The sequence below is a fragment of the Hibiscus syriacus genome, unplaced genomic scaffold, assembly GCF_006381635.1.
Source record: "Hibiscus syriacus cultivar Baekdansim isolate YM2019G1 unplaced genomic scaffold, ASM638163v2 tig00109948_pilon, whole genome shotgun sequence".
Taxonomy (NCBI): domain Eukaryota; kingdom Viridiplantae; phylum Streptophyta; class Magnoliopsida; order Malvales; family Malvaceae; genus Hibiscus; species Hibiscus syriacus.
Window position 1 is genome coordinate 797,691 of NW_024062536.1, and position 72,089 is coordinate 869,779.

At 36.4% G+C, this 72,089-nt stretch overlaps 1 protein-coding gene, 1 long non-coding RNA gene and 1 pseudogene across 2 annotated transcripts; 1 reads left to right on the plus strand and 2 right to left on the minus strand.

Moving 5' to 3' along the window:
- The first annotated feature begins 15,908 nt into the window (after positions 1–15,908).
- On the plus strand, positions 15,909–37,147 carry LOC120210976 (annotated as a pseudogene).
- A 634-nt stretch (positions 37,148–37,781) lies between these two features.
- On the minus strand, positions 37,782–39,561 carry LOC120210977. Its single transcript, XM_039209613.1, has 2 exons — positions 37,953–39,561; positions 37,782–37,858 (listed from the first exon to the last, which is right to left on the minus strand). The coding sequence occupies exons 1-2, from the start codon at positions 39,559–39,561 to the stop codon at positions 37,782–37,784; spliced, it is 1,686 nt and encodes a 561-aa protein (XP_039065544.1).
- A 338-nt stretch (positions 39,562–39,899) lies between these two features.
- On the minus strand, positions 39,900–45,282 carry LOC120210970. The gene is made up of 4 exons (XR_005524551.1): positions 45,115–45,282; positions 44,412–45,024; positions 42,561–42,564; positions 39,900–40,370 (listed from the first exon to the last, which is right to left on the minus strand). It is a non-coding gene; the product is annotated as an uncharacterized LOC120210970 (long non-coding RNA).
- Positions 45,283–72,089: the final 26,807 nt, after the last annotated feature.

Below are 72,089 nucleotides of genomic sequence, written 5' to 3' on the forward strand. Positions count from 1 at the left end.
AAAGACAAAAAGATATTTCTGCATAAGGACAGCTGGCACTGGACAGCTGTCTCTGCACGTGAAGGACTGCTGTAACCGCCTGCCAAGCTGCCAAAGGACCACTTCCACTTGGAGGATAAGGTTCATGCACAACATGTGATTCTAGGGGTATGAGGGGTATTTTGCACCCAACAACCTCATCATTACCCCTAGATATTTTTATTATATATGACACCTCATGGGAGAGAAGAAAGGGAGGACAGAGAGCACACATAGAGCAGAAAAAAATCACATTTTTATTTCTTCTTCTGGGGATATTCCTCCATTGATAAAGCTCCAAGGAGTGGCAAGCTAGGCGCCGGAAGGAGCTAGCGAGCTAGGTGGTTCGTGGTGGCCGAGAGGAGACCTCTGGTGGTGCGTCGAAGGTTTCTTCTCACTTCTCTTTTGCTGCTATTTTTCTATTAATTTGTGGGTTGTTGAACGAATATTTTCATGACTTTGTGTTTGGATATTTCGAACCCCACCATGAACTAACTTATTTGGTGGTGGTTGGTTGAACGATTGTTTAAACTTTATTTTTAGGGTATATTTAAGTTTATTTTGGGTTCTTTATTTTCTTTGCTTATGAATGTTTCACCATATAGGCTTGTAAGAGGCATGGAAATGTCCATCTCTTAGATGAAGGTTAGGTATTCGGAAGAATCCTAAGCTAAAAATACTTGTAAGTATTCAGAAGAAACGCAATATAAGATCCTCATAAGCAATGGGTTATGGTATTTTCAAGGGGCTTTGAACCGGCCTAGGAATATTATAACTTAATCCCTTAGATCTCGGAAGAGACTAGGATAGGATTTCAACGACTAAAAAGGGTGTCTTTATCAATAGGGTAGGCTATCCAACATCGTTGAGTGAGAGCAGATGCCTTGGCATCCTATTCTGTTAGGTTCTTTTGAATATCTTAGGAAAGCCCTGTCGAGTAAGTAAAGACAAGATAGCTTAAATGTACTTGAGAAATAAGTTTAGCAACCTTAGACCAATCCTTACCATTCATTTCATTGGAAGCTTGTCACGTGAGGATTATTTTCTTCTTATTTTATTTATCTTTTTATTTACTGTCTTTACCATTTCTCATTGCCTCAACATTTCACCATACTCAATATTAAACATCCATCATTGCCACTGTATTTCCATTTGCTACACCATCACACCATCAATCCACATTCACCAGCATACACATTTCCATTACCGTGACATTTGTATATATCAAGACTAACTATACTTAGATAATTTAGTGTGTTGCTTTGGTTAGACTTTCGTAATTTCACCCAATCCCTGTGGAGACGATACTCACTCATCATTATATTACTTGAGCGATTGTGTATACTTGCACATTATTTGCATATATTTTATAGTACTCACAACACGCGAACAAGTTTTTGGCGTCGTTGTCGGGGATTGGCAGCCTGAAGTTATTTAGTTTTGCCAGAGCATTTTATTTTGTTTTGCGTTTTTATTTTTGTATAGTTTACTTGATATTTTTGTTTTATTTTTCAGGTTTATTTAGTGTATGCCTAGAAGAAATTCTGAAGAGCCTTTTGGAACCAATAGAACCTGAGATTGAAAGACTCTTTAGAGGAAGAAGACGTGCTCAAGGAAATATGTATCAGATTGGAAACCAAGGCATTGGTCAAGATGACGGAAATCATAATGCCGCGACATTAAACAATGATGAACCTGCTATCAGGCCTCGTGTAATTCGAGATCATTTAAATCCGATGCTGGATGATCTGAATCCTGGGATTGTGGCACCTGAAATTCAAGCTGCACATTTTGAGCTGAAACCAGTCATGTTCAACATGTTGAATTCCATTGGGCAGTTTGGGGGTATGCCAACTGAAGATGCCAGGCAGCACATTCGCAATTTTCTGGAAGTTGGTGATTCTTTCTGCCAAGAAGGAGTGCATGAGGATTTTATGAAATTAAAGCTTTTTCCGTATTCATTTCGTGACCGAAGCAAGGGCTTGGTTGAGTGGTGTACCAGTCGGTTCGATGGAATCATGAGCCGATCTTTGCAAGAGTTTTTTATTGAGGTACAACCCACCAAATATGAATACGCAGCTAAGGAATGAAATATCATCTTTTCGCCAGGGCGACGACGAATCCATGTATGAGTGTTGGGATCGTTACAAGAGTTTGCTTCGAAAGTGTTCAAATCATGGTTTTCATGATTGGACTCAAGTAGTCATGTTTTATAATGGAGTCAATGCACCCACGAGGATGTTACTGGATGCCTCGGCAAATGGGACATTGCTGGACAAATCACCTACGGAGGCGTTTGCTATCTTGGATAGAATTGCTAACAATGATTAACAATTTCCTTCCTCAAGACTTGGGAGTGTGAGGGAGCACCTGGAGCATTCGAAGTTAGAAGCCAAAGATTCGGTGTCCGCTCAACTCTCTGTTATTACTAATATGTTGAAGAACTTACAATGTTCCACTGATGTGAAGGAAGTGAAAACAACTAGTTTGGCATGTCTGTTATGCCAAGGCAATCATCACGAGAGCGAATGCCCAACCAACCATGAGTCCATCAACTTTGTAGGCAATTACAATCGAGGTAGCAATAATCCTTACTCAAACACTTATAATGCTGGATGGCGTCAGCATCCCAATTTCTCATGGGAAAATCAAGGAGCCCACAATGATAATCAACCTACTAGGCAGCAGAATCACAATGAGCCTCAAGGTTACCAAAATGCTATGCCATGGCATAATGCTAACTAAGGAGCTTCATCTTCAACGAGCATAAGTTCCTTAGAAGCTACAATTCAAGAATTCATATCTACTACGAAGACAATGCTGCAAGACTATTCTACTTCAATTAAGAATCAAGGAGCTTTACTTCATAGTCAAGGCGCCTTACTTCAAAGCCATAGCTCGTCTCTGAGAGCTTTGGAATGTCAAGTTGGTCAGATTGCTACGGCATTGCAAGAGCGTCAGCAAGGACGTTTGCCAAGTGATACTGAAGTCACTAAAGGGCCTGGAAAAGAACATTGCAATGTGTTAACTCTTAGGAGTGGAACACAAATCAATCGACAAGTCAAGGATAGTGGGCCACAACAAGATGATTCTAATCCCACTACTGAAGCTGAATTACAAGATGATAGAGTTTCTGAGAAGGACAAGGAGGAGGATTCTGCCAAGGTACCAGATTCTGATGCCAAGGCAAAAGAAAATTCTATTCCTACAGCTAAGGAAGCTAGACCTCCCCCACCCTTCCCGCAAAGATTGAAGAAGCACAATGATGAAGTTCAGTTCAAGAAGTTTGTAGACATTCTTGATCAGCTCCATATCAATATACCTCTCTTGGAAGTTGTTGAACAGATGCCGATGTATGCCAAATTTCTGAAGGACATCTGTACCAAGAAAAGGAAAGTAGAGACTGTTGCCACGGCAACAAAATTTTGTTCTTCATTGAGTAAGTTGCCGTCAAAGAGAAATGATCCGGGCAGCTTCATTATTCCTTGTTCAATTGGAGCTAATTTCGTTGGAAAGGCTTTATGTGATCTTGGTTCAAGTGTCAACTTAATGCCGAAATCGATATTCTTGAAGCTTGGCATAGGAAATGCAAGACCCACCTCAGTTATATTACAACTTGCCGACAAATCCCATGTTAAACCTGAAGGGAGAGTCGAGGATGTCATAGTAAGGGTGGACAAGTTTGTGTTTCCAGTTGACTTCTTAATTCTGGACTGCGAAGTTGATGCCATGGCACCAATCATTCTGGGAAGACCTTTCCTAGCCACTGGACGTATCTTGATAGACTGTGAAAAAGGTGAACTCACCATGAGAGTGGCTGATCAGTGTGTGACTGTCAATGTTTTTAGAACGCTCAAATATGTTGATGACACTGAAGAATGCCAAGGCATTTCTGAATTGAACTCAGTGATTGAAGAATAGACTGAACATTTGCCAGAACAACTTCATTCAGCTACCAGAAAATGAATATTGGGTGGATGATGAAAGCTTAGTGGAGTTGACGACTTTCCAATTTTGGAGGAGCAATCTAGCTTAGTACAAGTTAGATCAGGTATGAATTTTTAACCTCTGAATTTTGATGAATTCATTTCTCCTAAGCCTTCATTATTGCATGCACCCAATCTAGAGCTTAAGACTTTGTCAGGGCATCTTAAATATGTTTACTTAGGTAGCGATGAGACTTTACCGGTGATTATTTCCGCTAACCTTACTGCTAACCAAGAGCAAAGTTTGTTAAGTGTTTTGATGCAGCATAAGAAAGCAATTGGTTGGACTATGGTCGATTTGAAAGGCATTAGTCCCACGATCTGCATGCACAAGATTATGCTAGAAGATTGCCACAGCAATTCAATTGAACCACAAAGAAGACTCAACCCTGTTATGAAGCAAGTGGTGATGAAAGAAATTCTGAAATGGCTTGATGCTGGAGTGATCTACCCTATCTCCAATAGCTCATGGGTGAGCCCTGTCCAATGTGTTCCGAAGAAAGGAGGCACGACGGTGGTTACGAATGAGGATAATGAGCTATTACCCACTCGCACTGTGACCGGATGGAGGATATGTATGGACTATAGAAAACTCAACAAAGATACGAAGAAGGACCACTTTCTTCTACCTTTCATCGACCAAATATTGGATCGATTGGCCGGCAAAGCATTCTATTACTTTTTGGATGGGTACTCGGGGTATAATCAAATTGCCATCGCACCAGAGGACCAGGAGAAGACTACATTTACTTGTCCCTATGGCACTTTTTCCTTTAGGAGGATGCCTTTTGGACTCTGTAATAGCCCGGCAACGTTTCAACGCTGTATACAAGCTATATTTTCAAATATGGTTGAGGATTTTCTGGAGATCTTCATGGACGATTTTTCTGTTTGTGGGGATGATTTTGAACGATGCCTCGGCAATTTAGCAAAAGTTCTCAAGAGATGCGAGGAGGCTGAGTTGGTCTTAAACTGGGAAAAATGTCACTTCATGGTGGCTGAAGGTATTGTATTAGGCCACAAAATTTCACACAAGGGTATTGAGGTGGACAAGGCAAAGATTAAAGTGATTGAAAAATTGCCACCACCAACTTCGGTCAAGGAAATAAGAAGTTTTCTTGGACATGCTGGATTCTATAGAAGGTTTATCAAATATTTCTCCAAGATTTCTAAACCCTTGTGCACATTGCTTCAACAAAACCAACCCTTTGTGTTTGACGAATTATGCCTCGCGCGTTTACTGAGCTAAAGCGACAACTGATCTCGGCACCCATTGTAGTCCCTCCCGACTAGACATCACCATTTGAGCTGATGTGTGATGCAAGCGATTATGCCGTAGGAGCTGTTTTGGGGAAACACCGAGGTAAAATCTTTCATGTTATTTATTACTCTAGCCGCACTTTAAATGAAGCACAATTGAACTACACCACTGAGAAAGAATTACTTGCCGTAGTATTTGCTTTTGATAAATTTAGACCTTACCTAATAGGCACTAAGTTATTGTTCACACTGATCATTCGGCTATAAAATACTTAGTGAACAAAAAGGATGCCAAGCCTAGACTTATTAGGTGGATCTTACTTTTGCAAGAATTTGACTTAGAGGTGGTAGATAGAAAAAGAACTGAAAATCAAGTTGATGATCACTTATCTAGGCTAGAGAACAATTCTGAATGCCATGACACTGTAGATATCCAAGAGGAATTTCCTGATGAGAAAATTTTATATGCCGCGACAATCCCGTGGTACGCTGACCTTGTTAATTTTCTTGTTAGTGGAATTGTGCCTTTTGATTTGAATAGTCAGGCTAAAAATAAGTTCAAGCACGATGCAAGGCACTATTTTTGGGATGAGTCATATCTGTTCAAACATTGTGCCGATCAGCTCATTAGACGATGTGTACCTAAAGAGGAGCAAAGTGATATTTTGTACCATTGTCATTCGGCCCCAAGTGGAGGCCATTTTGGTGGAGCAAGGACTGCTGCTAAGGTCCTGCAATCAGGCTTTTACTGGCCAACTTTGTTTAGAGATGCCCAAGTATTTTACAAAGGATGTGATCGATGCCAACGGACTGGAAACATCTCCAAACGACATGAGATGCCGTTGTAAAATATTTTGGAGATAGAGCTGTTTGATGTGTGGGGCATTGATTTCATGGGACCATTCCCATATTCTGAAGGAAAATTATATATATTGCTTGCTGTGGATTATGTGTCAAAGTGGGTGGAAGCAATAGCAACTTCAAGAATGACTCCAAGACCGTACTCAAGTTTTGCACAAGTATATTTTCACTCGGTTTGGAGTACCTCGTGCTATCATCAGTGATGAAGGAACCCATTTTGATAACAAGTTGATTGCCAAGGCATTGCTGAGATATGGAGTTCGACACAATATTGCCACGGCATATCATCCGCAGACAAATGGCCAAGCTGAGATATCTAATCGAGAGATCAAGCAGATTTTAGAGAAAGTGGTGAACCCAAAGCGAAAGGATTAGTCGCCAAAGTTGGATGAAGCACTTTGGGCGTACAGAACAGCATTCAAAACTCCTTTGGGGATGTCACCCTTCAAGTTAGTGTATGGTAAAGCTTGTCATCTCCCGGTTGAGATTGAACATAAAGCTTATTGGGCTATCAAGCGATTGAATTTCGATGCTCAACTAGCTGGGGAGCAGAGATTATTAGAACTTAATGAAATGGAAGAGTTTAGAGCAAAAGCATATGAGAATGCTCGGATATACAAAGAGAAAACCAAGAAGTGGCATGACCAAAAACTGATGCCAGGGCATTTTCATGTGGGGCAACAAGTCTTGCTTTACAACTCCAGACTTAAACTCTTTCCTGGGAAGCTAAAATCTCGATGGTCAGGGCCATTTGAGGTGCATTATGTCTATCCCCATGGAGCTGTTGACATCAAGAGAATAGACAATGGGAAGATCTTCAAGGTCAATGGCCAGCGTCTGAAAGCCTACAATGGAATTCCACCACCGCACAACAAGGATGTGTTACGGCTGCACGATACTGAAGCGTGCTCAGAGGAGAACCAAAATTCGATGTCTCGACATTGAATTTGTGTCTGTGCATAAATAAAATTTAACATTCAAGTTTTTTTTCTTTAGTTTTAATTTATTTTGTAATTAATTTTTGATCTGATTTGTAGGGACCACATTGCTGCAAACCGTACAAGGAGCGGTTACCAAAGGGAGGAAAGGACAAAGCATTAATTGGAGAGATATTCTTTTGATTTGTTTCTTTTTATTTAATTTAATTTCTGACATTTCTTATCACCATCATTACCTTTTGGCAGTTTTTTTCCCCTTCCCTATACATGCACAAACCCCCACCCACTAATTCCTCTCTTAACCGTCCTATCACCCCTTTTCCCTCACAAATTTTTAACTTTTTATTTTCTCTTTCTTTATTCATTTTTTCTCTTTCATGTTAACTTTTACTTTTTCTCTCTCTTTTACTCATCTTCTTCCCTTATTCTCTCCATAGCCGAAATACATCCAAGTTTTTAAAGCTTTCAAAAGCTTCTTCCTTTTTCATTTTTCTTACTTCAAAACACTGAAAATGGTGCGCTCAAGACTCCAACCGACACGACCGCTTGGCAACAATTTGAGAACGATGAGGCCAAGGCTCGGTTCCAAAACTTCAAGAACCGAAATTTTGAGTTGGGATTTATTTTTACCAGGAAACCAATGGTGGTTTTGGACCCGATGTTATGGACATCGTGACGCCGCTCAAGTGGCAGAAGTTTGCCCGTCATCCTGGTTCGGTGAACGCCTTATTAGTTAAGGAGTTATATGCGAACATTTCCAAGCCCAATAACATCTTCGTTCGAGGTAAGCAAATCCTTTACATCCACTGCTATTAATCGTATTTCATTTACAGGAGGTAGTAGACGGTCATGCCATGTTCGAAGAGGAAGCCGATAGCAACACATACGATGGGGTATTGGAGGACCTTTGTTTGAAACACTGAGTGGAATGGACGACAAACGAGTAGATACTCGGTCAACCGAGAACGTCTTCAGCGCGCGCAAAGTTATGGAATCACTTTCTCAAGCATAAACTAATGCCCACTTCCCACAACACTACGGTATCACTTTCACGCTTATTGCTTTTACATTCTATGATAGTATCCCGTCCGATCGATGTTGGTCGTATTATTGTTCAGCAAGTTCATGACTGTTTGGGTAAAAAGGCAAGTGCTTTGGTGTTTCCTAATTTAATTACCGCTTTATGTCATAAGAAAAAGGGTGAGGAAAATGCTTTTGATGAATATTTACCAGGATTATCGGGCATCACTAGGGCTAGACTTCCACTATTGTTGGGACTTGAAAATCCCAAGTCTAAAGACCCTGTTCATGAGCAATCTGCAGGTACTACAGAATCGAATGCCGAGGTAAGGTTACTTGCTCTCGAGGAAGCTGTGACGCAGACTCAAGCTCAACTGCATGCTTTACACGGTGCCATCCGTAATTTCTTTGGATACGTGAAGCATAGATGTTATGGTGGAATCGTTGTTTCAAGAAATTATTCCCCACGGTCAACGGAATTTCCCTGGTTTCCCAGACAAAATTCTGCCGGCATTCAATGCCGAGGCATCTCCAGAGCCTGAGCACGATGCACCCGATCCTCCTGCTGCTGACCCTACTCCTGATACATACCGGTCCGAGACTCTTGAATATCCGCCCACTGTCCCTGTCGAAGAAAACACCCCCCGTCCCAGCACCCAATCCTTCTCATGCACAACGTAGTGGTCGCCGCACCAAGACCACGGCTGGACGCATTGCGCACTATTACTCCACTTCTTCCGAGTCTAGCCCAGCACCTATCCGAAAGCGCACCGACGAGGAGATGCTAGCACCTCCAAAGACCACCACCACGTAAACATTGAGGTACCTCTCTTGCATCATTTTCATTTAGTTTCATTTCATTATAACATATAGTTTATAGTTAGTTTGTTCTCTTTAAAGCATTGAGGACAAGCTTCCCTTAAGTTTGGGGGAGGTATTGTTCTTGGTAGGTCATATGCATGATAGCATTAGCATAGTATTATGCCATGGCATCAGTAAATGGCAGGACAGTTAGATGAATGTTTTGAGGATACCCGATGATGATAATTTGTTAGGCTAGAATCTGAATGTAAATGACTGTTGAGAATGATAGAACTCACTTAGGGCTTGATGCTTTGTGAAAAATATTTACACGATTTGTATGTTTTCTATACTTAGAAAAATTTAGGAAATTTTATGAAGGAACTTTAGTTAGTCTTGGCATTGAAAATAGTATGGTGTTTAAAAGAAAAATCAAAAACAAACTCCCTTAGAAATGAAACTGTGAATAAATGCTTAAGCATAGCTGTAGAGGGACACTCCTCTTTGCCGTGGCATTTCCTGGAACTTTCTTAATAAATGGAAGCCTTGTGCATATGAGTGAATGAAAGAAGTCACGGGATGACTCTACTTAACTTGCTCAGGAATGGAAGGTATGCTCCCTTTCATCTAGAGTGTGGGAGAGTAGGTGTGATGAGCTGACTCCCTTCGTAACAGTTAAAAAATTCAAAGAAAGGGAGTAAAAATGTGCTTAATGATAAGTAAATGCCTTGAAAAAACTAGGGGACTTGATTAGAAATTGTCTAAATTCGCTAAGTAGATTGGATACAATCACGCACACACTACCACAAAGGATTTTGACCTAGGGAAAAGTACTTGAATTCTTGATAAGTCTAGCATGTTGAAGCCTATTGTTCTGAGGGTTGAAATTCAATTTTGTCCTACTGTCTTACTATCGAACTTTGCCATGATATTATGCTTATGTAACTGCTATCCATTGCTTGAGGACAAGCAATAGCTTAAGTTTGGGGGTGTGTTAACTTCCTAAAAAGGCTACTTTTAAAGCCTTTTTCACTTAAGTTATTGTTTGTTTAAAAGCTCATTTTAGTCATTTTAGGATCATGTAGTTGCATATAGTGCATTTGTGGTGGTTGTGCTATTTATTTCTTAATGGTGTTTTTGAGGGAAAGGTGCAGTTTGTCTATGGTGTGTAGGGAATAGCAAGAAAAAGGATTCTTTGGGAAGAAATGCCACGGCATCACACGTTGCTAAAGCAGATTGAAATGCCTTGGCATTTCTGGCGCAGAAAAAGACAAAAAGATATTTCTACATAAGGACAGCTGGCACTGGACAGCTGTCTCTGTACGTGAAGGACTGTTGTAACCGCCTGCCAGAGCTGCCAAAGGACCACTGCCACTTGGAGGATAAGGTTCATGCACAACATGTGATTCTAGGGGTATGAGGGGTATTTTGCACCAACAACCTCATTACCCTAGATATTTTTATTATATGACACCTCATGGGAGAGAAGAAAGGAGGACAGAGAGCACACGCATAGAGCAGAAAAAAATCACATTTTTATTTCTTCTTCCTGGGGATATTCCTCCATTGATAAAGCTCCAAGGAGTGGCAAGCTAGGCGCCGGAAGGAGCTAGCGAGCTAGGTGGTTCGTGGTGGCCGAGAGGAGACCTCCGGTGGCGTGTCGAAGGCTTCTTCTCACTTCTCTTTTGCTGCTATTTTTCTATTAATTTGTGGGTTGTTGGAATGAATATTTTATGACTTGTGTTTGGATATTTCGAACCCCACCATGAACTAACTTATTGGTGGTGGTTGGTTGAACGATTGTTTAAACTTTATTTTTAGGGTATATTAAGTTATTTGGTTCTTTATTTGCTTGCTATGAATGCTTCACCATCTAGGCTTGTAAGAGGCATGGAAATGTCCATCTCTTAGATGAAGGTTAGGTATTCGGAGAATCCTAAGCTAAAAAATACTTGTAAGTATTCGGAAGAACGCAAGATAGATCCTCATAAGCAATGGGTTATGGTTTTCAAGGGGCTTTGAACGGCCTAGGAATATTATAACTTAATCCCTTAGATCTCGGAAGAGACTATAGGATTTCAACGACTAAAAAGGGTGTCTTTATCAATAGGGTAGGTGTCCAACATGTGAGTGAGAGCAGATGCCTTGGCATCCTATTCTGTAGGTTCTTTTGAACATCTTAGGAAAGCCTGTCGAGTAAGTAAAGACAAGATAGCTTAAATACTTGAGAAATAAGTTTAGCAAGCTTAGACCAATCCTTACCATTCATTTCATTGGAAGTTGTCACGTGAGGATTATTTTCTTCTTATTTTATTTATCTTTTATTTATGTCTTTTCCATTTGCTACACCATCACACCGTCAATCCACATTCACCAGCATACACATTTCCATTACCGTGACATTTGTATATATCAAGACTAACTATACTTAGATAATTTAGTGCGTTGCTTTGGTTAGACTTTCGTAATTTCACCCAATCCCTGTGGAGACGATACTCACTATCATTATATTACTTGAGCAATTGTGTATACTTGCACATTATTTGCGTATATTTTATAGTACTCACAACACTCGAACAGGTCCTCTTAGTTTAGGTGCCTATTTACACATCAATCACTAAAATCACATTTTTCTTATTATTTTTAATTTAGCTACTATTTATTTATTTATTGCATTTTAGGCACTTTTTCTCTTATTATTTTACTTTAATATTATTTATTGCAATGGATAACTGTTGTTTTGTATTGTTATTGTTTAGCTATTAAAGTTTATAATTTTGCTATTTAATTTCATATTTACTAGGCATGTTTAACTATTCTTTTGTTTATATTTTATTTACTCGTTCCACACTATTTGTAAGTATGGTTTTTATTATTATTATTCCTATAGTTTATATAATGCCAATATATATGATTTATATTCTTTAATATCTTATGTATTCTTGTTACCATGAATAATGAGATAGCATTCTTTTATAGAGAATAAATCGATGAGATAGCATTCCTAGTAATTGGAGTGCAAATCTCGTGGTCTCTTCTCAAAATGTGGAATTTTTTATTAAATAATTTGAAACAAGTTAATCAATATTCAATAAAAGAATCGTATTTTAATTTGCGACTCGAACTTATAAATTCCACCACCACGACATCATACAAGCGATTAGGTACCAATTTTTTGGCGTTGTGGGGGTGCTAACCCTTCCCTACGCGTAATCAACTCCCGAATCCTTCAAAATGAATCTTTCATAACGTAGACCAATTTTTGTCTTAAAAACGATTTTTCTTAAAATGTTTTAAATGACGTTTTTTAGGTATTCGACCTACCTAGCCCAAAGATCGATGGCGACTCTAAAATCAATTTAATCAAAACAAACACAAAATTTTATTTTTCTAAAATAAGTTGTAAATTCGAGGTTTTCATCGAAAACTTATTCGTTTTTCAAAAAAAACGTTTCGACATAGCGGTAACATATTCCAATTTCATTTTTGGAGTCAGGTCTGAATTTCTCGGATAAAACTCTCACATTACTCGTTAGGCACTTTCATAACCCGAGTGAATGTTAACAACATTTTTCCTTTAAAGATCAAACATTAACAATCAGAATACATGAGTACACTTATTAAAGAATGATTACTTAGCATCAAAGTTCCAGCTCATAGGAGTAAGGTCATAAACTAGTGGCACATACTGACCATACATCCTATAATAGTCGATCGACCGATCTACACATAAGACTCGACTCAACCTAAGCTCTGATACTACTAAATGTAACACCATTAGACTGATACGGGTGCCGATCCGATTCGAGTGTCACATCAAGGCCACCAGAGCTACCCACACTAAAAATCCTAGAAAATTAAAATTTTTTAATCCATTTAAAACTATAAAATAATTTATAAAAAATACAAGTTCAAAAAATCATTTATATATTAAAATAAAATCCACCACTATCCAGTATAAACAAGTTTCAAACTGGAATATAAAAACGAAATGCGACCTACATATCCCATAATTACATATACTGTACTCCGCAAGCAACGCGTTGAAACTCCTTTACTGATATCAATAAAAGCACAAGATCAAACTTTTTAACTTTAAATGGTAAGTAACATACAGGGATTTGGAAAGCTCAGTAATACAGAACTACCATATGAATGTAATAGGCCATCGGGTATAAGTAAAGCATACATACATCATCAGGTTATAGTGATGAGCTTAGATTTCATTAATCATTTCTTCATGTAAGAGTCAGAAAATCAAAATTTGAAGGAAATATTCAGAGAGAAGAGATGAAGAGTCTAGTGAGTTCCCTCAAAACCAGAATAAATGTAATCATAGTTTAAAAACAATAATACTTTATTTTAGTAGAACATGTTTTAAAATCATTGTAATACCCCCCACCCAAATATTCCATATGCAGTCCCCAGAACTACATCTATAAGGGCTTACCCTAAGCACAAAGCAAAGGATCACCCTAATAGAGTATGAGCCTATCCAAGGGTCGCCTTAGGTCAGTAAGGATTTACTAGCTTGATAAGAGTTGAACCTTCATACTCCAGACTCTTACCCATATAGTATCTAGTAGAAATTGGATTGAGCAGTACCCTATAAATCAATATCATGATCCAGTATAATAATGTAAATATGACTATCTAGTTATTTAAATCATATAAATGCCCTCCACCCATACATCATATGTAGTTCCCAGAACTGCATCCATAAAGACTTACCCTAGGCCCAAAAGACCTAGGAGCCAACCTAAGAAAATGCCTTGGGGCCTAAGAGTCTACCCAAGGATACCTTAGGTCCGTAAGAAATCACCAGCTTGATCAAAGTTAAACCTTCATATTCCATAATCCTACCCAGGAGTATCCCAATAATCGGTTCATACAGTAAACAGTAGATTTTATGATCCATAAATTAGGAACGATTATATTTTCCAGTGAAAACAGGTAATCGAAAAGCACATATCATGTAGTCATAGTTCATAAATAGTAAATAAGTAACTTCGGTAAATCACATTTCAGGACAAATAAAATAAACATATAGCACATAAGGAACACACTAGAGGATCCAATTATTTTTCGGAGGTACTTAGCAATTATCAAGTGGGGAAAACACGAAACCTCTACAAACTGATTGAATTTCAAAAATGAGATCCCTATAAAAAAGGGTTTGATAGCTAATGGATTCATCAGTCATTCAGTAAGTGATTTATCAAGATCATAGTATTCATATATATCAGCAATGTATTCAGGAATCATTGCATTAAAATTTATTTAGTATTCAAACATTCCCAAAGTAATTCCATCAATCAGGCTTATAAGGGCATTTTAGTCATTTAATTCCAGGGAAATCTGATAAATCAATTTAATAAGGGTATGCATCAATTTACAAAATTCTAGTATTCAAGCATCTAAATAGGTTTTCAATTCCAATCGCATTGTACAATTCCCAACAAAGGTGACACTTATCAATTATGTAGGTAGAAAAACTTCATGAATACTCATTTCTTAAAACTGGCTGAACTGCAGAATCGAACTGATCACCTTCATAACCATATTTGGATGGTTCATGAGGAGACGAACATGTATTTAATTAGTATTTATTTACTTCCCATATTTTAATAGTATTAGGGATGATCGACCTATTTAGGTCGTACTCTAAAAACCATATGGGCGTTACAACATTTAAAGGTTCACTGATCTTCATAAGTTATCCAAAGGCATTTACTTAATCCAAGTCATGAGGGTATTTAGATCATTTTGGTATATGAGGTAGATTTATTCATTCCATAACTTAAAGGTATTTAGTCATTTCAGGGCTTGAGGGTATTTTAGGTTATTTCACACTTAGGGGTATTTTAGTCATTTTACAGTTCAAGGGTATTTCAATCCTTTCTTTCCGTCAGTCTTTCCATTTAATTCAACTTGTCATTTATTTCAGTAATTTCAAATAATTCTTACAATAATAGTACTTCCGATAAGTTATTATTTAGGTGTTTGCTCATAAATCATAAATTCTAGGTCTAGTGCTTTCTCAAAAGTTACGAACTAATTCTTAAAAAAAATTATGAACAAATCAATTATTTAACAAGTGAATTAGTAATTTATCGGATTAAATACTAAAAAAATTATGAACAAATCAATAATTTAACAAGTGAATTAGTAATTTATCGGATTAAATACAAATTCTTAGGGTACTTTCACTATCAGGGTCAATTCAGGTTATTTTTACCTCTCAAGGGAAATTTTGTAATTTCTTAATCATGTAATTTCGGTATTAAAATTTTAACTAGGTTAAATAAAATTTAGATATTTTGAGTTTAATTGCTTTTCCGGATAATCACTGAACTTGAAATTATTTCTTATCAGTCTTTTAGTGTCTTATACATGTAGTCTGAGTATTACTCAGTTTAATATTTTACATCGCATACGGATCGATTTTAGGAATATTAACTACACACATGTGACCAAACATAATCATTCATGCATTAACAAAAACCAACATGTTCTGTAAAGCACGCAAATGGTACAAATATATTATCTCGATTTTTGAGCTACACCAGTCGAACATTTAAACTCTATTCGACCACTCTCAAACTTGAATCTAACATTCAATAATATCTCGGATACATATCAACATAAATTACATCATAAACAGAGCTTAATTGCGAAAAATGGGTTGAATCGGGAGGTTAATCAGTGAAAAACATCTTATTGGGTTTGAATTTGGCAAAACAGAACTCAAAAATGGACTCAGGACATCGAAAATGGACTCAGAAAAAGTCAACAGTCAAAGTCAACGGTCAATGGGTTAGACCGGTTCGGGCTGGTTCTGTTCACTTGGACCGTCATTAAAGATTTTCTGGGGCGAGGATGACCCCCAAGCATACGCGACGGTGCGTAACAGTAGGTACGGGGTTGGGTCTGTCGAGCATCCCACGAGCAACCACACACCAATATCGACCCAATTCAACATCTAATTAAACCATAATATGGGTAAAATAATCGAATAAAGGCGATGAGAAGCTTACCCCGGCGATCGGCGACGAAGCAACGATGGACGACGAAATCGGTTAGGTTTTGGTCGGACGGCGACGGAGAGTTCAATGGTGGTTGGCGTGAGGCTAGCCGACAGTTGGAATGGCCGAATCGAGGGGATAGCGACGGTAACGTAAGGGTTTTCCTTCCTCTATTAGCGACGATCGGTGAATGATTCGGGGTCTTTAACGACTAAGGAGCACGACAACGACTTCCAGAGCGGGCGAATCGTGGAGGTCAACGTTGGGGTTATAGAAAAATGGGGATTTTTGGGGATGAGTTCGAGTTTCACGAGCTTGGGGGAAATGGGTTTTTGGGTATTAAAACTGAGCCTCAAACACTATAAGATATTTTTAGTTAAATTAATCATAAATAGTGATCTAGCCTTGTTGGTGGAGTGTTGATCGGCTATGCCTTAGGTTATGGGTTCAAAATTTCATTTTTTCCAATGACCAGAAAAATAGAAAAATTTAGGGTTAGGCCCCAAAACTTCATGTAGATTCTAAAATAGGTTGTAAGTTCTGAAATCTTGCAATTTGGTCCCTAAGTAAATTAAATTAATACTGAGTAAAACTCAAGAATTTTCGGGTGTGACAGATAAAACACATTACAAGCGTTTTCTTTATATTTAATTTGCTCTGACGTTTCTTGCCTAACACTAGGTCTGCTTCTGCATTTTTTACTCAAAAGAACTATCACCATCCACATTCAAACAATCTCACTCTTGCAGTTAACCGAGATTTAACATTCTTCGATGCCCAAAAGTGTAAGACTTTGTGATTTTATCCTCTTGAATTTGTCGTTGATTAGTTTTCTCTGATGTCAATTGGAAAAATTGTTCACCTTTGCTTCTGTAGCTGGGAGTTATCCGAGTAATAGTCGGATAAATTTCAAGGAAGTTCGGGTTTGCAGGATGGGAATTCAAGGAATATCCATGCTGATCTTGTGGGTGGTGTCGTAACCGGTTTTCGTCCGGGTACGAAATATTTATTTGGCGGGAAAATTGATGTGAATAAATGTTTTTGAAAATAATTTGGGAGTCGCCATCGGCCTTTTGGGTCAGGTAGGTCGAATACCTAAAATTATTTTTTTTAAAAGAGTTTAAGAAAACATCAATTAAAAATGAACTGATCTGCGTTTATACCAAAATTCGTTCTTTTTAATAATAAAAAGGGATTAGTGGTCGGTTACTTTTAGGGAAGGATTAGCACCCCTACAACGCCCAAAATTGGTACTTTTTTTAATTATAAATTGTCTCTATTATTAAAAATTTAAAAATTCAAAATATATTTAATTTATAATCCTATTATTTCAAAATTATATAAAAAATATTTATTTATTTAAAAATATCAGAAAAGGACTTTAGGTGCCTTAAGACAGTTCTTTTCTTTGATATTAATAAATTAATTTAAATAAAATTAAATAATAATTTTTATAATATTTAATTTTAAAATACCAGAATAGGACATCCAGTTGTATTAAGACTGCCCTTTTCTTTGATATTGACAAATAAATGTTAAAATAATTTATAAAAAATAAAATTATTATTTATTATATATATTTATGACTACATAATAATAATAAAAATATTTAATACACAAGTAAAATTAAAACATAAAATAAATTAAAACTATATATTTAAAAGCAATAAAATAAATGAAAAGATTTAAAATTAGTGACTAAATTATAGTAAAATTAAAATTAATACTAATTCATAATTAATCAAAATTATAGGGATTAAACATGTTATTTTTTATTTATTAATTTAGTGACTAAAATAAAATTATATAAATTCGGATATTAGAATAAAATAAATTAAAACTATTCAGATTAAAATATAATTATTAAAATTATAGGACTAAATCTGCTATTTACCCTAATATATTATTTTAATACAAAGGACTAAAATAAATAAAATTAAAATTAAAGATCTGAATTAAAAGGATTATAAACTCGATTTAGTGACTAAAATGTAAGGATTACAAATTCAAGGGATGACGGACAGGATTTAAAAATTATTTAATTACATAAATAGCCCTCCCCGAAATGGCGTCGTTCGGGAAGGGCTATTTAAAGCCAAAATCGGCTGGCTTGAAGGGCCAGCTTCATTTCTCATCTCTTCCCTCTCTCTCTCTTCTCTGAGAGAGAAAATTCTCTCGCTTCTCTCTAAAACAGAGAGAAGCTCTCCGGCCGGCAGCCACTCGCCGGCGTTGACCCTGCCGTCGGCCACCGCCTTCGGTGGCCGGAATAATTTTTTTTACACTAAAACGTAGATCGGACCGTCCTAATGACGGTTCCGATGGTCTTTTCTTTTAAACGGCTCCCAATCGGAGCAAATCTAAGAAATATACCTTCGTTTTCGAAGGTTTTTGTGACGTTTGAAGAGGTTCGGTGGTCGTAGCTTCCTCGGTAAGCCTTTCTCCTCCCTTTTCTTTGTTTTTTTGTTGCTGGTTGTTGTGATTTGGTCTCTATTTTTTTATCTTTGCTCTCGGTTTTTTTGTCTCTCTGAGTCCGTTTTTTTTTCTTCTGCAGATGGGGTGATGGCTTTATAGCCATCACCGGTGGCCATCGGACCGGGTAAAGAGTGAGTCTGTGAGTCACCGGACTCCCAGTGGTGACTCACCCCATGGCCATAACGTGGACGGCTGGTGTTGGAACTTCTGGAGCCTTTGGTTGGGCGTGGCAGCGGCTGGAGCAACGTGGAGCGGCAGCAGCTGGTGTAGTCCCTAGGGTATCATAACCCTAGGGTTTCATCTGGCGCCATCTGGACGTTGGATCAATGCTAGATCCAACGGTGGAGAAGCAAGCGGCGGTAGCTGAGATATAAACCCTAAATGGGTTTTAGGGTTTTTTGTGTTTGGGCCAATCGTTGGGCCTCGATTTGGGTTTTGTATAATAAATAATATATATTAATAATAATAATAATAATAATATAATAATAATAAATTTTAAAATAGAATAAAAAAATTGATGTCTACAGTTGCCCCTCTTTGCTCATCCTTGTGTTAACAAGAATAGAGCAAGACGAAAAGACAATAATTTTTTTCATTTGGCTTCCCTGATTATGATGGAATGTTGAAATAATCTTCCTTGGGATTAGCTCTTCTCATTATGAACTTTTCCGCTGGGATGATGTTGACCTATTTCCTTCTGTGATAGAGTCATTCAAAAGGTTGAATAAGTTCTTCTTATTTTGAACTTCTTCTTTCTTTTTCAGATGAGTTCTTCTTATTATGAACTTTCTCTGGAAAGGTTATGCTAATCTATCTGCTTCTGTGATAGAATTATGCAAAAGGTTGAACAAGCTCTTCTCATTGTGAACTCTTCTTCCTCTTCAAATAAGTTTTTCTTATTACGAACTTTCTCTGGAAATGTTGATCCATCAGTGATGAATTTGAACAAAAGGTTAACCAAGTTCTTCTCATTATGAACTTTTTTCCTTCTGATGATTCTTCTCATTATGAACTCGAACTGGAAAAGCTGATCCATCAAGTGATGGATTTGAGCATAAGGTTGAACAAATTATTCTCATTATGAATTTCTTCTCCTCCTTCAAGTAATGAGTTCTTCTCATTATGAACTCTACCTGGAAATTTAATCCATCAAATGATGAATTCAAACAAAAGGTTAAACAAATTCTTCTCATTATGAACTTCTTCTTCCTTCTTCAGATGAGTTCTTCTCATTATGAACTTTCTCTGGAAAAGCTGATCCATCAAGTGATGGATTTAAGCAAAAGGTTGACCAAATTCTTCTCATTATGATGACGAGTTCTTCTCATTATGAACTCTACCTAGCATGTTAATCCATCAAATAATGAATTCAAACAAAATGTTGAACAAATTCTTCTCATTATGAACTTCTTCTTCCTCTTCAAATAACGAGTTCTTCTCATTATGAACTCTGCCTGGAAATACTGATCCATCAAATGATGGATTTGAATCTTTGCTAAAATCTTTGAAATTCCTGTCAAAATTCAACATGGATAGAATGAATGAAAATGCCCTATTTTTGCAAATGCCTAAATATGCATGATTGTTAAGTTATTTGATTTCAGATTGGGAACTGAATATTTCTTCAGTTGAAAACCCAATAAATCTTTCTTCTTCAAATCAGAGAATCTATCATCTTATAAACTCAATAGTATAGGCTCTTTGAAAAGCTTGCATTCATGCAACATGCTAATTCTGATAACAACTCATCTGATTATGAAGATCTTTCAAGATGATTTCACATTCTGATAACAACTCATCTGATTATGAAGTGATCTTTAAGATAATTTCACAGATATCGATAGTTCTTTTAATACCGAGAAATCTTGAATTCTGATTCTGATGAGGAGAATAAACTGTTATAATGACAAAAATGGGATTCTCAGAGGCTGAAGCTTCAATAGCCATGGAGAGATGTGGTCCAGATCATCAATTGCAAATTGACAAATTTTATATGTGCTGCTCAAATGGCTAAGGTTACTGACACATTTCTTCCGGAAAAGATGGGAAGCCATTATGCAATGATCCCAATTACAATAAAAGGCGAAACTTGGGCTATGATTTTGGGAAAGGAATAAGCAAAAGAAGCTTTAAAAGAAACTTCTTAATGAAGACGATCATGCATTCATCTTTTAATTCCAATGATTGTTTCTGGGTTTTATATCAAACCAAATCAGAGAACTCAAAGAACTTCCAGAAGATGCTATTAGCATATTCCTCTTCCAAATTCAATAACTGGTTCTGTGGTTCATACCAAAACAGATCAGATAACTCAAAGAACACTTCCAGAAGATGCTATGAGCACATTCCTCTTCCAATTCAATGATTGATTTTACCAAACCAGATCAGATACTCAAAGAACCTTCCAGAAGATGCTGAGCACATTCCTCTTCAAAATTAATGACTGGTTCTACCAAACCAGATCAGATACTCAAAGAACACTTCCAGAAGATGCTATGAGCACATTCCTCTTCCAAATTCAATGATTGATTTTACCAAACCAGATCAGATAACTCAAAGAACACTTCCAGAAGCAGTTAATGTTTGGACTGGGATATCACAGTACTTATTCGATGTAGAGCCAGAATTTGTAGATTCGAAGCATTTTCATGCTACTACACTGAAAAGGGCTATATTCATAATTCTGCCAATTAAAAACAGATTTTCTCTTATTCTGCTTCCTCCATGTGCTAATGCTTTTCCATTGACAAAGAAATGATGGCCTTCCTGGGATCCAAGAACAAAGTTGAACTGTTTATAAACATGTACAGGAAGTGCCAAATTGACAGAAAGGATCTGTAAGGCTCTTGAAGCTTATGGCAAAGAGTCACATTCGAGTGTCCAGAAGTATGTTCTTGATGAGTGCTGAAAATGGAATCTAGTATGGGTTGGAAGGAATAAAGTTGTTCCACTTGGATCTGATGAGGTGGAAATGCTTCTAGGTTTCCCTAAAAACCATACATAATGATCTGTATAGAGACATGTTCCATGGTGGTATCAATGTCCTGTCTCTTTTCTCTGGGATCAATGATGCAGAAGTTGTCTTTTACTGTCTTGGTATACTTTTGAAAACAGATGTGCAAGAACTGAATGATGATCGGTTGGAGCAATTGATGAGTAGATTTGTCGAATTCGACCTTGTTGTCGGTAGCATCCCGTGTAACAATCTTAATGGAAGCAATAAACATCATCATGATGAACTAGATTTTTGTTGGTGTATTTACTTGTAATGATTGCTACAACGAACTATCTTTTCTACTGCTCCAATATACCCCATTCTTTTTGAATCATTGTATTCCATGCCTTTGAAAGTTTACATAAGTGATATTCAGAAATCTTAACTTATTTCAAAATTATGTTAATCCATAAAAGAATAAATGAATTTTCGAAAATAAATTGAACTTGAAATAGATAGAATTGTATTCAAAGTTATGACAAGCTAAGAATGATAAAAATTCAAATGACTCAACAAATTATTAGCATAAGTATTGCTAAATTAATCAAATTGACACAATTTAGAGTAATGATGTAAGCTTTTGTCTAGAAGATCTCAAACGTTGTCAAAATGCTTGTAGATGTGAAGTTTCTCCCAAACTGTCAAAATCTTAAGAGAGTTCAATTGCCAGATGCCTAATATCAACATGCATTTGAGCCGCCCTTTCAGATTTTCAACTCAAATCCTTCATTTGGTTACAAGATGCCCTTTGCGGGTTTTCACCTTGACCCCCTTTTTTCTTTTTTCTTTCTTTTTTCCTTTCTTTTTTTTTCTTTCTTTTTTTTCTTTTTCTTCTTTCTTTTTCTTCTCTTTCTTCTCTTTCTTCTCTTCAAGCATAATATTTCTTTACAGAATCCGAGTTTATTGGATTTCTCAGAATTTTTCCATCCATTTCTGCCAAGATCAACGCTCATCCGGAAAAGGCCTTTTTCACAACGTATGGCCTTCCCAATTAGGCATCCATTCCCACGGAAATCTTTATGTATAGGCAAAATCTTTTTTAGTACTAGATCACCCTCTTGGAATTCTCTTGGATGTACTTTTTTGTCATGAGACTCATCATCCGTTTCTGATACATCTGTCCATGGCAAATAGCTTTCAATCTTTTCTCCTCAATAAGGTTCAATTGATCAAATCTAGCTTGGATCCATTCAGATTCATCCAATTTTGTTTCTCTCAAAATTTGAAGTGATGGAATCTCAACTTCAATTGGTAAGACTGCTTCCATCCCATAGACTAAAGAAAAAGGTGTTGCCCCTGTAGATGTTCGAACAGTAGTTCGGTATGCGTATAAAGCAAAAGGTAACTTTTCGTGCCAATCTTTGTAAGTTTCAATGGTCTTTGTAATAATTCTCTTGATGTTCTTATTTGCTGCTTCAACTGCCCCATTCATCTTTGGACGATATGCCACTAAGTTTGCATGTTTGATCTTAAACTGTGCACAAAGTTCGGTCATCATTTTGTTGTTCAGGTTCAGAGCATTATCTGTAATGATCCTTTCTGGTAGGCCATACCGGCAAACTATCTATTTCTTTATGAATTTGCAGACTGTGAACCTCTTAATATTGGCATATGAAGCAGTTTCAACCCATTTGGTAAAATAATCAATTGCCACAAAGGATGAAACAATGCCCATTCGATGCTTTTGGTGTGATTGCACCAATGACATCTATTCCCCACATAGAAAATGACCAGGGTGCTGTCATTACATGTAAAGGAGATGGGGGTACATGAATCTTGTCTGCATATATCTGGCATTTATGACATTTCCTTGCATAATCATGCAATCTGTGTTCATGGTAGCCCAATAGTATCCATATCTCATTATTTTTCTGGCCATGGAAGACCATTTGCATGTGTTCCACATATTCCACTGTGTACTTCTTCAATGATGCTTCTAGCTTTGCTGGTATTTAAACATTCAATAGCATTTGATCATTGCTTCTTCTATACATAATCTCTCATCAGAAAATTCCAGAAGCCATTCTTCTCAAGGTTCTTTTATCAATTTCAGATGCATTTTGTGGATAACTTTGATTTTTGATATTGCAGAATATCATGATACCATGGTTTACCATCTACCTCTTCTTCCACAATAACAATGTGCAGGAATTTCGTATACTTGCATTTTGATTGGCATCATATCAACTTTCTTAGTTGCCTGAAACATAGCAGCTAATGTAGCCAAAGCATCTGCCATTGATTTTCTTCTCGAGGAGATAATTGAAGGTAACCTCTCAAATTCTTTCACTAATTTGAGGGTAAAGTTTGGTATTCCAACAATTTGGGATCTTTTGTTCCCATTCTCCTCGCAATTGATACACCACTAACGATGAATCTCCATATATTTTGAGACATTTTCCCATTCTCCTCGCAATTGATACACCACTAACGATGAATCTCCATATATTTTGAGACATTTGATTTTTCTTTCTATAGCTGCTTTCAATCCCATGACACAAGCTTCGTATTCCGCCATGTTATTGGTGCAAAAAACTCCAGTCTACTTGTAAAGGGATAATAAATATTTTTGGAGAAATTAACATGCCCCGATTCCTCGTCCCAAAGCATTGGATGCTCCGTCAAAGTAAAGCTTCCAAAATGCAGATGCATCATTTGTTCTGACTTCTTCATTCATGGATATGCACAACAAATCTTCATCGGGAAAATTGAAACTCAAAGGCTGATAATCATTTGATACACGACTGGCCAGAAAATCATCTATGACACTTCCTTTTATCGCTTTTGGTTGACATATACAATATCAAACTCATAATAACATCTGCCATCTACCATTCTGCCTGTCAAAGCTGGTGATTCCATTAAGAATTTCAAAGGATCAAGTTTTGATATCAACCAAGTAGTATGGTATAACATTTATTGTCTGAGTCTTCGAGTAGTCCACACCAAGGCACAACATAATTTTTGTATTAGTGGATATCGAATTTCACAATCAGTAAATTTCTTGCTCAGATAATAAATAGCTTTTTCTTTTCTTCCAGATTCATCATGCTGTCCCAGTACACATCCCATTGAATTTTCAAAGACCGTCAAGTAGAGAATTAATGGTCTATCAGGCATTGGTGATACTAAAATTGGGGCATTGGATAAATATTTCTTAATAATATCCAAAGTTTCTTGACATTCTTCATTCCAGACTTCAGGATTGTTCTTTCGAAGTAATTTGAACACTGGATCACATTTGTCAGTTAATTGAGAAATGAACCGAGATATATAATTTAATCTTCCCAAAAAGCCTCGAACTTCTTTTTTTGTATTGGGTGGTGGAAGATCTTGAATTGCTTTTACTTTATCTGGATCAATCTCGATTCCTTTTTTGCTGACCACAAATCCCAAAAGTTTCCCGGAAGTTACCCCAAAAGTGCATTTAGCGGGGTTGAGCTTTAATTGATACTTCCTCAATCTCTGGAAAAGCTTTCTCAGGTTTTGAATATGTTCTTCTTCAGTTTGGGATTTGGCAATCATGTCATCCACGTATACTTCAATCTCTTTGTGCATCATGTCATGAAACAAAGTTACCATAGCTCTTTGATACGTTGCCCCTGCATTTTTCAATCCAAATGGCATCACTTTATAGCAGAATGTGCCCCACATGGTTACAAATGTTGTTTTTTCCATGTCTTCAGGATTCATTTTTATCTGATTATATCCTGAAAAGCCATCCATGAATGAAAACTATGCGTGTCCTACAGTATTATCCACCAAGGTGTCTATGTGAGGTAATGGAAAGCTATCTTTCGGACTAGCTTTGTTGAGATCTCTGTAATCCACACACATTCGAACTTTTCCATTTTTCTTCGGTACGGGAACAATGTTGGCTACCCATTCTGGGTATTTAGCTGCCTGTAGGAAACATGTATTGATTTGTTTCATCACTTCCTCTTTGATCTGCAACAACATTTCTGGCCTCATTCGTCTGAGCTTTTGTTGGACCGGTTTATATTCTGGATTGATTGGAAGTTTGTGCATTACTATATCTGTGCTCAAACCAGGCATATCTTGATAAGACCATGCGAAGATATCTTTGAACTCTTGAAGGAGATTTATCAATTCTTGTTTTATCTGGATGGTCAGAGTAGTACCAATTTTCACCTCTTTTATTTCTTCATCTGTTCCCAGATTCACAGTTTCAATCTCTTCTTTGTAGGGTAGAATTTGTTTGTCTTCTTTTTCTACCAATCTTAATAATTCAGTAGAAACTGCACATTCTAGTTCATCCTCACACCCATTGATTTCTTCCAGACATATGGACTGCTCTAAATTTATCTCTTGATTAAATTTTGGAATAAACATGCTATTAACATGGTGACACCTGCAAATTTAAGTCGGACACATTTCCGAAAGAATATAGTACATTTATGAAATAAATAAATGTAAAAATGTAAGAAAATGTAAAGAATGATTGCCGTCTGAAAATTTTAAAGAAAATTTCTTATATTTAACCTAATTTTCTTTACAAGATAACAAAAAGTTTTCATACTTTTGAGCTAAACATAAAGATTAGTTCTGAATATTACTCTGCGAATCCTATCCAAGTATTTTCCAGTCTTGTTGTCATTCATGATCATGTTGATAAATAATCCATTCATAGCTTCTTCAACTATGTTTTGATCTTTCGTCAACTTTTCTTCTTTAAAGGCTTCAACAAGATGTTGTTCTACATTAATTGTTCCCCCTGATCTGAATGTGGTCTTCAATTGTGGGAAAGATATGTGTTCCCAAAGGATTTCTTTCCCTTTCAACCTTGCCTTTCTGTCTTCACATCTTCTTTTCATCTCTTTGTTCTTTTGCTGAAAATTGGGCTTAAATCCAAGCCCAAAACGATCTTTCTTCATCTTTATACTTACAGGAACCGAAATCCCTTGAATATTCTTTCCTAAACCTTTCCCAGCTTTAGCTCTGATGCCTAAAGTTTGTCGTACCGTCATCTTGGTACAATCAGATAATCTGGGATATGGAATTTTGCTTCCTTCTGCAATAAAGGTTGCATTTACAAATTCAAGAGCTCGGAAAGAGCATTCAAGAGCATCATCATTGGTTTCAATATATGGAACATCACTTGTTACAGACGCAATGATTTCTTCTTCAGCTCCGACACATATTAGTTGTCCATCAACAACAAATTTCAATTTCTGATGCAGTGAAGAAGGAACGGCTCTTGCTGAATGAATCCATGGCCTTCATAATAAACAATTATATGTAGGGTGGATGTTCATCACCACAAAGTCAATATTGTACACGACTGGTCCGATTAACAACGGTATTTCCATTTTCCCAAGCACCTCTTTTTGAGTACCATCAAAGGCTCGTACTACATTCTGATAGCTCTTCATGTGTGATTTATCCACATGCATTCTTTGAAGTGTGACTAGAGGCATCAAGTTGAGAGCGGATCCATTTTCAATCAATACTCCTGGCAACACATGACCATGATAATGTGTCGTGATATTCAAAGCTTTTACTGACCCCATTCTGCCTTCAGGTATTTCATCATCTCGTGAACGTTATGTAATTGTCAGCGGCTATATGTCCCACAATTCTGTCAAGTTTATTGAGGGATATATCCTCAGGGATAAATGTTTGATTGAGCATTTTCATCAAAGTATTTCTATGTGCTTCTGAATTCATCAATAGATCAAGAATAGAAATTTTCGCTTGTTGTTTTGTATTGTTCAACCACATATCACTATGTTCAGGAATTTCAAAAATTCTTGAGCTTGTTTTTCTGTCACAGGCTCATTGAATGCTGGAGGGGATTCATCATCAAATACCTTCTGGGGTATTACCATGGTTTTTCCTTTTGTTTTCACTTGTTCCGAGGCATTGGATGTTTCGGGAGAGTAACATCTCCCACTTCTTGTAAAGAATCCAACTTCACTCACTGCTTCAGACGTCGAACCCAAACTCTGTATTTTCTCTTCCATTTTTTCTAGAGAAACAGATCCTCCTACCATTGAAACATTGGTAGTATAATTCCAAGGTACCTTGCGGGTATCTTTGTATGGAAATGGTAGAGGAGTGGTGATAACTACTTTCGACTTTGTTGGTACAGGAATCACCGTAGATGATTTCACATTAATGATCACAGGATCATTTGTTCTTTGACTAGGTTTAGAATCCTCTGATGAGAAAACATCATCTTCTTTTTTCCCTGGTTCTTCTTCAAAGAATTCTATCTCTCTGCTATTCATTAATTTTTGCACCAAATCCCTAAACTCAGGACATAGTTGAATTTCATGCCCCTTCTTGATGATATTCACAATAATTCTTGCCTTCATTATGTTTTGGCCTGAATTGTTATGGAATTATACCGGCTAAAGAGAGTTGTTGAAATACCCAAACAAAAGGAGATTTAATTTCAGAAATGTCAGTTTTTGCTTTCTTTCTGTTCTCTTCCTGAATTGCATTCACGTTTTTATCTCCATGATTTGGAAATGGATGATTTGATGTAGATGCTGAATTGAATTCCAACTTTCCAGTGTTGATCAAATTTTGAACCACCCTTTTGAATGCCAAACAGTTTTCAATAGAATGACCCGTAATTCCTTCATGGTAAACACAGTGTGCCTTTATATCATACCAAGGAGGGAATGGTGGTTGCATGGGAACCAAAGGATAGGGCCGTATGACATCTGTTTTTAACAGCGAATCATAGATCTCAGCATATGGTACTGGTAAAGGTGTAAAAGACAGCCTTTCATTTTCCTTTCGAGATCCTTTGGACTCTGCTCGATTAGTGTTTGTTTCCTCTTTCTTAACCCTTGGCTGGGTTATTGTAACACTTTTCGATGAATCCTTGTTGTAAGAGTTTGCATTGTTGATCTCATTCTCTTTTTTCCGGTACATAGGTCTTTTGGAACTAGACCCCTCATTTGATTCAATTTTGCCACTTTTCAAGACATTTTCAATGAGTTCTCCAGAAATGACCAAGTCTGCAAAATTTCTGGTTGCATTCCCCATTAGATGATTTAAATAAGGAGCTTTCAATGTATGGACAAATATTACTGTGGCCTCTTTTTCTGACAAAGGTGGTTGAACTTGGGCTACTGTGTCACGTCATCTCTAGGCATACTGTCTGAACGTTTCGTTATTCTTTTTCTCCAAATTTTGGAGAGTCCATCTATCAGGGACCATGTCTGTTACGTGGCGGTACTGCTCTAGGAATGCTTTATCCAGATCTTTCCAGGATCTAATATTGGCTTTGGTCAATTGAGTATACCATTTTAAAGCTGGTCCTGTCAAACTATCTTGAAAGCAGTGAATTAACAACTTCTCGTCTTTCACATATCCTGCCATTCTGCGACAAAACATAGTAATGTGGGATGAAGGGCATGTAGTACCGTCATATCTATCAAATTCGGGAACTTTGAACTTGATGGGAGGATTAAGTCTGGAACCAAACTAACTCACTAGCGTCAAACCCATAGAATGATTCAGTTATTTCCACGGATTTCATTCGTTCTTCTAAGCTCTTGATCTGTCTGGTCAATTCTTCATTTACTTTTTCTTTCTCATTCAGCTCATTCAAATCTGGGATTAAATGCTCAGTATTAAAATCCCCTATTTTCACATCTGATATAAGTGGATTTTTGCTTGAAGATGCAGGATCCATGTCGATTTTCATGGGGTTTGGCTTCTTGAAATGCTGAAGTGCGAGCATTAATTTGTATAGGTGTAGTACCAGAGTGATAAATTGGTTCTGGTGGAAAACCTAGAGGATACATAGGTTCTTGGTCGAAAGATACAGGATTTTCATGCATTTTTCCAATGATAGCTTGCCTTTTAAACATGTCTTCTATTTTCTGCATCATGTTGTCTTGTGAATTTGCAATACTGGCTTCAATTTCTCCAGCTTCATTCTCATTTCTGCTTGTTCTTTATTATGTGTTCCTCAATACGTTGTATTTTATCCTCCATAATTCTCTTAGTAGCTTGTCTAGTACCGTAGTGATGTTGTATTTCTCTTTGGCCAGAATAACTGCGATTGAAAAATCTTTTGATATTATTTTTTCCAAATTTTAATTAATGAATTTTATCTTAAATAAAAAAATATCCATAAAGAAAATCATGAAATGAATAATGAATGTATGCAAAATGCATGTATGCAAAAAGGTATTGATCCCAAAAAGTTAACTGTCATAGAACAACTTTCATCGACATACAAAAGTTTCTTTATAATATATCATAACTACAGATAAGGCGTAGCTTTCCTATTAAGCTCTATAATTTCTTTCATTAACCATGACACCCTCTTTCCGAACTTAGAAACTGGATAACGTGATGCTCATTATTTTAGCTTCAACAGCTAGTTCCCCAACATATCTAGCAACTTCACTCATTTGTACCATGGCCTCGAAACACCGTATACTTCTTTCTTACTTCTTTCAACATAGAAATCAATTGACTTTTGCCATTGTTCATTAGTTCCTTCAAGAGTTTGCTCCAACTCAGTGATTTGACTTGACAATTGTGCAGAATTTTTTCAAGATCTCTAATGCGTCTTCGCAGTGAAGCACTTTCCTCATTACTTTCTTTGAGATCATTAGGTCCTAGACGAACCTTTTCTTTAAATAATGATTCTTCAAGTTGCAAAATGTAAGCGTTAAACTCTGAGTTTTGCTTCTAGACTGATCCAGATCTTCTCAAGTTTGTTCGTGCTTCTTGCATTCTTTGATTAATCTCTGGATTTGAACATTCTTGTTTCTGCATCTTTGCATCCAATTGCTAGCCACTTCTTGTTCTACCTCAAGTTTGGTGTTGAAATTCTTTCTTTCAGCTCCATCCCTTTCTCTTTGCATTTCATTCATGATTTCGCGGTGTTCAGCTTTGTGTTTTATAATTCGCTCTCTTCTGTCAACCTCAAAATCTTCCATTTTTTGCTTTCCTTTCTCAAGGCTTTTGAGTAGACGGCTATTCTTTCCTTTCAGATCTTCAACTCGACTTTTCTCGATGTTCAATTCTCTGCTCATCTGTACTGTTGATTGGCTTGGTCCTGATGCTTTCCGGGATTTATATAACTCTTGGTAATTTTCTTTAATGCTCTAAATTCACCATCAACTTTTTCTTTGTTTTCTCTCAACATTGCACATTGTGATGAATAAAAGTCAATATCAACACCCAAATAGCTTTTCGTCTCATTTGCTCTAATTCTCTTGACCAGCCTTCTCTTTCTGCTTCAAACTCAGCTCTCAGGATTTCAATCTCTGATGGAAACCTTAATGCGATCTTCCATAGAGATATCCTCATTTTGATCTGGTAGAGGAATATTTTCATTTTTCATGAAAGATCTTCATTCCTCATAATCAGGAGTTAGCATTTCTTTTGCTGCTTTAGCTCGGATACAAAAAGTTGTTTTCCAAGCTGTAACGGCTTCCATGATATTTCTTTTATAATTTTTGCTGTGGAATGCGAACTCAGATGAATGTAATCCAGCAGTGACAGGTACAAATTGACGACCTTCATACTGTTGCCACGGGGCTCGTCATGCAATGTCATTGCTTTGCAGATTTCGAAAAGCATTAATCCACATATCTTTCTTAATTTCTTTCGGCCATTCTTGCTCCAGAAATTCTTTTAATGGTGAGTAATCCGTATTAAAACGTCGGTATGAAACCTTTTCTGTCTTCCAGAAATGGCTACGGACCCAAACATATAACAACTGGTACACCCCTGAGAATCGTCCACCTCCTAGCTTTCTACAAGCATTTAACGATCTGAAAGTCTCTGCTAGAATTGCAGAAGCAGGATTAATCTTTTTTTGTAGTTGTTCAAACAAATCTACTACTGCAGCTTCAATATATCCCAATACTTTTGGGAAGATGACCATACCATACATACCCAGAGCAAATAGATCGAATCGTACTTTAGTGTCTGGATGACACTGAATAAGTTCTTTAATGTTGGTCCAAGCAATGCCTTCGCTTTCGCCTTTTTGTTTTGTACGGGATTCCACCCATTCTTCTCGTACTCCGGCAATCTTTGCTAATTTAACTCGAAAGGGTTGAGTTTTAATTGACTTTGAATAAATTCGATTCTCCAAAGCCCCTTCTATATGTAGCAAAGTTGTGTACTCTTCAATAGTAGGGACCAAGTCCTCCTTATTGAGAGTGAAGCAATTGTACCCTGGATTCCAGAATTGAATTAGGGCTCGAAGTAAATCATCATCAACTTCGACATAGACCAAATATGGGATGTCTCCGTAAGTCTGATAAAACTGCAACTTTTTGTTTGAGTCCCAACTTTCCCAAATACTTCGCAAATCTTGCATATCATTTCTTTTTAGCGAAACTGGAGAATAACTGGCCAAATCAGATACATAATCATCTTGCAGACTGTCTCCTACTTGTCTTTGTAAGTCCTCAGCCCACTGTCTTACTTCTGAGTTTAGAATTATTTGATTTGAACACTTTTTATCCATGGATGAAGGTTTTCCAATGAGACAATTAACACGAGGATCAATGCATTTTATCATGTATGATGTTATGCAAACAGAAAAAAATAAAGAACACACAAAAAGAAATGAATTAGTTTACATAATAAAGAAATTTAACAATAATATCTACCTAAATATCTTTATTTAAACATGCTTTTTCATAAATTTAAAAAATTTAAATTTACATGTAATTTAATCAGTAAGTTAATAAATAAATTAAAAGGAAAGTTAGAATTCATTTCTCCTGTGTGTACACCTATTTTGGACAAAATTTCGGCATGGCTTCAGATCGGAAGAGTTTCTAGGGTTTATTATATGCAAGGTTTCAGATCTAAGAATAAAGGTACCTGAATTGTCCTTGTTAGTGCCCCCTTGGGTTGCTAACCCTCAATCCTAGTCCATCACAGACTAAAGTGGATCGAGTTCAATTCGAGGGGATACATTTCTCTATGCCTGACACGGAGAATAAATTCTCATGAAGACATAGAGCATATGAACCCCGAAAGTTACTTGCTAGGTCTGACACGGAGAATAAATTCTCACGAAGACGTCGCTTTCACTCCCACTTAAAAGGGACAAACTCAATTATAGAGCTTTATGTTATGCAATGCAAGTGTTGTGTGTGAGGAGAAATGTTCAAACCTCTAACAGAAAAAATAAATAATGACATAAAATACTTGTAAATAAAATGAAATATTAATAAGAAAATATATAAATACTATGAAAATAATAAGTATATAAAAAAATTTTGAAAAGAAAGAATTATAAATCAAATATATGAATTTTTTAATTTATAATTAATAGAGACAATTTATAATTGATTTTAAAAGCTTAACCAGTCCCCAGCGGAGTCGCCAAGCTGTCGTAACCGGTTTTCGTCCGGGTACGAAATATTTATTTGGCGGGAAAATTGATGTGAATAAATGGTTTTTGAAAATAATTTGGGAGTCGTCATCGGCCTTTTGGGTCAGGTAGGTCGAATACCTAAAAATTATTTTTTTAAAAGAGTTTTAAGAAAACATCAATTAAAAAATGAACTGATCTGCGTTTATAACCAAAAATTCGTTCTTTTTAATAATAAAAAGGGATTCGTGGTCGGTTACGTTTAGGGAAGGATTAGCACCCCTAAAACACCCAAAATTGGTACTTTTTTAATTATAAATTGTCTCTATTATTAAAAATTTAAAAATTTAAAATATATTTAATTTATAATCCTATTATTTCAAAATTATATAAAAAATATTTATTTATTTAAAAATATCAGAAAAGGACTTCTAGGTGCCTTAAGACAGTTATTTTCTTTGATATTAATAAATATTAATTTAAATAAAATTAAATAATAATTTTTTATAATATTTAATTTTAAAATACCAAAATAGGACATCCAGTTGTATTAAGACTGCTATTTTCTTTGATATTGACAAATAAATGTTAAAATAATTTATTAAAAAAATATAAATTATTATTTATTATATATATATTTATGACTACATAAAAATAATAAAAATATTTAAATATAAACAAGTAAAATTAAAACAATAAAAATACAATTAAAACTATATATTTAAAGCAATAAAATAAATGAAAAGATTTAAAATTAGTGACTAAATTATAGTAAAATTAAAATTAAATACCTAATTCATAATTAATCAAAATTATAGGGATTAAACATGTTATTTTTTATTTATTAATTTAGTGACTAAAATAAAATTATATAAAATTCAGATATTAGAATAAAATAAATTAAAACATACTATTCAGATTAAAATATTAATTATTAAAATTATAGGACTAAATCTGCTATTTACCCTAAATATATTATTTTAATACAAAGGACTAAAATAAATAAAATTAAAATTAAAGATCTGAATTAAAAGGATTATAAACTCGATTTAGTGACTAAAATGTAAGGATTACAAATTCAAGGGATGGCGGACAGGATTTAACAATTATTTAATTACATAAATAGCCCTCCCCGAAACGGCGTCGTTCGGGAAGGGCTATTTAAAGCCAAAATCGGCTGGCCCGAAGAGCCAGTTTCATTTCTCATCTCTTCCCTCTCTCTCTCTTCTCTGAGAGAGAGAAAAATTCTCTCGCTTCTCTCTAAAACAGAGAGAAGCTCTCCGGCCGGCAACCGCTCACCGGCGTTGACCCTGCCGTCGGCCACCGCCTTCGGTGGCCGGAATAATTTTTTTTACACTAAAACGTAGATCGGACCGTCCTAATGACGGTTCCGATGGTCTTTTCTTTTAAACGGCTCCCAATCGGAGCAAATCTAAGAAATATACCTTCGGTTTTCGAAGGTTTTTTGTGACGTTTGAAGAGGTCCGGTGGTCGTAGCTTCCTCGGTAAGCCTTTCTCCTCCCTTTTCTTTTGTTTTTTTGTTGCTGGTTGTTGTGATTTGGTCTCTATTTTTGTATCTTTGCTCTCGGTTTTTTTGTCTCTCTGGGTCCGTTTTTTTTCTTCTGCAGATGGGTGATGGCTTTATAGCCATCACCGGTGTGGCCATCGGACTGGGTAAAAGAGTGGAGTCTGGTGAGTCACCGGACTCCCAGTGGTGACTCACCCCATGGCCATAACGTGGACGGCTGGTGTTGGAACTTCTGGAGCCTTCGGTTGGGGCGTGGCAGCGGCTGGAGCAACGTGGAGCGGCGACAGCTGGTGTAGTCCCTAGGGTATCATAACCCTAGGGTTTCGTCTGGCGCCATCTGGACCGTTGGATCAATGCTAGATCCAACGATGGAGAAGCAAAGCGGCGGCAGTTGAGATATAAACCCTAAATGGGTTTTAGGGTTTTTTTGTTTTGTTTGGGCCAATCTGTTGGGCCTCGATTTGGGTTTTGTAATATTAATAAATAATATATATTAATAATAATAATAATTATAATAATAATAATAATAAATTTTAAAATAGAATAAAAAAAATTGATGTCTACAGGTAGATTCTATGATTCCTGCAACAACATCAAGTTCACTTTCCTTACAGCTTATTTCATTACCTTGTTGAGCTGGTCAGTCACGAATATCATCAAAAATATGCAGATATCGGCGAGCTCGAGCATATAAAATATGTTATCAAATGTGGCAGTGATTACTTGCTCAAGGTCTTTGCCCCTCCAGGTGCAAAATCTAACTCCACGGTGTTCTATTCACAGGCAAGCATTTGCATAAATTATTTGCCTCAAAGTAACATCGGTGACAATACTGACATTTGAGACTGTTCTCTGATGTGTTTTTAGGTCGGAAGTGCAGGTAATGACACGAAAAATCTAATCCCCAACGACATAAATTGCTGGAAAAGGCCGGAAGACATGAGCTATGAGAGGCCTGTCTCAGTTTGTAACGAGACAGCTTCTGATTTAGCAGGGGAAATCATTGCAGCACTTTCAGCAGCTTCAATAGTATTCAAACAAGATAATGGATATTCACTAGGATTAGTTAAAACAGCAGAGAAGATATATGAGGTTGCCGAGAAAGCAGACAGGAATTTAATAGGCGTGACTTAAACGACCATTGATGCTTGTGGAGAGGAAGCGAGAAAGTTTTACGACTCGTCCGGGTACAAAGATGAGTTGGTTTGGGGAGGAACTTGGTTGTTCTTTGCTACTGGGAACCACACTTATCTTGACTATGCCACTGCAAACTTTGCTGCAGCAGCTGATAATGAAACAATGGAGGACAAAGGGATTTTCAATTGGAATAATAAGATCACTGCCAATGCGGTAATTTGAGTAGATATGTTTCATGTGGTTTTTGTATTTGGTGCATACATTACAAGGACTCAGACTTATTTTCTCCTTCCATCTGATTTTGTAGGTTTTGTTTACAAGGCTTCGTTTCTTTCTTGATATTGGATTTCCATATGAGAAGGCATTAGGATTAGCCTCCAACACGACTGAACAGCTTATGTGTTCTTATCTTTCAGACAAATACTTCAATACTACGCCTGGTATGTTCATCCGGTCTCATTCCTGCAATTAGCCACAAAACATTGATGTATACTTTGTAGAGGCATTTCATCTAGGGCGGTAAGCTTAACTAGTCGAACTCGAGTATTGTTAAGGTTCACTTGATTTGAAAACTCACGAGCTTAAAATTATCAAGCTCGACTCAAAATAAATAAAAAATTGAAACTCAACTCAACTCGAAAACTCGTGAACTTAAAATCTTCAAGCTTGACTCGAAATCAAAAGTTGAAGCTCGAGCTCGAAAAAATATGAACTCGAAACATTCTCAAACTTAATTCGATTGAAACTATAACGTGAGCTACTCAAACATATAAGCCTTACATTGTAATTTTTTTAAAATATATAAATGTTAAAATTATTAATAATTTAATTTTTTAAAAAATAAAATCTGAATATATTATTTTTTTCAAGTTACTCACGAGATTTACAAGTCGGGTATCAAATAACTTACTTCGACTCATTAAGAATTCAAATTGAGTTCAATATTGAGTCAAGCCCATTTAATTCGAGTATTGACCAAATTTTCACTAAGTCGAACTCAAGTAACTCTCAATCTATCTCTTCTCATTTACAACCTTAATCTAATCATCAATAGTCTTATATGGTTTAATGGTAGGTGGATTGATCCTCTCAAGGCCTGATAATGGTGGAGCACTCCAGTATGCAGGCACGGCATATTTCTTGGGTAAATTATTCAACGATTATCTTACACTTATTCACAGATCCGGTTGGAATTGCAGCGATGGTGGGTTTTCTTTGGAAATGTTACAAAGCTTCTCCACTTCTCAGGCAAGCCTATATCTGTCAACAAGTATGCAAGTACTAATCATGCAATAATGCATCTAAAACAGCAGTCTTTATTGTTTCCTCACTTATACAGATTAATTACATTCTAGGATATAATCCGAGGAAGATGAGCTACATGGTTGGCTTCGGAGATCACTATCCAACAAGAGTTCACCACTGGAGTGCGTCGATTCCTTTGGATGGTCAATATCACTCGTGTACCAAAGGTGGCAGATGGCTGAACTCGCAAGATCCAAACACGAAAACAATTTTGGGACCAATGGTAGCTGGACCAGATCGGTTTGATGATTTCTCCGATGAAAGGGACAAACCATGGTTCACTGAACCAAGCATAGCAAGCAATGCTGGTTTGGTTGCAGCACTCATTGCACATCATGACCCTCCTCAACCATCTTCAGCTTCTAATAGCCCTAATCTAGGCCTGGACTTGATGGGGGTCTTTGAAAAAGTTAACAATCTAGCTAGCCCTAATCCACTTTTGTTTACCAAAATTTACATGGCATGAAAGGGATCAAGGACAAAGCAAACAGCATAATGTTTGAAACTCCTAATATTTGCTACATTTTCAAATTTTAGATGACGGAGCTTCAAATGTCCCAAAAAGACATAATGAACATGCACATAAAGAAACATCACAAGTCCAACCAAAGACCATTAGAAATGTCAACTAGAAAAACAGAACAGATAAGCATTTACATATGCAAATAAACATGGAGAAAAAACAAACTCACTTCACCCCAAATAGAAGCTGCAAGATGAGCCCTGATGCAGATCATATGAGAATTCAAATCATCATCACTGCAAATTTGCAACTGAAAATTTAGAAAAAAAAAAGAAAAAAAGATGTGCATTAGTTCACTATTCGAAAGGCTTAAACATCAACTTTTGCCAAAAGAAAATGGCAAATGGTTAAGTCCATGCAAGATCTCTAGCATAATAGGGGCAAAATCAATTGGGTTATGTTTCTACCAAGTTCTTTCCGTTGTCTCCCATGGAGCATATTCCGAGAAGCTCCTGGTTACACTGACATGAGGGAATAGCAATTCAGTCTAAACAAATAATACCGGTCAAGGCAAAGGGATCGAGCTCCCAATATCCTCTCCAGCAACTATCGTCTCTTGCGTCCTGGAAAGCTGGAATCAGATGAGAAAATCTAGACAATTCAGTCTCCGGAATCTCAATAACACCAGCTGTAGATCTTTGACTTCTTGGAGCCCTATAAAGTGATTTAGGACTGTTTACACATGAGAGAACCATAACTTTTTTGTTCTTTTCATTATCTTCCAACACTTCCACAATGTCGCATTCACCTTTGCCCAAGTTTGAATCTGAAGAGTTCCAGCTCTTGTATAATGCCCAAACCTCCCCCGTTCTAGGGAAAATTTTGAATCTGTTTTTTCCTATGTGCTCAACTCTTACTTGATGCGAGACTTCATTACAGGAGACAAGTTTGGTTTGACCACTTTTAACTTTAAATATCCCACAACAAATAGGAAATTTCAAGTCTTTGGGTCTTGAGCACACCTCCAGCAGAGCCACATGCAATCTGAAATCAGGAGTAGCTTCGATCTTCTTAACTTGGGCGTACTCCTTTGGCATTCCATCCCCGCAATACAATGCCCATATCTGATCAACAGCAAATTTATCCTCGGATTTCTCCCTCTTAAAATCGTAACACTCTAAATTTGAAGCTTTACGTGCAGGAGACATTGTTGTCGAGACACTCGAGGTTTTAGTAACATCAACTGTACCACTAACCCTCTCATGTAAATGCATGTTACCAACAAGCGGATTCAAGGAATCTCCTTCTGTATTACCAAAAATGTCATACTTTTCATTTTTGTTGGAAACTGAATTATTCTTGCCATTTTCTCTAGTGTCATTTTGACTTGCATTTGCTTGACTGCTGCTCAAATCTCTCGGTGACCTATGAAGTTTTAGGCAATCTGTGGTGAGATAATTTTTCTCACACTTTTTCTCGTTGTTCGTCTCATCCACAACATCATTTGAAATAGAACTTCCTTTGGGCTGAGTCAAGTTGCAATCTCTTATAGCTTCGATACTTTCATCCTCATTACTCGGCTTCATATCACCAGAATCAACCAGCTCAAAAAGGTATGTAGGAAGAGAAGCAGGATCCAACTCAAAAGATCCCACAGGTATATCTTCTCTTTCATTGCCAGTCATTCTTAATGAGGGAACTCGATGTGAAAATCTATAAAGCTCAAATGATGAAATCTGAAACGAGATAACTCCACATTCAGTTTGTCTAAAAATACCGACAAACCCTTTCACTTTACCCAAATGAGCAATCCCAATGCCAACTTCCTTATCAAAATCAGTGAGAACCTCCACAAAATCAAACTGGTACGGTGGCTTATGCTTTTCTGGTTCTGAAGCCCATTTAACATCCCAATCTTTGAAGAGAGCCCAAATTTCCCCTTTCCGAGAATAGACAAAAAAGCATTTACTGGAAAGTTTTATGAGGTCAATCCGATGGGAGAACATCAGACGATCTACACATGCCTCTGATGACCCATTGCGGTACTTGCCACAAGAAACAGGCAGATCCAGATCGACCCAGTTCTGCTGTTTTTCCTCGTCCGGGTCAGGCTCTAGCCAAGTAATTTGTAGCTTGAAACCTGGACGGTACACCTTCTTCACCCGTGCATAAAATCTTGGCATGCCATCCAATGTGTCATAAATAGCCCAGACTTGATTAACAGCAAAAATGTTCTCTGACCTGTACTTCTCAAAATCAGTGAACTCAGGATCAGGGTATTCAAGTTCCTGAGGAGATGGATTCACATCTCTACTTGACTCTAAACCACTATCAAACTGGTGTACTTTATTTTTATCAAGTATAACAGTTTCCTCTTCCTTCCCTTTAGAGTCCCCAGTTTTCCTTTTCTTTTTCATGACATCATCTTCAGGTTTGACTTCTTTCTTATATACATCTGCAGCAGTTGTAAAGCCACCGGAATTATCCTTTTTCTTACCTCATCATCCACCTTTCCCTCATTGGCATTGGGTGGTGTCGTTTTCATAGAATTTTTATATGGGCTTGCAAAATCATCATCATCATCATCTGCCAATTTTTCCTCATAAGAAATGGGTTGTTTTTGCCTTGAAGATCTCCTAAAAGGATGACCTCCATTCAAGTTTGAATTTGCCCTATTATTATTACCGCAATCTTCCTTACGAGTCACATTTTCAACTTTGATTCCACTGCCAGTTTCACAACTTACATCAGACTCTTCTACGGACTTCCACCCTCTCTTCTTATTGGCATTTCTTGAAGTTCATGATTCCTTCGGCTTTGAGGCAGTGGGCTTATGCTTTTCAACACCTTTCTTTCTATCTCTCATGTTTGAACTCTCATCTACTTTCTGAGCTGTGAACCCCTCCTTAGACTGGTGCATTTTAACCCCTACTTTCTCTTGTTTCTTAGAACAACCAACCTGAGAGCTTCCTGCCTTTGGAATGGGAGCAGACCCGGCAAATATATGTGGGACGTGGACACCAGAAGGCTTAACACTATTGTAATGCGAAGATGAGTTACATGGGACATCATTGGAGAACTGATTCCAAGAGTATCCCTGAGGACCCAAGTCATGGGCAATGAAGATAGATCCACATGAAAGACAACGTAACATCCTGTTCACAAAATCTTTGTCACACTGGAACTTGAAACCACAAGCATTGCAGAGGGTCCAAAATGTTAGATGCTTTGTGTAGAAATCAGAGTAATTCACATTAATTTTTTATAATTTTCAATATGACAGATTACATATTTATATACAAAATATCTCTCTAAAATAAGAAACTCTAAGAAAGGAAAAATAATAATCCTAGGATATGATCCCTTAAAATAAGGGATTGTAGAAATCTATTTACAAAATCATTTCTCTATAGGAATGGTAACAAATCATATCTCTATAGGAATGGTAACAAATCATCTCTATAATTCCTACACTCCCCCTCAAGCTGGAGAATATACATTGTATAATCCCAGCTTGAATAGGAATTTATTGAAAACAGGCTTTGGCAAAGCCTTAGTAAGAATGTCTGCAACTTGTTCTTCTGAAGGAATGTATGAAAGTGTGGTTGTCTTTTTGTTAACTTGATCAGCAATAGAATGCCTATCAATCTCAACATGCTTTGTCCGATCATGTTGAATTGGGTTCTTGGCAATTTGAATAGCAGATTGATTATCACACAAAACTTCAAAGTGATCCTCTTGATTAGTGACAAGTTCTTTCAGTAGTTTAAGTAGCCAAATTCCTTCGCATATTCCCAATGCTAGTGCTCTAAATTCAGCTTCAACACTACTTCTTGAAACGACAGATTGTTTCTTACTTCTCCAAGTTGGAAGGTTTCTCCAAACAAAGGTGCAGTAGCCACTAGTGGATCTCCTTTCAGTAAGGTCTCCGACCCAACTAGAATCTGTAAAGATCTTAATAGTTTTGTCGTGTGTCTTCTTAAACATTAAACCGTGTCCTGGAGTTTTCTTCAAGTACTTGAGAATTCTATTTGCTGCTGCTGCCATATGCTCTTCAGTAGGATTAGTCATGTGTTGACTTATCACATTTATAGGAAATGCTATATCTGGCCTTGTCAAGGATAAATAAATTAGTTTCCCAACTAATCTTTGAAATTTCTCTTTGTCTACCAATGACTCATCTTCTTTGTTAAATTTCAAGCTTGCCTCCATTGGTGTATCAATCAACTTACAACCAAGAAAACCAGTTTCTTTGAGTAAATCAAGTACATATTTTCTTTGGTTGATCACAAGTCCTTCTTTTGACCTTGCCACCTCCATTCCTAGGAAATACCTTAGCTTTCCCAAGTCCTTGGTTTCGAATTCCTTATTTAACAACTTCTTAAAATTGCAAATCTCTTCTTCATCATCTCCGGTAAGAATTATGTCGTCCACGTACACAATAAGGATAGCTTTCTTATTTGTAGAAGTTACCTTGATAAAAAGAGTGTGATCGGCGAGGGATTGCTTGTAGCCATTTTTCAGGATGACTTTAGTGAACCTCTCGAACCAAGCTCTGGGTGATTGTTTTAACCCGTATAGAGACTTGTTGAGTTTGCACACCTTGTTACTTCCTTCAACAGACTTTAAGCCAGGTGGCAACTTCATATAGACTTCTTCTTCTAGCTTGCCATTAAGAAAAGCGTTTTTTACATCAAGTTGGTGTAATTTCCAATCGCAATTTACAGCCAAACTTAGGAGTACTCGAACAGTATTCAGCTTCGCCACATGTACAAAAGTTTCTGTGAAATTTATCCCATATGTTTGTGTAAAGCCTCTGGCCACTAGTCTCGCTTTGTATCGTTGGATGCTACCATTTGAGTTATACTTTACAGTAAATATCCATTTACAGCCAACAACCTTTTTTCCTTGAGGAAGGTCCGTAACAGTCCAAGTAGCATTTTTCTCCAGTACACAAACTTCCTCTTCAACAGCCCTTCTCCATTTTAAATCCTTTAGAGCTTCAGCTATGCTTGTGGGAACTTGTTCTTTATCCAAGTTTGCTGTAAATGCTTGAAAAGACGACATCAATGAATTATAACCAGCAAATTTTTCAATAGGATGCTTGGTGCGCTGTCTAACCCCTTTTCTAATAGCAATAGTGAAGTCATCTAGAGTAAGGGAAGTGGACTTACTGATTTCTTCTTCTATTTCGGCAACTGGACCCAAATCCAATTCTAGACAAGCATCAGATTGCAAAACAGCCTCAGAAATATATTTACTTTTCCTTGTATAGAAACGGAGTTGTTTGATTGGTGTTGTTTGTGGAATATTTTGAATTGGAGTAGGTGTATTTTCAAGAAGGGTATTTAAAGTGGGTATGGGTGAAGTAGTGATAGGTACTACCGGTGGATCAATGGGAGAAGTTACAGGTGACAAATCTGTAGGTAAGGACAAAATTAGTGGCAATTCTGAAGGTTGAGAATGAAGAGTATGAGGAGATACCTGATGTGGCTGAAAATCCTTCCATGTCTCCCCCTGAATTTCAGCCTGAGTGAAATAGAGATCATGCTCATAAAATATTATATCCATAGTGGTAAAAAATCGTTTTGAAGGAGGATGATAGCATTTATAATCCTTCTTAAGTGAAGAATACCCAACCAGTACACACTTTAATGATTTAGGATCTAACTTAGACTTATTAGGAGCAATGTTTTGGATAAAAACAGTACAACCAAATATTTTAAGTGGAAGAATGGAGGAGATAAGTTTAAAATGGGGAATGTATTACAAAAATATAGATTGAGGTGTTTGAAATTGTAAAACCTTACTAGGCATTGGATTGATTAAATATGTGGCAGTTAATAAGGCTTCCCCCACAAATATTTTGGAACATTAGTGGTAAATAGAAGAGAACGAGTAATTTCAAGGAGTAGTCTATTCTTTCTTTCGGCAATACCGTTTTGTTGTGGGGTGTCAATACAAGAACTAATCTGAACTATGCCATTTTCCCTAAAAACGCACCCAAAGACTTAGCAAAAAATTCACTGCCATTATCAGATTTAAAGAGCTGAATTTTAGACCCAAATTGAGTGAGAACCATGTTATAAAATTGGGTAAAAACACCTGCAGTTTTAGATTTATCTTTTAACAAATAAGTCCAAGTTATCCTACTGTGATCATCAATGAAAGTGAAAACCACTTACAATTATCAGCATTCTTCACCCGAGAATGACCCCAAATATCACTGTGGATCAAAGCAAAAGGGTGAGAAGGCTTATATGTAGAAAGAGAATAAGTTGATTTAGTATGTTTGGCAAGAGAGCAAACTTTGCAAGAAAAAGAATTTGGCCTTTTATGAATGAATAGAGCAGGAAAAACTTTTGTAAGATAGTGAAAACTAGGATGACCAAAACGATAGTGCCATAACATAACATTATCAACTTTTTCTAAAGCGGTGAAAGATTTCGAGATTTCGATTTTAGTAGAGGCGGGAAGAATGTAGAGACCATTCTACAAGCTGGCCTTACCAATCATCTTCTTCGAGTTCAGTGCCTGCAAAGCACAATCAATATCATTAAAAATTGTAGAGCAGTGCAAGTCGGTGGAAAGTTTACTAACGGAAACGAGATTGCAAGCCAGATTTAGTACGAAGAGGACATTTTTAAGTACAATCTGGTCATTGAGAAAAATAGTTTCATGTCCTTCTATTTTGCACAAAGAACCATCAGCCGTTTTGATAACTTTACCAAAGTTTAAAAAAAATTGCAAAATAAATCTTTATTACCAATCATATGATCCGTAGCACCAGAATCGAGGATCCAATTAGGAGACGACTGGGAGGAGAAAAAAACTGTAGCATGAGATTTACCTTCTGGTTCTTTCATGACCAGATTACCTTCTGATTGAGCAACAGAATCAGAAAAATTTTCTAGATTTGAAGTGATCTTCAGAGTAGGAGAAGAAATTGTGGACATCATCTATGTTGGAAAGAAACCGTAACCTAAGATGATACCATATAGAAATCAGAGTAATTCTCTGTAAAATTTTATACTTTTCAATATGACAGATTACATATTTATATACAAAATATCTCTCTAAAATAGGAAACTCTAAGAAAGGAAAAAATAATAATCCTAGGATATGATCCCTTAAAATAAGGGATTGTAGAAATCTATTTACAAAATCATATCTCTATAGGAATGGTAACAAATCATATCTCTATAGGAATGGTAACAAATCATATCTCTATAGGAATGATAACAAATCATCTCTATAATTCCTACACTTTGCTTGCTGATAGACGTTCGAAGCTGTGAAATTTGAAGAACAATTCTTGTAGTTGTTAGAAAAACCAGACTTACTATACAGTGGATGCCTTATTCGATGGGTGAGATGTTGGCTTTGGTATAGTTTTCACTGAGGCTCTACACTTCAAATCATATTGATAACGTGCCATTTGGTCTGAAAGTACCCTGTTTGCTTCCCCAATTAGCTTAAAAGCAGCCTCAGCACCAGGAAATTTATTCTTGTCTGGATGAAGCAATAGTGCAAGCTTTCTAAACTGCTTCTTGATTAAACTCTCATCAGCTGACTGTTTGGTTTGAAGAATCCCATACCAATCCTTTTCTGACCCGTATATGTTGTGTTTTGCAAATAGTGAACATTACAGACTGCCAACAATTGGGTTATGTTGTCAAGCTCAGGGAACAATTTCTGTGCCCTCAATGCAAACTTATTTGCAGCCTCGAAATCACCATTTTGCATCTTCTGTTCAGCGATTACCTTTGCTCTAATAGCCTCCTCTTTGTTACATTCCATGGCTGATAGGACATAAAGACTGAACACTTGAATTTCTGAACCTATCTACCTTTCGATTACTATCATCCAAAATACTCAACCTGCACCAATGCAACCAAACGACTTAGTCAAAGATATCCAATAACTCTCAACTAAAGCCTAAATTTGAACAATTCACAACAGAAGCCCACCATTATAGAAACAATCAACAAAACATCTGCTAGTCAGCAGTCAACACATCCAGATTTAAATGAGACGCAAGGACCAGCCTTCGACACTGAACAATTCGTAGCAGCCAGACTCGTGTAAAATCCCAATGCTCACAAAAGCTAAGAATTCAAAGTGTAGAGCCTGCAACAAATTTCGAAAGATAACAAGTAAAGCCATTGGCCCATTGCTAAATGTTATTAGGATTAGAGTGTCAAGGTAACTAAACATGTCAACCAGAACATAACGGTTGAAGCCAAAGAAAAATGCCACAAAATCATAGCAAGAAACCAACCAACCAACCAAATTAACAAGAAATTAAATTAAAATTAATATGGATATAAGTGAGAACCCATAAAAATATGAACGAAACACCAAACACATAAGTATATATTCTGCTTAGTAGTTGGTACAAGCAAGAAAAAGGACACAAGTGGAGAGTAAAATCAGTCCGAGTTTTAACATGCATTCATGTACATCGGCACCGGAAAAATAAATAAAACAGAACAAAACATCAGCTAGTAGATTTGATTAATTCTTAGCAGTTTAGATAAAATATCAAGCAGATACCATACTTGTCCACTTTCTCGTTTTCTCAAGAACCAAACAATCCCCCAGAAACCATAAAATCCGAACTGCATTCAGCCAAAAGAAGATCAAAAAGCCAATAAACAAACGAAAACAAGAAAGTCATCTATGATTTAACCATTGAGCAAACATTATACAATATATACTAATCAATTTAACGAAGAAATAAAGCAAACCCAGATTGGGAAAAAGGGGTTTAAAAAGACACTCACACCCACCAAACCCAAAGTGCAGGACAATTTGAAAATCATTAAAAGAAGGAAATAAAGATCAGAATAAGATACTAGAAACAACCAAAAAGAAACTTACATTGAAAAGGTAGCAATAAATGTGAAGCAATTTCTTAAAGTACTTGGGTAGATAGAACTAGTGGGTGTATAGAGTGAGAGGGAACAAAAAGCAAAATGAACAAGAAAAAGAGGGAAAAAATTGTGGGATCGGAGCGAAAGTTGGGGAAAAAAAGAAGAGGCTTGAAATTCTTTTGGGAGAACTCCCAAGTGCATTTCTCCTTTGTTATTCGTACCAAAATACAGGGGTAAAGACCACGTTCTTTGTGTGTTTGCCTTTTCTGATTTGTTTCGTTAGTTTGAAATGCAAGCCGTAACTTATGACATTGATCAAGTATTGGGCTTGGGCCTAAGTTTGTTTTTAATTGGGCTTGAGTTGTTCGATACGAAAATAGTGTATATATTTATGGTAATGAAAAGAAAATATTAAATCGATATCCATCAATTGATAGAGTGATTAAGGCTATCCTCGCCTATCGCTGTTAAAGCTACACCATCTCATTGCAAAAATAAGTGGAATCTCTTAGTAAATTCAACGTCGAATTTGTCCTATAGTTGCCTTCATGATATATGTCCATGTGCTCAACACGAGCCTTCCACTCCCTCGTTAGAAGTTGTTTTGTCCTAAGAAAAGCATTGTGATCATCATTGCCTTGAGGATAGCCTGCACCCCTATTGAAATGTCTTTAATTTGTGTTTATATGTTTTAAAGAATAAAAATTAATGAAACCTCAAAGGAAAACTAGATAACCAAATTCGTTTAATTTCTCTATCAATCCGAGGAACATAGTAAGTTTAGATTAAGTTAATGAAGTCAAAATGGAGCATGTATTTTGTTTTTGTGTTATGTGAATTCGTTTTGTGTAGGCATTATGTGTAAAATACTGAAATTATGATTTCGACTCTTAATTGAGGATTTTACTAGCATGCTAAAGGATAAGATACGTTATTGTATGTTTTGCTATGAAATTTTGATGTTTTGATATATTCTAGCATATGTGATTGATATGTGAAATGTGATTTCTTTATGAAAATATATTAATTTTCATATGCAATAAAAAAATTAATTACACAACGATCACAAGTTCAAACAGTTATGGAGGTAATTCTAAGCTTCATGAAGTGGGTTACATTCAAACTGTGACATTATCGTGATGTAATGGACTCCATTAGATAAAAAAAAAAATCATTAGCAGCACTATGCTAAAAGTAAGGAGCTAATAATTTATAGAGGAAGCTTTATGAAGTGAGTTTTGTTCAAATTTTTTATTTGAAAACTTTCCAACAACTTGAATCATTTGTTCCTCTCAACACACATATTTTGCTAAAGTAATGAGTCAAAAAGGTAACATCGAGAGCCCAAACTTTATGAATAAGTATTCTGCTAAAGTCAATTACATATGAGCACTTGAGAACTTTTTTTAAACAGTATTTCCTACGTTACCTATACTAAAGGAGTGTAATATTTTATCAAATAAAAGATTTCTAATAATTAAAATAGAAACACTCTTTAAAAAGTCTAGCAATTGAATGTACTACTTACGTCACGTTATCCACATCCAATTTGTAGGTTAGACAAAAATAGAGGGGCTTTTCAAAAGTTTTCACGAAGACCGGGGTTCGATGGATATCTTGATGATTAAAAATCTAAGGCGAAACCAAATTGAATCACATCACCTTCTTAAATTAAACCATCAATCTTTACACTTATTAAAGGGCTATGCTTTTTTGAAAATTGGAGAGCGATTGATTTAATTGATATTTAGTAAATTGATTATTTACGTCAATTGTGAGCCCAATATAATTGTCATGGTTTTTTTTAAATCTATGCATCAAACCTTTCATATTTTGAAAAAAAAAATACATTTTTAACAAAACAAACTCTCTCAGAGATCATTCTGACTCAAGAGCTTAAAATTAAGAAATAAGTTAGCTCTAGAATTTCTGCCTCCACCACCACCACTTATACCTCCACATGGGGTTCCAATCAAAACAAAATTTGATGTTGCAAAAGAAAGGTTGCACGATTAATTTGTAACGTCTCAAAATTTGGGTTGGTAGTTTAGGTCAGCAATCAGATAATTTTTGGAGTGTCTGATAAAAATTAATTTTTGGAATTTTATTCGGTTCATTACAAAAAAAATGGCGCACGATTGGGGGTTTCTCTCGGTGCACGTTAGCAAGGCTAATGGAATCTGAGATTTCCATCGTGCCGTCGGCGATTCGTTTGCTTCTCCGTTAAATTGTTTTGTTTCCTTGATAATTTTTTGTTGCTCTTCCTTTCGTTTGCCAGATGGACTGGAGAAAGTTGTTTGGGAGCTCATCAGAACAATCCCTATATTATTTTCCCCCAAAGCATCGCGAAGGGAATCTGGTTGTTCTTCCCCCCACCAGAGGTCTTCGACGCTGGAATCTCTGAATGGGAACTGTCTCTGGTAGGAAAATTCCTCGAAGCAACACCCAATTTCTCCTCTTTACAATGGATTGTCGACAACCAGTAGAACAGAGCTTTACAAGGTTTAAGAGTCCAGGTGAGTTCGGCTGGCAACGACCTCTTCATTTTCTATTTCAATTCTGTTACTGCTAGGGATTGGGTGTTAGAGAATGGTCCATGGCACATACATAACAAACCACTGATCCTTAGGAAATGGGAGCCAAATTTGAAAGAAAATTAGTTTCAATCTGTATAAAATACCAGTTTGGGTGCACCTATACAACGTCCCTCTTAAACTTTTTACCCAAGATGGCCTTAGTTACATAGCAAGTGCCATAGGAGTTCCCCTTTCTATGGATTCGATAACAGCTTCGAAATCCAAACTTGAGTATGCAAAAATCTGTGTTGAAATTGGGGTAAATGAAGAAATTCCAAACTTTATTGAAGTTGTTCTGAAAGATGGCCAATCCACTTCGATTCAAGTGGAAATTCCCTGGCTTCCCCCTTCCTGTAGGAAATGTAAAGTTTTCGGCCATTCTGACAAGGGATGCCTGCATAAACTGAATCCAACCTCAACGGTTTCCCAAGTTTGGAAAAAGAAGGAAGATTTAAACTCAAATTTTGTATCCCCAACAATAGGAGGAGTTGAACTTCTTCAGGAACCTTAGAATTCAGAATCTATGCTATCAGAAGATCAGAATCCTTCAAAAACTATTGATGTTAATGAACTAGATCACATTGAGACTAAAACAGACTCTAATGTTAAAGAAGAACAAAATGAGCATCCTGTATTCGATCCTACAGCAAGTGTCTCTATAGACTTAGTTGATGAGAGGGACCATCAAACAAAATGCCTTAAAGAATCAATTGAGGATGAAAAGATAGTCACTCAAAAAATAGTTCTAAAATGGGGAAGAGGTAGGCATGTTAAGAATAACTCCAAAGCATCACTAGTAGGTTCTAAAAACAGGTTTGAGGTGCTCAATATAATAGAAGAAAATTCACAAAGCGCAGATCGACCTCCAAGGAAAATTCGAACTGCTTCTATGGGAGTTGCAGGCCTGATAAATGAGTTAAAATCGAAGAAGAGGGAACACATAGACAAAGCTCAATGCAATGTAGTAGAAGGTCATGGGGGTAATGTGGGATCATCATCTAAATGATACTAAGCTTTTGGAATATAAGAGGTCTTAATAAACCTCTGAAACAAGAAAGAGTACTTCAAAGAGCTAACCACTACAAAATTGATGATTTGTGTTTAATGGAGACTATAGTCAAACTAGATAAATCAGAAACTATTTTCAAGTCAAAGTTTGCTAATTAGAATGTTTGTACCAATTATGACCACGCTTTAAATGGGAGAATTTTGGAATTATGGAGGAAAAGAATTGATCTCTCCATCATCCATGTTACTGATCAATGTATCACTGTTAAAGGAAATTATCTTGGGGCTCCTCTGTTCATCTGAGCTATTTATAGAAGCAATGAAGGAATAGTAAGAAGACAGCTATGGACCCATCTTCGAGAACTGGACAGAGTTATTAAGCATACCCCTTGGATTCTAAGAGGGGACTTTAATGTTATTTTGTAATCTTTTGAAAGCCCAGATCATGAGCTTTTTGGCCACTATCTTACTCCTGATATGAAAAATTTCCAAGACATCACTCATGAGCTGGACATTCAAGACCACCCATATTTTGGCCCTTCCTTCACTTGGACTAACAAGCAGAAAGAAACCTTTCTGGCAAGAAAACTTGATAGGGTTCTGATCAATCCTTATTGGGATAATTCTTTTCTTTAATCCTTTGTTGAATTCACTACTCCAGGAATTTCATATCATTGTATGTCCATTGTTTGGCTTTCTAAGGAAATTTCATCCAATAGACCGAAACCATTTAAATTCTGCAACTTTTGGACACTTCACCTGAACTTTATGAATGAGGTTAGGCATTCGTGGAGAGATCCAATTCATGGCAACCCAATGAAGATCCTCTTTTTTAAATTGAAGAGACTCAAAAGATCCAATTCCTATTTGTCCTCTCTATGAACGTGCTTTACATAATGCTCAATTTGGCAGCAACACGAGGTATATTTGGGTATCATCCTAAATGTAAGAAGATCGATCTTACTCATTTATCCTTTGCTGACGATTTGCTGTTTTTTTGCAAATGAAATGTTGATTCAATTGTTGGTGTCATTAGTGTTCTTGATAAATTTTATGAAATGTCTGGGCTAAAGCTTAATGCATCTAAAACAGAATTTTTTATTGCTGGAATTTCTCCAAGAACTTTATATGTTATTAAGCAGATTTCTGGATTCAAATATGGTACCTTGCCCGTGAGGTACTTAGGAATTCCATTAGTTACTCGAAAGCTTACTAAAAAAGACTGTGATATTTTAATAGAGCAAAATCAAAGCTAGGCTTCATCATTGGGAAGGAAAGAAATTAAGCTATGCAGGCAGACTGGAACTCATCCGATCAGTTCTGTGTAGTGTTGCGAACTACTGGTGTAGACAGTTTATGTTACCCCAATTGATATTAAACAAAATTGATCAACTCTGTTCCCATTTTTTTTTTCTAGAAATGGGAAAATAAAGCCGCTTCAGGAGCTAGGATAAGTTGGGATAAAGTATGTCTATCAAAATCAGAAGGTGGGCTTGGCTTGAAGAATATAAAATCCTGGAATAAAGCTTGTCTCTTACACCTCATCAGAAATATTCTCTCGGGTGAAGGTTCATTATGGTTTGCTTGTCTTAAAGAATATGTTTTGAAAGAGACTAACTTTTGGCAGCTGCAGTCTCGAGCAAATGTAAGTTGGTGCTTCAACATAGTTCTTAAATTAAAGGTTGAAGCTTATCCTATCATTTCAACCGATGTTAAACAGATTAAAGACATATGAGAAGAGGTTCGGATGAAAGGGGAAAAGGTTCCATGGCAGAGATTGATTTGGTTTCCACAACATATCCCGAAACATAGCTTGGTAGCTTGGATGTCTCACTTGGATAGACTTCCAATAAGATATCGACTTCAACGAATGGGCATCACCACTGAAGGTAATTATGTTTTATGCAACAACGCTTTGGAAACAAGGGACCATTTGTTCTTCCACTGTCCGATGGTTGCATTCTTATGGGATTCTATAATGAACCTTAATGGGTTGAGAAGAACTACTGCATCATGGGGCGACATAGAAACGTGGGCATGTGTGGCATGGAAAGGAAAATCACTTCTCACTACAATCTTGAAGCTTGCTAGGTATGCTTATATTTATACTCTGTGGGAGGAAATGAATCGTAGATTGTTCCAAGGTTGTTCCCGATCATCAGAGGATATTCTCAAAGTCATTAAGGAAATCGTAGGAATACAATTAAAAGGAAAAATATTAATAGACTAGATAGTGTTAATTTCACCCTTTGTAATTCTTGGGGTATTTTCTAACCGATCATTTCTTTTTGTATAGATGTAAATAGGCTTTTGTTGGTGATTGGTTTGTAGCAGAACTCTGCTTCATTAGGTAATAATATTTGAATTATCCAAAAAATACGTTAAATGATTTTTAGAATATTAATTATGATTTTTTTGGATATTATAAATGATTTCATAAAGTGACTAAATTGAATAAATTGAAAGTTTCAATTTTAGAGGACCAAATTGTAAAAGGATCAAATATCAAAATATATGAAACTATTTTACCAAGTTAGAAAGCCATTCTTTTTCCCTCCATTTTCAACTGTGAATTGTTCCCTTCTTTTCTAGAATTCAATCTAGATTCATTCACATTTCCTTTGCTTAAATTCACTCTTATATTTCTTAATTCATCCCTTTATTCATTTCATCCAAACACCATTGAAACACCTTCCAAATTCTCATTAATTCTTCTTTCAAGGCCTACTACTCTTCATCACAATTTTCATCATTTATTTGTTGATTTATTTTCTATTTTCCTTTGATTTTTCCATTGCATTTTCTTCTCTACATCAACCTCCATTGTCATCACTTCCATTTTCCATTCTTGATGGTGTTGCTTCTTGATCATCATCTTTCTTCTTCTTCTCTTCTATTTATAGAAATGTAATTTTTAAATTTTGATTTCTTCTTCTGCTTCAATGATTAAAGATTCTATAGAAAAAGATATTGATATACCATTGATTTCAATTATGAGTTTTCTTAATTAAAGCAATTTTCTATGTTAATTAATGAGATTATTTTCTTCAGGTGTTTTCAAGGTTTCTTGAGTCTATTATGATGTTTATGATATGATTATTATCATGTTAAATTAGATTTTTAATTACAACTGATTTGTATATCATTTTCTTGAAAATAAGCTGATTTCGCCATTTATTAGAAATCTGATGATTGATTCGTTTGCTATTTTTTAGGTAATTTGGATTGTTATATTTTTTTATTATTTTTGATCAACTTTAGGTTGAGGAAGCAAGTGCCAAAGTGTCATATGGATTAGATCGCTTGTATGGTAAGATTTTCGGTTCTTTGTTTAACTATTGCTCTATTTTGGTAGCATATTTTTCTGCTCTATTTTAGATATGTTCGTGACATATTAGCATGTTTCTAAGGTTTCTATTGAGTCCTTAATAAGATAAAATTGGTGCATCAACTTTTGGCAGTGAGTAAATAGGAATTTGGGGTTTTGTACTTGGATCACCATAGAGATGAGTATATTTCCATTCTTGGATGATGAATGCAATCAATGTTAAATGAGGTCTTAGGTTAGGTTGATAAATGAATTGAATGTGCATATGATATTTGATAAATGAATTGTGAATTGCATATGTTACACTTAATTCATAGTTATTTTGAAAACCTATCTTGAAAGGAATATGAATATGAGTATATGATGTGGAATGAGTGATACTACTTTGTTATCCAGTGATGAGTGAGCAATTTGCTATCTAAATGAGGTTGATCATGACAATCAATGTGATATGTGTTTTAAAATGTGACTTGGGAATGTATATGTAAAAATATGCATCTTGTGTCAACTACTCTTGGTGAACATAGATTAATTGACAATTGATCTTAATGGAACCTTTGGATATGAAAGGCTTGCCTAGGAAATAGCACTCTATGGGGTTTTTATATGCGTGCGTAAGGGAATACAAGTGGCAAGGTTGGTGCATTGAGCCTAGCTCCAAGAAGACTAAGTGATAAGGTTGTTGCATTAATTATAGCTCCGAATATTGTGAACTTAGACCTAAGTGAGTCTTAAACTAAAAGGGAAGATGTATATAGTCTGTTTATCCAATGAGTGTGTTGTGTTTTGAACAAATGGCACTAATATTAAATGTAAACAAGTGTATGTGATTTTATAGCATTGAATATGGTGATTTAAAGTATATTTATAATCTAATTTTTATGTGCATTTATGGTATACTATGTGTATATCATTGCATGACATATTGGTATGATCATTGAGGTAAGAACATGTGAGGTTTGTTGGGACTATTGGCTCACCCTATGGCGCAGCGAAAATAAAAATTTGATGGTCTCACCAGCGATCCAAGTATGATATACTTAAATCAGGAGGAAAGAATGTGAATACTTACAGCGGGTTCTTTGAAAAAACAAAAAGGATAGCATCGACTAATAGTGTGATGATCGGTTTGAATCATTAATTTGAAAAAACAAATTATTCATTAATTAAAGTCTCGGCCTCTATTCAGTTCACCCGATTGAGAGTAATATTTTCTTTTCCCAAACCTATTTTGAGAAAAATGGCTATAGATAATATAAAACGGCTGTTATACCTTACACCACTTTATTTAATTAAGTCAAATTAAATATTTAGGATAAATAAAGCGTATGAATATCAAATATACATATATTAACTCTAGATATATTTTAGTAATGTACAACAAATTGTACATCTTTGCTCATTTCAATAGTAGGGTGTGATGCTATAGGTTCTTACAACTTTAGCAGTAATTATTAGAACAATTCAAATATGACATACAATGAGTGACATCTAGCAATATATCATTGTCACCTAAGTTACAAGAAAACATGATTCGACATATCATCTTCGTGATTAACTCTTTTATGTATTACATCCTGTTGTCCTTTATATCTAGAATAGGCACAAGTCTTGGAATAGTCACACTTATATAGCCCATCTATTGTTTATTGATATCTAGAGTAGACTTTAATTAATGAATAATTTGTGATATCTCATATCAACTTATTCGAGCATGGCCATACATTTCTAGTATCACGCAATCAAGTGGTCTGTGATATATTTCTTATTATGTAGGAAGGACAAATCATATATTAATCATAAACACCCACTACACATATCGAGATATATTTAATAACAGTCTTTATAGAGCAACCAGTTACAGAGCATGTTTAATTGCATCAAAACATACAACAATATATGTTGGGATAACATTGATCTCAAGTCTGAGGATCATACATATAGTCATCACCATGTGCAATGTTATGACTGCCACATAATAATTCAAGACATATGCTCATGGTGGGTCAATCCAACACATTGTTCTCTAACAATATAATCATGTATCAATTTTGACATCTCTATGTCAATGAAAAATCGTTGTCTTTAATCAATAACATGTTAATCTTAAGCATATTATTATTGTCCATGCCCATAATAATACTGGACTAGAGATGTTTTAATAATAACAATTATGATATTATATGGACTTTATTATCTTCCTGTTTATGTTAAACACATATATATAAATGAGAATAATAGTGTTAATGCCTTTATTCAATAAAATCGGTAAATAAAATGTATCATTACAATCACAATATGATTATTATTTGGGCATACTCTAACAATCTCACACTAGCACTAAGACCAATCACTCACATATCTAATATCGAGTGACTCAGTGTTATGATCATGCCTCTTCTGTGTAAGAGGCTTCGTCAAGGGATCAACAATGTTGTCATTTATGTGTACTATACATAGTTCCACATCTCCTCGATCTATAATATCTCGAATGAGATGAAAGGCCTAACAATATGTTTATACCATTGATGAGATCTGGGTTCCTTTGCTTGTGCAATGGCTCCATTATTGTCACAACGAAGTTCTATAGCATCTGATATGCTAGGAACAACCCCTAGTTCTGATATGAACTTCTTGATCAAAACAACCTCTTTTGCTACTTCACTAGCTACATTGTATTCAGCCTCTGTTGTAGAATCAACTACTGTGTCTTGCTTCGAACTTTTCCAACTCATAGCACCTTTATTAAGACAAAACACAAAACCCGATTGCGATCATGAGTCATCCTTGTCAGTTTGAAAGCTGGCATCAGTATAACCTTTTACACTAAGTTCTTCCTCACATTCATAGATGAGAAATGTATCCTTTGTTCTTCTTAAGTACTTAAGGATATTTTTAACCATAACCCAGTGATTTTTACCAGGGTTTACCTGATATCGACTAGTCATGCTTAAAGCATATGATACATCTGGTGGAGTACATATCATGGAATACATTATGGAACCAATAGCCGAAGCATATGGAATCTTATTCATCCGTTCTCTTTCTTGTGGAGTTGAATGACATATTTCCTTCAAAAGAGAGATGCCATATCTGAAAGGCAAAAATCCTTTCTTGGATTCTTCCATACTTAACCTTTTCAACACTTTGTCTATATATGTGCTTTGACTCAGACCTAGAAGTCATCTTGATCTATCTCTATAGATCTTGAATCCTGATTTATACGTTGTCTCACCCAAATATTTCATAGAAAAACAACTACCTAACCAAGTCTTAACAGACTGTAAAGTAGGTATATCATTTCCTATGATAAGTATGTCAGTCTACATACAAGATTAGGAAAGAAACAATGCTCCCACTAATCTTCTTATAAACACAAGGTTCATATTCATTTCTGATAAAACCAAATTCTTTGATTGAATCATTGAAACGAAGATTCCAACTTCGAGAAGCTTGTTTTAGTCCATAAATAGACCTCTGTAGCTTACAAACCTTTCCAGCATTTCCTGGAGCGATAAAACCTTCCAGTTGTGTCATATACACATCCTCTTCGATTTTTCCATTAACAAAAGCAGTTTTGACATTAATATTCCATATTTCATAATCATGGAATGCAGTTATTACGTGCAAGATCCGGATGGACTTAATCATAGCTATAGGGGAGAATGTTTCGTCATAGTCTACTCCATAAACTTATCGAAAACCTTTAGTGACTAATCACTCCTTGTATGTTTGTACATTACCATACATGTTGGTTTTCTTCTTGAAAACCCATTTACACCCTATAGGTTTGACCCCTTCAGGTAGTTCAACCAAAGTCCACACTTGGTTTACTCACATGGAATCCATCTCATATCTCATGGCTTCAAGCCATTTCTCAAAGTCTGGGCTAGACACTGCCTCTTGATAAGTTCAAGGCTTATCTTTATCCATAAGAAGAATATCTCTATGTGTGGTAACGATAAATCCAAATCTCTCAGGTGCATGGCGTTCTCTTGTGGATCTGTACAATGGTTGTGTTTCTAAATATGTTGATTTTTCCTTAACAACTTGTGAAACATGCTCAACATAGGGTTTATTAATATGTTGTTCTTGAATTTATCCAAGTTCAATATTTCTACCCTTCCATTTTGTTGGGACAAATTCTCTTTTGAGTAAAACTCTCCTCGAGCAACAAACACTTTGTTTTCATTCGGGTTAAAGAAATAGTATCCCTTAGTTTCTTTAAGATATCCAATAAATAAACACTTATGAGATTTAGGTTTGATCTTTGTAGACATCTGATGTTTTACATAAGCTTCACAACCCTAAACCTTCATAAAAGACATACTAGGACGCTTCCTAGTCCATATCTCGTATGGTGTCTTTTGAATTGATTTCGATGGAACACGATTTAGTGTGAAAGCAGTTGTTTCAAGTTCATATCCCCAAAAAGAAGTCGGAAGATCACTATGACTCACCATCGATCGAACCATAACTAACAATGTTCGATTCCTTCTTTCAAAAACTCCATTCTATTGTGGTGTTCCAGGTGGTTTAAGCTGTGAGACAATCCCATATTATTTTAGGAGTTCATCAAAATCTATGCTTAAGTATTCTCCACCTCGATCTGATCGAAGTGCCTTAACACTCTTGCCTAGTTGATTTTGTACTTCTTTTTTAAATTCTTTAAACTTTTCAAGGGCTTAAAATTTATGGCGCATAAGATAAATATATCGACTAAAGTCATCGATGAAAGTAATGAAGTAATAGAATCCACCTCTAGCTTGTGTATTCATTGGTACACATACATCACTATGTATTAACCCCCAATAAATCACTTGCTCGCTCACATTTACTATTAAAAGAAGCTTTAGCCATTTTTCCCAACAAGCAAGATTCACATACATCATATTGTTCGAAATCAAATGAATCTAAGAATCCATCTTTATGGAGTTTTGATATGTGTTTCTCACTTATATGACCTAAACTAAAATGCCAAAGATAAGTTTGATTTGAGTTAATTGTTTTTGATCTTTTAGTATTTATGTTATAAATGGTATTTTCTTGATCCAAAATATAAAGACCATTAACCAATTGTACCGAACCATAAAAAAATTACAGAGATAAAAAGAACAACAATTATTCTTAATAATAATCTCAAAACCAATCTTGTCCAAACAAGAGATAAAAATAATTTTCTTAGTCAAACTAGGCACAAAATAACAATACTCTAAATTTAAATAAAGTCCACTAGGCAAAGATAAAACATATGTCCCTATAGCTAATGCAACAACTCTTACTCCATTTTTGCACTCGTAGGTCTACGTCTCCTTTAGCCAGATTCCTTCTCTTTTGCAGTCACTGTAAGAAGTTCAAATATGAGAACCATAACTGGTATCTAATACCCAGGAAGTAGATGTTGAAAAATTAATATAAATAACATAAATACCTTAAAAATTTTCCATTTTCTTTTGCCTTCTTGACCTCTTCAATGTAAATAGGGCAGTTTCTCTTCCAGTGTCCCGTCTTATCGCAATGGAAACATTTTCCTTCCTTGCTAACTCCCCCTTTAGATTTCAATGCATCTTTTCTTTTTGGCTTGGCCTTACTATTTCCCTTAGACTTTTCCACTACCTTTTTCTTTCATTTTCCTTTGTCCTTGTGGACCATCAGAATGAGCTTAGGTCTAACCTTTTTCGCGTTACTTTCAGCAGTTCGTAACATGCCAAGTAACTATGGCAAAGTCTTGTTAATTTCATTCATGTTAAAATACATGATAAATTGGCTAAAGCTATCTGGCAATGATTGCAAGATAATATTGGTAGTTAATTCATCTTTGAGAGAAAATCCCAACGTTTCCAACGTTAGGATGTAGGCCATCATCTTCATGACATGAGATCCTAGTGGAGATCCCTCTGCCATTTTGCATTGAAATAGAGCTTTAGAGGTCTCATTCTTCTCTTGACGTGATTTCCCTTCATATATTTCCTTGAGATTTTGAATCATCTCGTATGCAACCATGTCCTCATGTTTCTTCTGAAGCTAGGGAGTCATGGTAGCAAGCATTAGACATCCAACGTCTAACATATAATCCATATGCTTCTTAAATTTGTCATTGTCATCTCTAGAAACATTAGGTGTCGGTTCATCAAGAACATGTTCTTCAATAACATATTCTTTCATTTCCTGTTTGAGAACTATTCCCAAATTACGAAAACAATCAAGGAAGTTTATGCCATTAAGCTTCTCCTTCTCAAGGAGTGATCGTAGTGATAAAGTGTTGTTTGCCATTAAATCTACAACAATAGAAGTAATTAAATTTACCGAAAAATTTATAAACATGTCTTTATTTACAAATTACTCCCACTATTTTATTCAAAATTAAAAACCCTCTCGTTTTAATTTCGGAAAAATTGAACGAAATTTTTTCTAGTGGGTGAGGATCCATAATTCATCAATTTCTTAAATCAGCTTTGGCTTTTCTTTTAGGATAGTGATAATTTAGGCAAGTAACACTTTACTTGTTACATCTCATGTAACTCCTCCTTTTGGTGAACAACTCTTGTTCGAGTCATCTCATGACTTATCCAAATACTTAACCTCTAGGTTTATAATCCTATTAGAATAACCTAGCTAAGTTATTATCAATATCTCAACCAGTGAATATCACTTGCTTATTCTTCACGTTTAACCAAGATAGATTTATGTGTCAATGCTTTGGTAAAGCCCACACAATATCAATCGAAGCCTTAACGAGGGTAAATATTGAATGGTTAATTTAACTTAGATTATAAAGAGGAATTTGCGAAATTATCTCATCATTGTTCGTTTTAATATTAGGCCCTCATTGATCTCATCAATATTCATTCTTATTTTATCATTTATGCATTGCATACTAACAGATATAGCAATAAATAAGATGCAATGGTTATAGCCCAAAAACAATAACTAAGGTGGCCCATCCCAAGCTAATAGGAGAACTAAAAACCCTAAACCTAATAATGCTCTCTAGGTATCTTCTCGCCTTTAGTTCAGTTTGTTCTCCTGCCCCTTGTGAATCTTTATAGGATTAAAATTTTAAAAGAAACTCGTTTTACATACGAGGGAGTAAGATGAGAAGAGAAATACAACTGAGATTTAGAAAGGCACGGCTCACAGGCCGTATTTCAAATTAAACCATTGTAAATTGAAGAAGGGCTATAACCATGCATGTCAAACATCGTGCAAAACAAACATATCATATATATATACATGTTGTAACACCTTTGTTAAAATATTAATATGGGCCTACAATCTATACTGCTCATGAAGGGTCAAGGGGCGAAGCCCCTTGTGGGGTCTAGGGACGGAGTATGGCCGGTGGGATTTTTTGAAAAAAAAAACTTTTATTTCTATAGAAAAACCTCACGATTTGATAACAATTATCAATAGAATCGTGTTTTTAGGATTTTCAATCTCGAAGGTTTTTTTGCATCGGAAAAACCATTGTTCCACTGCCAAACGCGATCTGTTATCGCACACCCACCGATCATCATGTCAACAATTGATATATAGATTTCGTAAAATCCTTACCGCAACACACAAATTGTAAAAAACATATTAGCATATTAATCGTTGCGGTTATCGAATCGAATAATAATATCATACATATTCACCGAAAATGATAAAACTAGAATAGGCATCTTATACATATCGCATTAACCAAGAATTTAACCTGAATTCGGATTGTACAAGTGGCTCTGATGCCACTATTGGGATCGTCAGCTCACCCCATGGCACAGTGCAAACAAAAATTCGACGGTCTCACCAGTGATCCAAGTACGATATACCTAAATCAAGAGGAAATGATGCGAATACTTACAGTGGTTTCCTTGAAAAATAGCAAGGATAGCAATAAATAATGGTGGTGACGATCGATTCGAATCATAAGCCTCCACGAAACCACGCCTCGACCTCTACTCAATTCACCTGATTGAGAGAAATGTTTGCTTTTCCTAAAACTGTATTGAGAAAAAGGTTAGAGATAATATAAAAATGACTGCTAGACCTTACACCTCTTTTTATATCCAATTTACCCTAACATATTAGGGATTTTATTATTTCAAATTAATTAAATCATTATTCAATTAATTCAAATTAAATATTCGGGATAATTAAAACATATGTATATCAAATATACATATATTAGCTCTAGATATATTTTAGTAATGTACAACAAATTGTACATCTTTGCTTATTTCAATTATAAGGTGCGATCCTATAGGTTCTCGTAACGTTACCAGTAATTATTAGAATAATTCTAATATTACATACAATGAGTGACATCTACCAATATATCATTGTCAACTAAGTTACAAGAAAATATGATTCGACATATCATCTTTGTGATTAACTCTTTTATATATTACATCATTTTGTCCTTTATATCTAGAATAGGCACAAGTCTTGGAATAGTCACACTTGTATAGCCCATCTATTGTTTCTTGATATCTTGAGTAGACTTTAATTAACGAATAATTTGTGATATGTCATATCAATTTATTCGAGCATGGCCATATATTTCTAGTCTCACTCAATCAAGTGGCTTGCGATATATTTCCTATTATGTAGAAAGGAAAATCATATCTTAATCATACACACTCGCTACATATATCGAGATATATTCAATAACAGTCTTTATAGAGCAACCAGTTACGGAGCATGTTTAACTGCATCAAAACATACAATGATATATGTTGGGATAACATTGATCTCAAGTTTGAGGATCATACATATAGTCATCACCATGAGTAATGTTATGTACATATGCTCATGGTGGGTCAATCCAATACATTGTTCTCTAACAATATAATCATGTATCAATTATGGCATCTCTAGTTCAATAGCTCGTTGTCATCAATCAATAACATTTTAGTCTTAAGCGTATTATTATTATCCATGCACATAATAATACTTGACTAGGGATCTTTTAATAATAACAATTATGTTATTTTATGGACTTTATTATCTTCCAGTTTATGTTAAACACATATATATATATATATAACTGAAAATAATAGTGACAATGCCTTTATTCAATAAAATCGGTAAATAAAATGTATCATTACAATCATCATATGATTGGTCTTTGGGCATACTCTAACAAGGTTTGCATGACATTTAGGAATGTTCTCTTTTAGCCTGGATATGTGCATCACTTAGGAAAGTTTAGTCATTCACTGAGCTTTTAGCTCACACTCGTTGTTAACATTTTGTAGAGGATTAATTGTTATTTTTGAGAAACAAAACTTGATTTCAATAAAATGTATATGAACTTTGAGGTTTGAGGCAACGTGGGAACCTATGTTGGAGTTATATCAGTTGGTGAGATGTTGGATATGAATTGAATTAATAATTTAATTTTTTAATACTTTGAATCCTTGAATAAATACATGATGTTATGCACAAGTTTTCTTAACGTTCAAGTTTCCTAAAATGCTCAAATGTTAGACTCATTGGATGCATGAAATAACCCAAAATGCACAATATAACTGGGTAACTTGTTTGAAAGTTGACCTTTTATGCAATATTTGACTTTGGATACGTGATTCATGTATGAGATGTTAAATGATGTTGTGAAACATGCTACATATGTTTTTGACATGTTCTAAGTGGTTCACGTGTGTCCAAGCATGTTCATATACCTTAAGATCAATTGTTGATGATTTGATGGCTTGTTTTTACTTGTTCATATAAAAATTTATAGTTTTATAGAAAGTGGATCGATCCCTTGAAGAAAGGATTGATCCCTTCACTACTATTTTGCAAAAGATTCGATCGCTTTGTTATTTGCCCGATAAAAATGATAAAATTTTATTCATTAAAGGTCTTAAATGTTCCCAAGTCTTATTTTGACCCTAGGATGATTATGTGGGTTCAAAATGGTTTTGTAAATGAAGTTTTAATTGATATCTAGTCTAAAAACAGAATTTGACAAAACTTGCTATTTCACTCTATAATATATTGAATTACATAATGAGGGTGTTAATTGAATATTTGTTGTTCGTATGTATGTTTTGAATTGTTTACGTTTTAGTCCCTAGCATGTTCAATTAGGTCTCTAAATGGTGTTCGATTAACCTAAAAATTTGCATGTGATTAATTAAGCCTGTATAATGAACATTGGTGAGTTTAATTTCTATTTTTAACATCAAATTTATGATGGCATATGAAGTAGCTATTTTATCACTATATATTTAAATAGTGTTTTCCTTGCAATTCATAATCGTATGATTATGTGATATTCCCTTGTTGTGTGTTGCATATTGAATGTTTATTTTGATTACTTTCCTGTAGTATATATGATTAGGGTTTTTTTATTTACTTTAGAATCTAATGTGCACTCAGAATTCTCGGGTCATCTTACATGTGTAATACCCTAATTTTGTCTGGGCCTTTTAAATTCCCTGGAGATGACCGATAATTAATTTGAAGTTATTTGTGCTCGATGGGGAATGAATTCAAGTGATGAATCGTGGAAGCTTGCAGTTGGAAACTTTGGTGCTTAATTGGATTGATATCGTATACGTTTTCATTTTGGAAATCGAGATACAAATTCAAAGTCAATCCAAAATCCAAATTAAGTCTAAAGTCCACTTACAAGACCAAATTAGATTACAAATAATTATGACCCAATCCAGAGCCCAACAACAACATGAAACCCAATTACATCCAGAGCCCACAAAGCATATCAGGCCCAGTTTCATCAACCCGACCTGGTTGCGCCAATCCGACCCGGTTGCAGCAACTGAGTTGCCCACGTGAATGCCAAGCGGTCCACGCTTGCCACCAGCTGGCTCCACAATGCCCCATGATTCCCATGCTCCCATGTTTTGTCCCCCACGTGGAGTGCCCAACAGCAGCTCGTGAACCACGTCCTGCCATCACTACAACCGAGCAGACGAGGCTCGGTTCCCAGCTATAACCGAGCAGCATCCCACGTGAAGTCTGCTCCCCCACGTACCCTGATCACGAGCCGACAGCATCCAGGATCCACGCCTCTCGAGCAGCGTGAGCACCCCATGGAAAGTCCCTCGAGGTCGTCACCCGTGACCTGCAACATCACGAACGAGGCAGAGAGAACCGAGGTACCTGGGAAAGCAAAACACGGGCATCAACGAAAACAGAACAGGAGGCCATCGGGGAGAGCGTTTTTCATCATCAACAAAAAGGAGGGGGACGGAAGGAAAGAAAGCAAGGAAAGGGGGGGATCGAGTGGTAAGAAAAAACAGAAAGCAAGGAAAAAAGAGGATCAACGACATCGAGAGAACCCTAGAGAACTACCAGTCATCAACAACAAGAAAAACAGGAATCCAACCATCAAGATAACGACGAAACCAGAGAAATCGACAACCAGAGAAATCCACAACCAGAGTCTAAAATCCCATTAGCAAATCAAATAATGAAACAACCATAGACGGAAGAGAAAACCCTTACCTTCCTGGAGCCATCACCATCGTTTGAAAAGCCAAATCCCGTTGAGTCACTAAGGGTAAGTCGTCGTTTCCTCTTCTGATTAGTCGTTTGGTTTCATCTGGGCGTGAGATTTGGTTTTGGGGGTATGTTGAGCATAGGGCTTCGGGTTTCGGGGTAGGTTTGTCTTAGGGTTTCGTCTTCCTATTGGAGCCCTTGAGGGTTAAAATCCACAGCGGTTGTGTGGTTCAACGGTGAGAGAGAGAGGGCTGTTTTGAGAGGTGTAGGGTTGAGGCTTGGTGAAAGGTTGAGGTTCATGTCTGTATAGCTCTTCATCGGAGCTCTAGGCGGTGGCTGTGGAGGCCACGGTGGTAGGGGTCTCGTAGGATTACTGGAGAGTGAACCGAGTGGGGTTTCAGGGATGTGGTCTAGGTCTCAGCCTTGGTGGCCGTCGGGAGTGATGGCTAGCGGACTGTGAGGCTAGGGTCCTAGGAAGGGAAGCAGTGAGGGGTATTGGAGGAGTTGGTTCCTCGTCGGAGCCCGGGGGGAGAACCCGCGGTGGCCGTGAGTTTGCTTTTAGTGGGGGGGTCGAAAATCTTTTAGATCCTAGGCTTTGGGGTTGATCTGAGTGTTTCAGCGGGGTTGTTAGGCGGCGGAGGCTGCGGCGTTTGGGAGTTTTTGTCTAGGGTTTCCATAGGTTAGACGAGACGAGGGAGGAGAGATTTGAGAGAAAGACGGCTGGGGGCAAAGGGCTTATCTGTTTAGGTTGGGAAAGAAATGATCCAGGGTTTCAAAAATTACCCTAATAACCGATATATCTGCGCGTTAAAACGACGTAGTGTCGAGCTGTGCCAAAACGACAGCGTTTTATGGCTAGGGGAATATCCCATGTTTTAGGATATTGGATGAATCTCGTGTGAGGCCCAGTAGGTTCAGTCTGTTACATTTTGGTTCCTTAACCGAGCTTTACTCTTTTCTGATTTTGCCTTGTAATTTTCTGAGTGTTTCATTTTTGTCCAATTTCATGTTTAGGGCTATTTTCGGTTGTTTTCACATTGGATATGCAATTTGAAAAACGTTCATTTTGGTCCTATGTAGAACTTTGGTTATATTATATTTGCGATACTTGGAAATGAATTTTTATGAAAAGATCCTTCTGTTTATGTTCTTTACATTTTAGTCCTTGTCTAATATTTTATGCATAATTATAGGTTAATTTCAGATTTATTTTAAATATATGCATGTGTATATTATTTCGAGTATTTTGTCCATATGCATAGAGTCAAATGTAGTTTATTTTTATGTTTCATGTGTATATCATTTCGAGTATGTTGTAATTTGCATAAATTTAGGTGTAATTCATTTTCTATAAGCATGTTAGCCTCATATGCAACTCGACTCCTATTACATAATTTGATTAAGGATAATACCCTTTTAATTTAAAATTGTCGAAATGGCTTTTCATAACTTACTGGAAGGTCGTTATTGATGATTTTAAATTACAAGTGTATCCCGTCATTGTCACTAAAATTTTGATTCTCCACTTTAAAATTTGGGAGCGAAAGAAAAGGAAATATTCGACTATTTAAACTTTTCGAGAAAAGGTCGTTAGAACTGAACTAAAGATCTGGTCTCGATATTTTTAAATAATCGAATATTCTTTATCTTTCTAATGACTTGGTAATTTTAAATTAAATCTATTTTGTTGCTTTGAATGTTGCAAATTTGCATGTTTGTCGTTTAAAGGGATCATTAATCAAATCAAATTTGAACTTGTGAAATTCGTTGCAAAGAAATTAATTAATCGACTAGGTACCGATTTAGGGCGTTGTGGGGGTGCTAATCCTTCCCCACACGTAATCGACTCCCGAACTCAGATTTTGATAACGCAGACCTCTACTTGTCGTTTTAATTAAAATTAATTTTTATTTAAAATGACAAAATGTTTTTGGGTGCCCAATCACACCCTAATCAAAGATTGGTGGCGACTCCTCGAACCTTATATTTTTACCGCAACGGAATTTCCAAATTTTCGAAACGAGGGGTTTTCTAAAAATCACATTGTTTTTAATTAAAAATTCAATTGAAAAGAGAATAATTAAAAATGACGTGGTTTTCCAAATCACCCTCGCCCCCAGTTTAAAAATCGTTTCGACAGCTTGGCGACTCCGCTGGGGAATTTTTAGAGAGTCAGGCCTATAGTCGATTAATTAATTGTCTTTGCAAACGAAAGTTGTAAGTTCACTTTAATTTTTGATCCCTGATTTGTTTTAAATTGTTGTTTGCATTTTAATTTGCGTTTTAATTAACAAATAAATAGTTGTACTAACGTGTGATTTACATGTTTCAGTTTTTTGACCTTCACTTTAGTTTGTTGTGTTTCTTGGATCGAGGGAAAGGATTATAGGTTTCTCCTTTACAGTCGCAACAACCATTTTGATATTTAGAGCCTTCTAACTGTGCTCTGTCCCGTTAGGTAGGGGTGAACGCTACGCTTACGTGAGAAAAATTACTTTTCTCCGCATGGGCTTTAGCAAGTAACCTCTGGGTACATGCCTTATGTTTACGAGTGAAACATTGAGTTTCCTCGCATGGACATAGGGAAATGTATCCTCTCGAATTGAACTTGATCCGTTTTAAGCCTATAATGGGCGAGGATCGAGGGTCTGGCAAGCCCAAGGGGGCACCAGCAAAGGACAATTCGAGGACCCTTTTAGAAATACTGAAACTCTGCCCATCTTATGTTGAATCTCTGTCTGCAGACACGAAGGGGAAACTCATTCTAACCTTTTCCTCGAATTTATTTTTGCAATAAGTATGAGAACTAGAAAAGCATGCGGTTAGGTTTTTATTTTCGCACAAAACATGTGAATTAGATACCATGCGGTTAGGATCTTTTATGAATGACAAAACATGTGGGTAGATATCATGTCGGGTAGGATCTACTAAAGCATGATTGGGTAGCCAGCATGTGAGGGTAGGTTTTATGTGATGTTTACGGTATCCACTATCTTGTTGTTTATCTTATGTGTACTAACCCGTTTTTGTTCTATGTTTGTTTTATTTTGATTTTATTACATTTGCATCCTCATGTCATCAAGGGGTGTTAATTCACAAGTGATTGACAAAGAAGAAGGCTGAACATATTGAGGTAAGAAATTCTCCACTATGTAGTCAAAACCGGGAGATCCAGAGATGTTCAAACGATCCATGAAGGAGGACATCCGATGAACGAAGAGATCTGAAGCTGATTGAAGAATTCCTTTAAAGCTGCAAAGGCCAAGATGTTGACTCAAGGGATAGATACAGTCATACCAAGGACGAGAAGACCCTTCATAACGACATGAAGACCACTTCACATTGGAGGTGAGAATGGAGATTTCAAGATTCAATTTAAAGACATTCGACGTCATCAAAGGTGATGAAATACGCCAACAACTTTGGAGGTGCGATACCAGATCCCATGAAGAGTACGACTCAAGGAAATGAAGAGATGAAAAATCGCAGTTGTATTTTGACTACATGGTGTACTTACGAAATTCTTGTTGTCTAAGTGAACGGTTGTTCTTAAGCGGTCACTTTTGGGATTAACACCTCGTGCATTTGCATTTGCATTTTGCATTTTCGCATTGCATGTATTAATTTAAGCATTTTTACATGCATCAATCATGAAAATATGAGAGTAACTCGTGAATGATGATGTGGCAGAAGCTCTGAAAGCAAATTGAAGTTACCCCGAGATGTGTTTCTGGAAAGATAGAGAGCAATGAATGAGATATTAGCACGAGTTAGTAGGATCGAGAGAATTCAAGAACGGCTCGTAAAGACCCAACAAGAAATGATTGATGAAGTAAAGAAGTTCCAAGTTGAATCTAGGGAACAAATGTCCAAGTTGATGAGCATGATGATTACAGTGACATATGGGGAGAAATCATCAGATGACCCTGTTACACAAGAAAAGATGAAGACTTCGGGTGAGAATCTGAAGGTTAGCGCTGCAGCCAATGTGATGATAGCAAATGATCAAGAACCTGTTAGGGGATGTGGTAATTCAAGTCAACTCCAAAAATCAAGTAAGATTCCAGAAGATGTTACGGAGATCATACTGGGAAAAGCAGAAGTTAAGGGTGAAACTTCTAATACGAAAATGGAGCCGGACTCAAAGAAGAGAGGCATAGAGGATGTTCAAATGCCAGTGAAGAAGGCCAAAAAGAATAGAAAGAAGAAGAAGGGGATGTCTCTGATTTCGATTCCGATCTCATATTCAGACTTGTTACCCTTTCTTTTTGAAAATGGGCTCCTAAAGCCTTTTCCTCCGAGGTATGATACTTATTTGCGTCTAGACTGGCAAGGTGTCAAAAGATCATGCGGTTATCATTCTCAAGAGTTTAGTCACTCTACAGAAGATTGTACGATCCTGAGATATAAAGTTCAAAACTTCATCACGGAAGGGTTGTTATGCTTTGAAAATGGAAAACCTAAGCTCACCGGAAGCTCAAAACTTGTCGATGAAGGGAGATATGCAAATCAATGTCTCTCCCAAGATGTTGGTCAAACGTTAAACCTTCAAAGTGAACGTTCCGGTGGTCAGTCACAGGGTCTTCAATATGATCATAATAACGGCAAGGAGAAAGTAGGGTCAAAAGAGCTTTCATATAGCCAGATATATCCCAAGTTGCTCCAAGCCCAGCTGATTGCTCCACGTCTGGCCAAGCCTTTGTTGCCCCCTTATCCGAGTTGGTATAATGAGAAAGTTTCCTGTGAATATCATGCGGGAGCCCGAGGACACTCCATCGATAATTGTAGCAACTTCAAACGACGAGTCCGAGATCTTTTGGCTCAAGGAGTTATAGAGGTGGATGCTAAACAGCTGAAAGTCAATCCCCAGAATAGAGTTGACGGGGTCAAAACAAGTGAAGTACATACGGAAGAGAGTGTTAAAAAAGAGAAGAGCAAAGTCAAGGAAATCGAGGTATGTGAAGCAGAGATAAATTACCCAACTCTTGAGACCTCTCTGACACTAAAAAAGAAGATAGAAGTGGGAAGTGACAAGACAAAAGTCAAAGGAGAGGTAGTCCGAGACTGGCCGCAGAAGATGCCGTGGGAAAATACGACCCTCAAGGTTTTTCAAGTGCCCATTTCTGACTTGCTATCCCCTTTAATCAAAAATCAATACCTCACTCCAAGGCCATTAAGAATGAAGACTAGCCCATCCGCTTATGGCTATGACCCGAATAGTGCTTGCGATTTTCATCTAGGGGCATTGGGCCATCACACTGATAAGTGTATACCATTGATGGAAGAGATAGAAAGGCTCGTTGAAAAAGGAGTCCTGACAAGAGAAGTGATCGAGAAATGGGGAGTAAGTGAGGGTAAAAACCCTAATCCAACGGGGCACCCGCTATTCTAGGGAAAGTAGGGCCTTTTGGTTGAACAAGTGAAGGTTGTGCTCCACCACAATCGCATTTTTCATTTGCGGCATCTTGTTTGAACATGTTTTTTTGTACTTTCTCATCTTTCTGTTTGTAAGGATATTTTAAATGAATTCATGTTACTTTAAGGATGGTGAGCATTGAATCGAATTTTCAACTTGAAATTCTTTGAATATCAATTGAATTAAAAGCTCTTTAATGATTAGAGTTATAAATATTTGACAAAATGACAAGATTGAAACCTGATAAAACAAGGACCTTGACCTTACCCCCAGAAGATACAATCGAACACCATACCCTTTTCTTGCAGGAACCGATATAGCCTTCTCCTATCATAAGGGAATGAACCATAGGCTTGGTATTCAGGTATGCATAGGAGCGGACAACATGGGGCATCTTTTGCGTATGACATTACAAAATTGACTAGACCATTTTTGTTGACGACGTTCGATGATGATTATGATCTTTACGGATGAAATAGTCGAGTAGGTGAATCTAGTTTAGGTCAGTTGCTTGGAAATTGAACTCTAACGATGAGATTTTCTGACATTCAACAACACCTAGACTATGACAGGTTCTTCTTGACAAGCTTAAGAAATTGAATCCACATACTCATCAAAATATATAATATACATGTATACAATAAAGCTGAGCTATTCCACTAAGGCAATTGGTTATAGAGGAAACTCGAAAACCCTGGCTTTATGAATAGATTATACTCAAACCATGACCTTGATCGGGTACCTGGCAATTCGGTGTATGCTCCACTGTGATTGTCAAGTCAAAGATTTTGTGATGAGATGAACCCTTCAGCTAGCCTGATAAAGGCAAATTACAATAAGGCTGATTTCAGCTAGCCCGATAATGGCAAATTAAATCAAGTTTATCTAAATAAGGAGTTGCGATAAAAATGGACTAAGGGAGTTAAGGAACACCTGTCATAGTCAATTTCACACGAGCACTCAGAAATTTCATTTTTAGATCGATATTTCTGCACTACCTTGGTTAGAGGAGTCTACGAAGCTTGAACAAATGGAAGATTTCAGAGAACTGAAATGGAAGTGTTCTGGAAAGTCTAGTAATGGAGTATACTATTTGCGTCATTTTGTCCGCATCCGATTAAATACCAAGCCAAGAAAGAAGGGCATGTTGTGATGGTCACAACGATCAAGAAAGAGATGGTATTTTGGTGGTCGAAGCCTTAGAAAATAGGAAGCCAACCTAAACCAACCCCTCAATTTTGACACTTGTCAAAGATTTATAACCCTGAAAACATTAAAGAGCTATTGATTCTTTTGATATTCTGTGAATTCATGTTTATGATTTGATTTGATTGTGAGTCTGAATTAAGGGACAATGTTTTATAAGATTCTTTCATTCTTTACTCCCTAAAATAAGAGAAAGAGAAAAGCATTTTCAAATAGGACAATTCAAATGTAAAAGGTCCTTGAAGCGGGTGAGGCTCATTGTGCCTCTATTGGAGAAAAAGAATAAGCGGCGCCATAACATGAAGCATTTCGCGACCTTGAAGCAGATGGTCCGAGAAATCAGAATTGATGAAGGATATAACTGGCAGCATTTCCTTGTGACGTCGTCAGTAACCCATCAAGGAGTAGATGCTCTCCATATTTGAAAGGGGCACATATCTCAGCGCGAATGAAAATTGAAGACATTGTGTTAGAAGGGTTGATCACTTCTTAAGTAGCGTGAAGAAAAGCCCTCAAATTATTTGACAGCTCTACTGTGTAGTGACACCAGAATGAGAATATTTAAGTTGCGATATGTTGTGGCACGGCTGAACCCACATTAGGTTGAGATGACAAAATTCAGAAGAAGAAGAAGGCATGAAGAATGAGCCTTACAAACTAAGGTGATGGGGCATTTTGAAGGCCCGTACCAGTATAAGATAATGTTGGGGCACGACTGAACCCACATCATGTTGAGATGAAAAGATTCAGACCAAGGAGGCATGAAGAATGAGCCTTATAATTTGAGGTAATAGGGGCATTTTGAAAGGCCCGCACCAGTATAAGATAATGTTGGGGCACGACTGAACCCACATCATGATGAGAAAATAAGATTCAGACCAAGAAGTTATTGAGAATGAGTCGCGCAACTCGAAGTGTCAGGGGCAGACCATGAATTTGAGCTGAGCTTACCTTGTAAAGCAAGTCAATTGAGCATCGACCAATGGCAGAGTCCTGGAAGAACAACTCTAAAAGCATAATTGAGTCGAGGATGGAAATCAGGCAACACATTCGTATTTCTGACCATAGCAAGAACTCAAGAGAG

Coding starts and splice junctions, on each gene's coding strand:
- LOC120210977 (XM_039209613.1), bottom strand. CDS start 39,561: ATGAAAAAGAAAAGGAAAACTGGGGACTCTAAAGGGAAGGAAGAGGAA. Junction 37,859..37,952: donor AGATTCAAACTTGGGCAAAG/GTGAATGCGACA, acceptor ATCACTTTATAG/GGCTCCAAGAAGTCAAAGAT.